The 72,089-nt window shown below is 32.4% G+C and overlaps 1 protein-coding gene and 1 long non-coding RNA gene across 6 annotated transcripts; both read left to right on the top strand.

The window, feature by feature from the left end:
* Window positions 1–44,622: 44,622 nt before the first annotated feature.
* On the top strand, window positions 44,623–55,806 carry LOC133039838 (protein PLASTID TRANSCRIPTIONALLY ACTIVE 14). Of its 4 annotated transcripts, none has more exons than XM_061118811.1 (13): window positions 44,623–44,829; window positions 44,935–45,084; window positions 45,254–45,391; window positions 45,589–45,714; window positions 45,903–46,031; window positions 46,716–46,805; window positions 46,939–47,089; window positions 52,030–52,139; window positions 53,968–54,039; window positions 54,336–54,441; window positions 54,521–54,718; window positions 55,147–55,189; window positions 55,295–55,806. In XM_061118811.1, exons 1-13 carry the CDS (start codon window positions 44,767–44,769, stop codon window positions 55,371–55,373), a joined length of 1,455 nt encoding a protein of 484 aa, XP_060974794.1. In that variant the 5' UTR covers window positions 44,623–44,766; the 3' UTR covers window positions 55,374–55,806. The 4 variants fall into 4 exon arrangements, with proteins under 4 accessions (XP_060974794.1, XP_060974792.1, XP_060974793.1 ...); XM_061118809.1 differs by having other exon boundaries at window positions 44,638–44,829; window positions 54,518–54,718; XM_061118810.1 differs by having other exon boundaries at window positions 44,638–44,829; window positions 44,932–45,084.
* A 4,125-nt stretch (window positions 55,807–59,931) lies between these two features.
* Window positions 59,932–62,420, top strand: LOC133039837 (uncharacterized). Of its 2 annotated transcripts, XR_009688765.1 has the most exons (3): window positions 60,006–60,181; window positions 60,265–62,046; window positions 62,124–62,420. It is a non-coding gene; the product is annotated as an uncharacterized LOC133039837 (long non-coding RNA). The 2 variants fall into 2 exon arrangements; XR_009688764.1 differs by having other exon boundaries at window positions 59,932–60,181; window positions 60,265–62,420.
* The last annotated feature ends 9,669 nt before the right edge of the window (window positions 62,421–72,089 follow it).

Raw genomic sequence — 72,089 nt, 5'->3', positions numbered from 1 at the left:
GTTGCCCGGCACACCTGAATTCGGAATCTAGGTAAGATTAGTATAACAGTATGCATATGGAGATTACATGTTTAGCGTGCATGTAGGAAGCCTGTTAGATTACATTAGATATGTATGTTGGCTTCGAACCATCCAACTGTGTCACGTTGGTACAGGCTGGAGTATGACCAGCAGCCGGAGTATGACCGGTTCGACCGATTAGGCTGACACTGTATCACGTCGCACAGCCGGAGTATGACCAAGACCGAGTATGACCGGTTCGACCGATTAGGCCGATAATTAGGTTGGTGGTTCCGTACTATTTGACGTATCACGTCGGTACAGCCGGAGTATGACTAGCACCGAGTATGACCGGTTCGACCGATCAGCCGAAATCTTGTAACACGTCGGTACAGCCGGAGTATGACCAAGAAGCGGAGTATGACCAGTTCGACCGATCAGGCTGTTACTTGTCAATAGTACCGTCCCTATGAACGTTCAGAACTCAGTACCGTGTTGGACACAGCAGTTAGGGGGACTCAGTATCGTGTTGGACACGGCAGTTATGGTTATGATTAGGGGTATGGGCGTCTGATCATGACCGGGATTTATGTATGAATATTATTATGCTTTTCTTACTGAGTCTGTTGACTCACAGTGCTACGTTTATGTGTAGGTAAAGGCAAGGCTAAAGCTGATGGACTGTGAACGAGCCTATGAAGATTGTACATGTCGGGGCGGTTAGGCCTGGAGCGTACGATCATCAGGACAGCGAGGCTATTTTTGTAACTAGTCGCTAGGCGACAATTATTTTGTATGAACAGTTAACTTTTGTAAATGGTTTTGTAATCGGGATCCAGAGTCTTTTGTATAAATATTTTACAAGTTTAATTAAAAAGCGAAAAATTTTAATTAATCACATTTTCCATAAACCTCGTTGATTAGCAACGAGCTGCACAGCATGTTTAAAAATGACGTAATACGCCTATGCTAGTTAGGGTGTTACAATGTGTATATAATGTATGAATTCTTTTTCAGTCCAGAACATATGAGTTTGTTAAAGATTATAGTGTTGTCAGCACAGTGGAATATAATCTTAATTATATGTTCAAAAGTTTATTCCCTGATTTATCAGAGCACTGGATTTAGACTGACATGGTATAATCAGCGATAGGTATTCTTACACCTTAGAAAAGTGTTATGTTCTTTCCAGGACATTGGCAAAGTTTACCAGTATCGGATGTATGGAGTATATATCGGAAGTGACCGATATTGAACTTTGATTAGATATATTAAAACTTACCGTAATATCTATTCAATTCAATATCACCTGTTGATCCTAGATCAAATGATCTTAATCCTTATATGGTTAGGTTCAATCTCAAGAGTGTTACTCGTGTTCTTTGATTTGTTAGTTAAGCCTACTTTTGGGTTAGGGTGATACGTACATTTTGGGAACACGGTAATGCGATTAAGTGGGAGCGCTAACATAAATATGGAATCTATAGCTTCTATTTGGCAAATAGAAAGTAAAGGATGATTTCCTTTGAGCTTAACCAAACGAAAATAAATGGTGGAGATCTCATTTCACTTAGCTGAAATATCATTTATACAGGGTTAAGTGTTTTAAGGATAAAATACATTGTAGGGTGTTACGGAAAATTTCACTAAGTAAGGGCGAAATTGTAAAGAAAAGAGATTTTAGGTTTATTTATTGATTAATAGACTTTATATGTCTAAATTAATAAATATATTAAATGGCAATATTATTTTATAATTATTTCCAAGTTATTAAATAATTATAATTGGCATTTAAAAGGTTAAATTGGAAAATTGGCATTTTTTGAGAAAATAGGAATGGAAAATAACAAAATGGGAAAGTTGCAAAGTGAGGCCCAATCCCTTTGTATGGCCGGCCCTATGCATAGGAAGTTCTATTTGTAGTTTCCATTATTTTAATGCCATACAATTCTAACCTAAACCTAGAGGGTATTCTATAAATAGAAAGTGTTTGCTTGAGGAAATAGACACACATCTTTGATCACTTTGTTTTCCCTCAGAAAATGCCTCACACGCCTCTCTCTCTTTTCTTCTCTCTAAATTTCGAAAACTTTGAGTGAATGAGTAGTGCCCACACACATGAAGTGGTATCTCAATCATAGTATGTAAGACTATGGAAATTCTGCATCAACGAAGGAGAAAAGAAGATCCAGGTTCAGATCTTGGTGATGCTCTGCTACAGAAAGGAATCAAGGGCTAGAGATCTGAATGGAAGGAGTCATATTATTCCGCTGCACCCACTGTAAGAGTTTCTAAACTTTATATGTGTTTATTTTCATTGTTATAGAATTCATATTAGGTTGTTAATCCAACATACATGATAGTAAATAGATCCTGGTAAAATAATTTCTAATTAATGGGCCGTCTTCAATACCATCACCAACGACCATATTGATTTCACCATCCAAGCCATAACAAGCTGGTTTTGTTGAAACCCTCCCACTACGACGAGGAGCGGTGATCTTCTGAACAGGAACTTTGGTAGTAGTTTTCTCAGTAGGTTCGACTGAGGGACTGGAATTATCCTCTTCTTGAGTTGAAGAGGACGGAACATTGGAATGAGTTATATCTGAAAGCATTTCCTCTAAAACAACTTTACTTTTCGGTTTGTTGTCTTTAATATCGTTCTCTTCAAGAAAAGTAGCATTTGTAGAAACAAACACTTTGTTATCCTTGTGACTATAAAATAGTCCACCCCTTGTCTCTTTAGAATTTTCGACAAACATGCACACTTCAGTTCGTGATTCAAGTTTGCCTTCTTTCTTTCTCAAGACATGAGCAGGGCACCCCCAAATTCTGTAGTGGCGTAAACTAGGTGTACGACCATTCCAAAGTTCGACGGGTGTCTTAGGGACTGCTTTAGATGGAAAAACATTTAAAATGTCATTAGCCATCTGTATAGCATATCCCCAGAAGGACGTAGACAAGGTTGAATAACTCAGCATAGCCCTAACCATTTTCAAAAGAGTGTGATTTCTTCTTTCTGAAACTCTATTTTGTTGTGGAGTGCCTGGGGCAGTGTATTGGGATTCAATTCCAAGTTCAGTTAAATGATCTTTGAACTGCATATTCATATATTCTCCACCCCTATCAGTTCGCAAAATCTTTGATGTTTTACCTAATTGGTTTTGAGCCAAAGCATGAAATTCTTGAAACTTTTCAAACGTTTCAGATTTTTTTTTTTTTTTTTTTTTTGCATTAAGTAAAGAAAAATATATCTAGAGTAATCATCAATGAAAGTGATAAAATACTCATACCACCTCGTGCTTTTACATTCAAAGGTCCGCAGACATCGAAATACACTAACCCTAGGGGTTGTTTGGCACGCTCTCCCTTTGCAGAGAAAGAACGTTCAGTCATTTTTCCTTCCAGGCAGGACTCGCATACTAGCAATTCACCTAAGACGACATTTTTCAATGGACCGCCTCTGGTTAGCCTATTGAGTCTATCAAAGCCTATATGACCTTAACGTAAATGCCATAGATAAGTTTGATCATCATTATCAATCTCTTTTCTTTTGAGGTTTCTAGGTTTAGCTACATTTAAAAGTTCATTGTTTAGTGAGATTTGTGTAATTGGTCTTAAAACATAAAGCCCTTGTTCCATGGTAGCAACACATATTTGAAATCCATTACGAGAAATTGAACAATTAGAACTCGAAAAATTCAATATATAAGATTGTGTTTGCAAACATGAGACACTAATCAAGTTTCTACTAAAGTTTGGAATAAATAAAACATTTTCTAAAATTAAAAATCTTTGTTGAAACTTGATGCGGGCTTTTCCTCTAGCTTTGACCGACACTAACTCGCCATTACCAACTTTAAGCTTTAACTCTTCTGGGAGCAGATTTTCCCAAGTTTCAAGCAGCTGCAGTGAAGAACATACATGGTTAGTAGACCCAGAATCAACAATCCAAACGGATTTGTCGTTCTCTAAAACACATGATTCAAAGACAAAAGCATTACCTTCGTTTGAATTGTTTAGAAGCCGGGGACATCGCTCTTCTTGATGTTCCTTTTCATTACAATTCGAACATAGAAGATTATGTCTGATAATTGTACTTGAAGAAGCAGCTTTGCTAGAGCCTTCATGCTTAATCCTTTTCCTCTGATTAAGATTTGCAAACCCAGAAGGACCCATTGCAATCAGATTCCTTTCATGGGCTCGTAATTCTGCTTCGAGCTTGTCCATGTCGGAGGAGTTGAAATTGTTGATCATGTAAGAAACAACAAATTCATTATACTCTGGAGGAAGACTATTAAGAATGAATTGGACCCATTGTTCTCTTGATAAATCAATCTCTAGTAGATTTGCCTTTTGGAACTTCAGATTCATCATCAACAGGTGCGAGTTTATGCAACTACCAGGATGCATTTTCACACTATAGAGTTCTTTTGCTAAGATATTAACTAGGAGATGATCGGGGTGAGGGTTATTCATATTGGCACTACCACACATCAATAAAATAGAAGTAAGATTTTGGTTCATAAATTCATACACATGTTTAGAAAATAACAAATAATCACATATGTTATAAAAATACTAAATCTAACATAGTTTATTTTCCAAGGTTTTCAACAAACTGATACAGTGTCTCGTTTAGGCGAGAGTCAAAGCATCATCCATTGAATAGAGTTGTCAACTCATCTAAAATGATAATCATTCTAGCAACCTTTTATTCGATCAAGATTGGAATTCAGCGTTGTCCGGTTTCGGCGAGAGTCAAGGCAATTCTATCTTATGAGCTTCCACCATTGTTTCATATTTTGCAAGTCAAATATGGTCGCCACCATTAGGGTGATCCATACCATATAAAACACTTACAAAGCTACTTATCTTTCGAGATTAAACGGTGCGAACTTGCTAATGAACGTTCCTCCATTAGGGAGGATTACTCACTAAAACAAACGCTATGTAAAACCAACAATGGAGATCGAATGTCTCTTGATTAAAGCTCATTATTTTAAAATATGTATTTTATTTAATCATTTATTCCGTATTATAATAAAGAAAAAATACAAATTAAAGTTGGTTTAAATAAAAAATCAACTTTAATTAAATTTCAATTATTATTTAAATTCGAAAAATAAATTTGAATAAAATGGAACAAATTTGAAAATATCTTGTTTAAGTTGTTTTAGAAGAATCTAAAAAATCAACTTAAATATCTTTCAAATTAGATTTAATTAAATTTAAAATTAAGTTATAACCACTTAATTTGAAATTATTCCATTTTAAGTTAATATTTGAAAAAATATCAACTTAAAAAAAAATATCTAAAGAATCTTTATAACCAATTCCTAAAATTTCTCAACTTAATTTTGAAATTTTTAATCCAAAAGATATTCAGATTTAAGTTGATTAGTTATAGATAACTAAATATCAACTTAAATAGGAATATTTAATGAAAAATTTAAATTAAGCTTCAGAAAGAATATAGATGGTTATAATTCTATATTTAATTAAATACAAGAAAATACATATAGTTTAGCTTAGAATAAAATTCTTTAAACTATGGTTTTCTTAAATTAATTTCAAAATAAATGAAATTAATTATGTTGCTAATCAATTTTATTAGGTTAAACTAATTTAATTAACTTAGTTCAGTTATTCAAATCAGGCAAATGGGCCTTCACAATTGGGGTAGTTCATGTGAGGGGGGGCTGGGTTCAGTATGTCATACCCACTACTATGGCTCCCAACTCTCACACAAGGCCCAAAAGAGAGGAATTTAACCTTAAAATGAACAACTGTTATTAATTGAATAGGCCCAAAAACTAAATCGGCCTAAATAAAATCTATCAAAAACTATGATATTTTATTTAGCAACAACAACCTATATGCATCTTTAACAAAATTAAACATATAGGCTCACACAGGCACACATTTGGATGGATCCTATCATGTTGCTAGGTCATACACAGATGAAAGAAGATTGTAAAATTTACCTGTTACAAATTATTTACTTAACCAATAGAACCATGAGTTAAAATCAGATCATTGGATCTGTCAACAAGTTAACCATGGCTATTTGCAATCAAGCAATAATAGTTTTTATAAAATTTACAAACAAGCTAAAAAACACATACTCCTGGAACAAGGTTAGCTGGATAGTTGGATGTAGGATTTATTTAATTTTAAATAATTAAATTTCGAAAAATAATTAAAAAAATATTTATTTTCGAAAAAAATAATAATATAATAAAATATATATATTTTCGAAATTAATAAAATAATATTTAAAATTAAACCTACAATTTTGAAAAATTAGGTTTCAACTAACCTAAATATCATTTCAAAATTTTGCTAACTACTTTTAAAATTTAATGTTATTTTATAAATTAAATATTCAATTAAAATAATAATAATAAAAAAGATAAATAAATATCTTTTTCAGATTTTATGATTTAATTTAAATAAATAAAATAACAAAATTTAAAAGTTAGCAAAATATCTTACTTCTATTTAAAATTACATGATTATAGTTATCTTATTTTAAATTTTAAATAAGGTCAAATTAAAAAAAAAATTAATTTAAAGTTTAAAATCTGACCTTAAATTTAGAAATAAGATAAGATATAATAAAATTTAAAAATAAGATAGATAATTAAGTAAAAAGATAGATTTTTACTTGTTTTCAAATTCAAATTACACTAATATCTAAAATTAAATTTAAAAATTCAAATTAATTTATTTCTGATATTAGATTTATCAAATTACAAAACTACACAAAAAATCAGAAGTTAATTCAATGAAATAGCATGAAAAATCGAAGAAAAACGAAAAAAATTGCGAGTTGTACGGACAGTATGCATTGCATACTGTCTGCGCACGCCCATCAAGGTGCTTGACCGAGAAACGCCGGCATACGAGGCTGCATGCAGCCTGTTCCGCGTGCGCGAGCCTCAGTTTCAGACAAAGTCTTGTCTGTGTGCGTGCTGTCCGAGGGATGCCCCTCATGCGCGCGCGTGGCTAGTTGCACCACCCTGATATTTTTCGAAATTTCAAAAAATCATAACTAATTCAAATTAAATCGAAATTGAGTTCTGTAAAAAAGTAAATTGCTTAATTTTTTCCATACTATCAAATAAAAATAATTCCAGAAACAGATATTCAATTATTGTTTACGAAAATTCACAAACATCAATCAATCATCAAACAACACTCAAAATAACATGATACCATCCAAAACATCAAACAAATCGTTTTAAGTCCAAATTTCTTGCAAGCAAATCAATTACCATGGCTCTGAGGCCAGTTGTTGGAAATTATTTTACCAGGATCTTAGATCTACTCACAAGTATGTTGATTAACACCCTAAATGTGAACTTCTAAAACGATTATGAAATAAACACATATAAAGTATTAGAAACCTTACATTGGGTGCAGCAGAATTAAATGTCTCCTTTCGTTCAGATCTCTAACCCTTGTATCATTTCTGTCGTAGAGTATTATCAAGATCTGAACCTGGATCTCTTTCTCTCCTTCTTTAGTGCTGAAACTCCTTCTTGTTGAATGTCTTTCTTCACGATCTTCCTCACTATGATTGAGGTATGACTTGCTGTGTGTGGGCACTACTCTAATCACTAAGTGGTTCGAAATTCAAGAGAGAAGAAGAGAGTATAGGTGGCGGCTAGGTTAGAGAGAGAAGGCTCAGGTTTTTCTCTTAAGGAAATGAGAAGAGAAGTGTAATTTTCCTGAAGCCTTCACTATCTATTTATAGCATTCCACTAGGGTTAGGTTTGAATTATTTGGCATTAAAATAATGAAAATATCAAATGAAAAACCCTATAAAAGTGGCCGGCCTAGGCAATGTGGATTTGGGCCTCACTTTTTGCAATTTTGCAGTTTTATCATTTCTGCATCTCATTTTCTCAAAAACGCCAATTTTCAAATTCAACCATTTAAATGCCAATTCTAAATATTTAATAACTATAAATAATTATTAAATAATATTGTTATTTATCATATTTATTAATTGAACCATACAAAGTATCATAATTAACAAATATGCCCTAAAAACTCTTTCTTTATAATTTCGCCCTTACTTAGTGAAAAATTCACAAATAGACAAAGTCTATTTTGAGAATTATAATTGATTAATCAAAACCAATTATATGAGTCTTACAAGCAATATTATCTCAACTAGTGGGGGGACCATGGATCTATATAACCGAGCTTCCAATAAGCAGATCAAGAATTTATAACCTAAATTCACTGACTTATTAATTCTTCGTTGAATCCACGCATAGAATTTAGAATTGCACTCTCAGTATATAGAATGCTCTATATGTTCCACCATATAGACACATCATTAGTTATCCATTGTTATAATCCTAATTTGATCAATGATCCTCTATATGAATGATCTACACTGTAAAGGGATTAGATTACCGTTACACCCTACAATGTAATTTATCCTTAAAACACTTAACCCCTTATAAATGATATTTCAGCTTATGTGAAATGAGTACTCCACCATTTATTTTCGTTTGGTCAAGCTCGAAGGAGATCATCCTTTACTTACTATTCGCCAGATAGAAGCTATAGATTCCATGTTTATGTTAGCGCTCCCACTCAATTGCACTACCGTGTTCCCAAAATGTACGTATCACCCTGACCCAAAAGTAGGCTTAACGAACAAATCAAAGAACACGAATAACCTCTTGAGATTGAGCCTAATCATAACAGGATTAAGATCATTTGATCTAGGATCAACTAGGCAATATTGACTTAAATAGATATTACGATAAGTTACTAAATCTAAGTCAAAGTTCAATATCGGTCCCTTCCGATGCATACTCCATGCACCCAACCTGAGCTTTACTTTAACCAATGCTCTGGAAAGAACATAGGATTTCTCCAAATGCAAGTAAACTCTCTTGTAGATTATCATATCAGTAAAACCCTGTGTCTGATAAATCTAGGAAACTTTATTCACATAGTCATGTTTACTTTCCAATGTGTTGACAACACAATAAACAGGATCAAGTATGTGAAAAGGGTTTCAAATGAATTTTTAAATCAAATAGACAAGCAATTGATAACATGAACAAAAACATACACAAATGAATGAAAAATACTTCTGTTTCTTTATTGATGTTGAATAAAATGGATTACATTGAAATGGAGTTTTATTTAGGGCATAAAACCCAACAGAGTCGTGATCTTCTAAATAGGAACATCAGTGGTAGATTTTTCGATTGTATCAACTTGCAAAGGTTCAACCGAGGAAGTGGGATTATCCTCTACTTGAGTACAAGAGGATGGAACATTAGGAGTTATATCTGAAAGCATTTCCTCCAATACTACTTTGCTTTGTGGCTTGAAATTCTTAATACAGTCATCTTCAAGGAAAGTGGCGTTTATGGAAACTAACACTTTATTATCCTTGCGACTATAAAATAGTCCACCTCTATTCTCCTTAGAATTTCCAACAGACATGGAAACCTGAGTTTGATTTTCAAGTTTGCCATCTTTCTTTCTTAAGACATGAGCAGGGCACCCCCAGATTCTGTAATGGCGTAAACTAGGTATACGACCATTCCACAATTCTAAAGGTGTCTTACGAACTGATTTAGATGGAACAACATTTAAAATGTCAGTTGCCATCTGAATTGCATATCCACAACAGGAAGTGGGTAGAGTTGAGTAGCTAAGCATGGACCTAACCATTTCCGAAAGCGTGCGATTTCTTCTTTCTGCAACTCCATTTTGCTATGGAGTGCTAGGGGCAGTCAATTGGGATTCAATGCCAAGTTCAATTAAATGATCTTTGAACTACATATTCATATATTCTCCACCCCTATCAGTTCACAAGATCTTTAAAGTTTTACCCAATTAGTTTTGAGCCAATGCTAGAAATTCCTGAAACTTTTCAAACGTTTCAGATTTCTTATGCATAAGGTAAATATGACCATATCTAGAGTAATCGTCAATGAAAGTGACAAAGTACTCATAACCACCTCTAGCCTTGACATTCAGTGGTCCACAAAGATCTGAATGTACTCTACCTAGTGGTTCCTTGGCACGCTCTCCCTTTGCAGAGAAAGAATGTTTCGTCATTTTGCCTTCTAGGCAAGATTCACAAACTTGTAATTCACCTAAGGTGACATCTTTCAATGGACCACCTTTGGTCAACATATGAAGTCTATCATAGCCTATATGACCAAGACGTAAGTGCCATAGATATGTTTCATCTTCATTATCGATCTTTTGCTTTTTGTGGTTTCTAGGTTTAGCTACTTTAAACAGATCGTTATTAAGCGCAAATGGTTCTTCTGGTCTTAGAACATAAAGCCCCTGTTCCATTGATGCAACACAAATTTGAATGTCATTTCGAGAAATGGTAGAACTAGAAGTTGAAAAATCTAATTTGTATTATTGCAACTGTAAGCATGAAATAGAAATCAAGTTTCTACCAAAATTTGGAATGAATAAGACATTGTCTAATTCCAAAATTCTATTCTGAAACTTGAGTTTGGCTTTTCCTCACCATTACCAACTTTTAGTTTCAACTCTCCACATTTCAAATATTTCAAGTTTTCAAGCAATTGCAATGAACAACTGACATGCTTTGTAGATCCAGAATCAAGAATCCAAATGGATTTATCATTCTCTAAAACACATGACTCAAAAACTAAAGCATCATTGCTTAACCGTTTTTGGATTGTTCTTATTGCTGGTTCAATCTGTTGTGAAGGATAATCTGAGGAAGTGGAATCACTTTCTTTATTCTTCTCAACTGAGCTTGAAGTAATAGGATTGTCAGAGCAATGAACTCTCTGCTCTTCAGATAAAATAATTCCCAGCTTAGCTGCTTTTTGGAATTTCGTGTTCATCATGAGCAAGTGTGAAGTGATACTCTGACCAGGAGTCATCTTCACACTTTGAAGTTCATTCCTAAAGGCATATTCTAGATGAGGATTGGGGTGTGGGTTATACATTTTGACACTACAAATATCAATAAATAGAAGTAAATCATTTGGTTCAATAAATTCATACACAAATTAAGAAAATAACAAGTAAGCAGATATGTTTACAAAAATACCAAAAACTAAACATATTTATTATTTTCCAAGGTTTCCAACATAATAAAATACAGTGTCCCGGTGGGCGAGAGTCAAAGATAATATTAGTTGAATAGAGTAGTCAGCTCATCCAAAATGGACACCATTTTAGCAACCTTTCATTCGATCAAAATAAGAATCTAACGTTGTCCCGGTAAGCGAGAGTCAAGGTTATTCTCATTTTATGAGCTTCCACCATTGTTTCATATTCTGTAAGTTTATCTCTAAGTAGTCACCGTAGGGGAGAGTCTAATAGAGACGAAAACTTACAAATTACTTATCATATGAGATCTTACGGTGTTAAATGCTTTCAACGAATAACCATCCATAAGGGGGACGAAGTCTAGCGTCTCGAGGTTATATTGAAAACATTTAACTATTGAAAGACCAACAATGGAGATCGAATATCTCTTGATTAAAGCTCATTATTTAAAAAAAATGTATTTTTATTTAATCATTTATTTTAATTATATTTTAATAATGAAAATTATTCAATTTAAAGTTGGTATTTTCAACTTTAATTTAATTTTCAACATTTAATTTTTCGAAAAATTATATATAAATATATAAAATTCGAAAAATAAATAAATTAATTAAAATATAATAAAATAAATATTTGAAAATTATCTAATTTAAGTTGTTCTAAAATAACAAAATTTCCAACTTAAATTATTTTTTAAAAAAAAAATTAATTAAATAACAAATTAAGTTACTAACCACTTAATTTGAAAAATATTCCATTTTAAGTTGACCTAAAATTTACAAACTTTCAACTTAAAACAATATTGTAAAGAATTTTTCAATAACTAATTTCCTAGAATCTCTCAAGCTAATTATGAATTTCAAAAAATATTCAAATTCAAGTTGATTCAGAATTAGTTATAAATAACTAATTTTCAACTTAAAAAATATTTAATGAAATATTAAATAATTAAGCATCAGAAGAATCTAATTAGTTATTATTCTTTATTTAATTAAATACAAGAAAATACATGTAGTTTATCTTGAAAAAGTTTCATTAAACTAAGTGTGTTTTTCTTAAATTAATTTTAAAATATTCAAATAAAAAATTAATTTCATATATTTCGAAATTAATTATGTTGCTAATCAATTTTATTAGGTTAAACTAGTTTAATTAACCTAATACAGTGATTCAAATGAGGCAAATGGGCCTTCACAATTGGGATTGTTCATGTGAGGGAGGGTTGGGTTCAGTATGTCGTACCCACTTCTATGGCCCCCTAACTCTCACACAAGGCCCAAAGGAGAGGAATTTAACCTTAAATCAACTGTTATTAATTGAATAGGCTCAAATACTAATTGGGCCCAAATAAAATCTATCAAAAGTAATCATTTTATTTAGCAACCTAGTCCATTTTAATTACAAAAATTAAATGGACTACCTATATGCATCTAAGCCCAAAGCAAACATATAAGCTCACACAGGCTTGGATGGATCCTATCATGTTACTAGGTTTATACACAGATGAAAGAAGATTGCAAAATTTACCTGTTACAAATTATTTATTTGACCTATTGCCAATTGAACCATTGGTTATAATGAGATCATTGGATCTGTCAACAAGTTAACCATGGCAATTTAGATCAAACAATAATTGATTTTATAAAAAAAAAATGTTTAATAATTAAACAATATATAAAACACACAAAGATGTAACTAGCTGAATAGTTGATAATAGGATTTATTTAATTTTACATTAATTAATTAATTTATTAATTTTGAAAAAATAAATAAATAAATAAATAATTTTTTTTCGGAATAAAAAAAATTAAATTTAAATTAAAAAAATAATTTTAAAATTAAACCTATAAATTTGAAAAATTAGGTTTCAACTAACCTAAATATATATTTTAAAAAAAAATGCTAACAACTTTTCAAAATTCATGTTATTAAAATAATATTAAATATTCAATAAAAATAAAATGATAAATAAATATCATTTTTCTAATTTTACAATTTAATTTAAATAAAATAACAAAATTTAAAAGTTAGCAAAATATCTTATTTCAATTTAAAATTTCATGATTAAAATAATCTTATTTTAAATTTCAAATAAGGTCATTTTATAAAAAAATTTAAAATATTAAATAACTGACCTTAAATTTAAAAATAAGATAAAATAATCAAATTTTAAAAGATAAGATAACAAACTAAGCAAAAAGATAGATTTTTACCTATTTTCAAGCTTCAAATTTCACTAATATCTTAAATTAATTTAAAAAATATTAACTAATTTAATTCTAATAATTAGATTTGAAATATGAAACATAAAAAATCTAAATACAAAATTACACAAAAAATTCGAAATTAATTCTATGAAAAAGCATGAAAAAATGAAGAAAAACGAAAAAGTTGGGTTTGATGCGGATGGTATGCACTGCATACCATCCGCGCGCGCAGATGGAGGTGCACAGCCGAAAAACCTCGGCCAGAGAGGCTGCTTGCAGCCTCGTACGTGAGCGGATAGGGCTTCAGACACAGCCCTGACCGTGTTTCTTCGGACATCACCTTGTCCGGACGCGCGTGTGACCGAGTGTCACTCAGTTCCGCGCGCGCACGTGGGTGACATAACCCATATCTTTTTTTCAAACTTGAAAAAATCATACCTAATTCAAATAAAATTGAAATTGAGTTCTGTAAAAAAGTGAATTGCTTATTTTTTTTCCAAACTATCAAACAAAAATAATTCCAGAAAAAATTTCTAATTAGTTTTGGTAAAAAAATTACAAACATCAAACAATCATCATAAACACATAGATCAACATGAATCACATCCAAATCACACATATATCGTTTTAAGTCTGAATTTCTTGAAAGGAAATCAATTACCATAGCTCTGAGGCCAGTTGTTAGAATATATTTTACCAGGATCTAGATTTACTAACAGGTATATTTTTAACATCCTAAACATGAACTTCTAAAACGATATGAAATAAATACATAAAAGGTATGAGAAACCTTAAAGTGGTTGCAGCGAAATTAAATGGCTCCTTCCGCTAAGATCTCTAACCCTTGTATCCTTTCTGTAGCAGAGTATCACCAAGATCTGAGCGCGATTCTCCTTCTCTTGAATTTGGATTCTTCACAGCCTTACACACTATGATTGAGTACCACTTGATGTGTGTGGGCAATTACTCTAATCACTCTAGGGTTCGGTTTTGAAGAGATAAAGAGAGAGAGAGAGAGAGAGAGAGAGAGAGAGAGAGAGAGAGAGAGAGAGAGAGAGAGAGAGAGAGAGAGAGAGAGAGAGAGAGAGAGAGAGAGAGAGAGAGGGTTTCGAAAATAGGTATAGTGAAGGTGGCTCAAATTTGACTAAAGGAAAGTGTTTACATCATCTTTTCCTTTGAGGCCATCACTACCTATTTATAGGAAACCACTTAGGATTAGGTTAGATTTATTTGGCATTAAAATAATGCAAAAATTAAATGGTAAATTGCTCATTAAGTGGCCGGCCATGAATATTGGGCCCCACTTTGCAATTTTGCTATTTTTACAATTATTCATCTTATTTCCTTAAAGATGCTATTTTTCCACTTTAACCACTTAAATGCCAAATCTAATGTATTTATTAATTAGACTTAATAAAGTCTCTTAATTAACAAATAGACCTTAGAATCTCTTTTCTTCACAATTAAGACCTATCTTAGTGAAAATTCATAAACTAGACATAGTCTAATTTTAGAATTATAATTGATTAATTAAAATCAATTAACTGAGTCTTACAAGCAGTATTGTCTCAACTAGTATGGAGACCATAGGCCTATATATCCGAGCTTCCAATAAGCAGATTTAGAACTTACCAAGTAAATCTACTAACTTATTAATTCCTCATTGCATCCACCATAGAACTTGGAATTGCACTCTCAGTTATATAGAACGCTCTATATGTTCCACGATATAGATACACTATTAATTATCCATTATTATAATCCCAATAATCAATGATCCTCTATAGATGATTTACATTGCATAGGGATTAATTTACCGTTACACCCTTCAATGTATCCTTAAGCCACCTATAAATGATATTTCAGTGAACTAACATAATCACTGAAAATGAGTACTCAACCATTTATCTCTGTTTAGCCAAGCTCGAAGGAAATCATCATTTCACTTCTATGTCTAGATAGAAGCTATAGATTCCATATATCGTTTTATTTAGGGCACAAAGCCCAACACATCTAAAGATAATAACTTAGACTAGTGTTTACAATATGAAACAATGAAGAAGTTCATAAAATAAGAATAGCTTTGACTCTCGCCTAAACAAGACATCGTTAGATTCTTATTTTAATCGAAATTATCCTTTATTTTCCTCTTAGCATTTTCATTTAGAAATTGCTTAGATAGTATATCATTGGATAGATAGATATTCTAGATATTCTATCCCGAAATGATATACATCCTCGATCTTAGAGAATATCCTACTTGTAAATGCTTGCTAAAAGCAACTTAAGCTTAGAGTTAGATTAGTAGTGGTGGTCCAAGCTAGAATAAAACTCAAGATATATTTGGTATAAATTTAAGTCTTTGACTTTAAATTTTAGATTCCAAATAAAAATATAAAATTTCAGTTTCTAAAATACAATACAGTATAACTTTCACAAGTTTAATATCCATTTTCTGTCAATGGATCTGAACTGTATGTTAATGTATGGATTATGAGTTTTGTATTCTGTGACCAGAATCCACTTGGACTATTCTAAGAACTCATTATTGTAACTAAACCTAAGTCATCAAAAGACCACAATCACATAATATATATCTATAGCATTTGTATCTTGTTCATAGTAGTTTTGACAAGATTAATCTCTGTAAAGAATCAATATGCTAACATCCACTTGAAAGTAGGATTATCGGTATTCAAACATATGAATGTACATTCAGGGGTGGATAATATGAGTTGTCCTTAAATTCTTAAAATGATCATTTTAGATTTTACATTATGAAAAAGAATTTGAAATGTTTGAGAAATTTCATGAATTTCTAGTAATGTTGAGAAACATTAAGGTAAGTGGTTAGAGATCTTACAAACTGATAGGGGTGGAGAAATATTTGGTGGATGTGCAGTTCAAAAATCATTAAGTTGAACTTTAAATTGTATTCAAACTTACCTCCAAAGAAATTCAGATTTCATATTGATAAAAGTAAAAGGTCTATAATTAGTTACTATTAGTTGCATAAGTCCTTCTAGGGATATACCCTAGTGATAGGAAAACTTCAGAATGATAGAATTTTCGTATACTTAGTGTACACCATTACTAGATTCAGGGATGTCCTCATCATAAACTTAAGAAAAGCTAGAACTGTTAACTTAAGTTTGCATGTTTGATAGCTATTCTAAAGTGATTAGGAGTGGACCATCCTATGTTCATTAAGATAAGAAAGTGTTTGTTTTAACAAATACTACTTTTCTAAGAATATGACTAAATCTGAAACTGGTACTGAAAACAGTTTTTCTGTAGTTACAGAATACAACTCTGTAACTCCAGAGAAATCCAGAAAAACAAACAGTGCATAAAAGTAAAAACACACAAGATTTTTGTACGTGGTTTCAACAATCCTTTCAGATTGTTACTAGTCAACGGAGCCACGCCCAGAGATAAGATTCATTAGATCGGTATCAAAAATACAAAGTAATTGACTTATGCATAAATAGACTCCCTCTTATTGTATGCCGCAAGTTTTATGCATTCCACCTACTAACCGAATCTTGATAAAACTCCAAGAGCTCGAAATCCCATCGATCACCTTGAAGAGTGCTTGAATCCTCTCGATTCAAGACTTAAAGGCAATCTCTTGAAAGCCTATAAAACCTTATCCCGAAGGTTGTGTGCTTGTATCCTCTTGATGCAAGACTTCAAAAGCAATCTCCCGAAAGCTTGCAAACACCTTCTCCAGAAGGTTGTGTGCGTGCATCCTCCCGATGCAAGACTTCAAAAAGAATCTCCCGAAAGCTTGTAAACACCTTCTCCTGAAGGTTGCACTGATGTTCTTCTTCAATGTATACTTGAATACAAACCCTAGACAATACAATCTACAAATAAACAGAGTAAGAGTCGAACAGCTCTTCTCTACATAACAAAGACACTCTTTCCTTAAGATATGTATACAATTTTAAGTGTATGAAAGACATACCAAAACCTAGACGCTAAAAGGTGTATTTAAAATCAATATACACCTTATTGACAGCTTACATACGGTCTGAACAAGACCCCAGCCCACTAGAAACTTCCCTAAAATAATTCTTCAATCAGTCCAGGAATTCCTATTTCTGTACCTACAGAATCGTGGGCAGTAAGTACAACTTTCCTTTTATAGAAATGGAAAGTTTAGCTCCGATTTTCTCTTCAAGAAATCTTATCTAAGAAAATGGGAAACTCACACAAGATTAGAATAAACAACTAGTTAGATAAGAATAAATGTGTAATCAAAACTTACCATTTTTACCTCAATTTCCATAAATAGGAAAGCTAGACAACTTTCCTTCCAAGTTTAAATACACAAAATATGGTACCAATAATAACTCCTCAACCGAAATTAATAAGAAATAATAAAATATTTTTGTCAATTAAATATGCCAAAATGGAATTAACAATCTCCCCCTTTGGAACTTTGATTGACAAAACATTTTATTATGAGAAAACCTGCATCAAGTGTTAGAAACCAAAGCAAATAGCTTTTTAAAGATAAAACAGTATAGAAAATACTCCCCCTGCATGAAAGCACTCTAACACATAAAACATATAACTTTTTTTGGACGGAAAAGCTTACAAACCAAAATAAGACAACTTTTTTAAAAGGAAAAGTGCAAAACCACAAACAACCAACTCCCCCTAAAAACAAGGGTCCGGAGTTGTAACATAGAATCCAAAAAATCCAAAAAATAATACTACTCCCCCTTTTTGTCTATCAAGGAGCCAAAGATAACAAAAAAAAAACATGAACAAAGTCATAAGTTCAACCATACATAAATAAAAAGCAAGAGTTAAAAAAAATGAACCACTTATTCATCATCATCGGGTCGGAAGTATTTCATGATGTGTCCATCTTCCTGAGAAGCACAGGTTGACTGGTCTCCACCCTTCCCAAATGCAAGTTATTTTGTGTCAAACCTGCCAGGAAGCACACGAACAATTTTCCATACCAAGACAGATTCATCTAATTTTTCTCCCAAGGCAAAAAACTCATTAGAAATATTAGATAATCTTTCATAAAAATCAGACAAAGTTTCAGTTTCTGACATTCTTAATTCATCAAATCTAGTTTGTAACATGGTAAAACGTGATCTTTTTACATCAGTGGTACCTTCAAGTTTAGTTTGAAGGATTTCCCACGCTTCTTTTGCAGAATCACAAGATGAGATTAATTTAATAAAGCCTTCACCAACACCATTAAAAACAGCATGTAGAGCCTTATTATTATAACCAGACAATTTTTCATCTTCAGTAGTCCAATTTAGTTCAGGCTTTACCTTAGTATTACCTTTTTCATCATTTTCAGTAGGTTGTGACCAGCCTGTAAATATAGCTCTCCATGCCTTCTCATCTTGCGATTTGATGAATGCTCTCATCCTGACCTTTCAATATGGATAATTCGACTCATTCAACAGACATGGTCGAGTGATAGAGCTTCCTTCTACAAACAAAGACATCTCACATAAAACAAATTAAACGGAATAACCTCAAGATCTCACTAAGAATATAGTGACTTGCTCTGATACCAATTGAAATTCTGTATTTTAATATTCCCAGTTTAATTATTTAATTAAGTGATTAATTAAATGCGGAATAAAGAAACTGGTGCTGAAAATAGTTTTTCCATAGTTACAGAATACAACTTTGTAACTCATGAGAAACCCAAAAAAACAAACAGTGCATAAAAGTAAAAACACACAAGATTTTTGTACGTGGTTTCAACAATCCTTTCAGATAGTTACTAGTCCACGGGCCATGCCCAAAGATAAGATTCATTAGATCGGTATCAAAAATACAAAGTAATTGACTTATGCATAAATAGACTCCCTCTTATTGTATGCCGCAATCTTTATGCATTCCACCTACTAACCGAATCTTGATAAAACTCCAAGAGCTCGAAATCCCATCGATCACCTTGAAGAGTGCTTGAATCCTCTCGATTCAAGACTTAAAGGCAATCTCTTGAAAGCCTGTAAAACCTTATCCCGAAGGTTGTGTGCTTGTATCCTCTTGATGCAAGACTTCAAAAGCAATCTCCCGAAAGCTTGTAAACACCTTCTCCAGAAGGTTGTGTGCGTGCATCCTCCCGATGCAAGACTTCAAAAAGAATCTCCTAAAAGCTTGTAAACACCTTCTCCTGAAGGTTGCACTGATGTTCTTCTTCAATGTATACTTGAATAAAAACCCTAGACAATACAATCTACAAATAAACAGAGTAAGAGTCGAACAGCTCTTCTCTACATAACAAAGACACTCTTTCCTTAAGATATGTATACAATTTTAAGTGTATGAAAGAGATACCAAAACCTAGACACTAAAAGGTGTATTTAAAATCAATATACACCTTATTGACAGCTTACATACGGTCTGAACAAGACCCCAGCCCACTAGAAACTTCCCTAAAATAATTCTTCAATCAGTCCAGGAATTCCTATTTCTGTACCTACAGAATCGTGGGCAGTAAGTACAACTTTCCTTTTATAGAAATGGAAAGTTTAGCTCCGATTTTCTCTTCAAGAAATCTGATCTAAGAAAATGGGAAACTCACACAAGATTAGAATAAACAACTAGTTAGATAAGAATAAATGTGTAATCAAAACTTACCATTTTTACCTCAATTTCCATAAATAGGAAAGCTAGACAACTTTCCTTCCAAGTTTAAATACACAAAATATGGTACCAATAATAACTCCTCAACCGAAATTAATAAGAAATAATAAAATATTTTTGTCAATTAAATATGCCAAAAATAGAATTAACAATCTCCCCCTTTGGAACTTTGATTGACAAAACATTTTATTATGAGAAAACCTGCATCAAGTGTTAGAAACCCAAGCAAATAGCTTTTTAAAGATAAAAGAGTATAGAAAATACTCCCCCTGCATGAAAGCACTCTAACACATAAAACATATAACTTTTTTTGGACGGAAAAGCTTACAAACCAAAATAAGACAACTTTTTAAAAGGAAAAGTGCAAAACCACAAACAACCAACTCCCCATAAAAACATGGGTCCGGAGTTGTAACATAGAATCCAAAAAATCCAAAAAATAATACTACTCCCCCTTTTTGTCTATCAAGGAGCCAAAGATAACAAAAAAAAACATGAACAAAGTCATAAGTTCAAGCATACATAAATAAAAAGCAAGAGTTAAAAAAATGAACCACTTATTCATCATCATCGGGTCGGAAGTATTTCATGATGTGTCCATCTTCCTGAGAAGCACAGGTTGACTGGTCTCCACCCTTCCCAAATGCAAGTTATTTTGTGTCAAACCTGCAAGGAAGCACACGAACAATTTTCCGAACCAAGACAGATTCATCTAATTTTTCTCCCAAGGCAAAAAACTCATTAGAAATATTAGATAATCTTTCATAAAAATCAGACAAAGTTTCAGTTTCTGACATTCTCAATTCATCAAATCTAGTTTGTAACATGGTAAAACGTGATCTTTTTACATCAGCGGTACCTTCAAATTTAGTTTGAAGGATTTCCCACGCTTCTTTTGCAGAATCACAAGATGAGATTAATTTAATAAAGCCTTCACCAACACCATTAAAAACAGCATGTAGAGCCTTATTATTATAACCAGACAATTTTTCATCTTCAGTAGTCCAATTTAGTTCAGGCTTTACCTTAGTATTACCTTTTTCATCATTTTCAGTAGGTTGTGACAAGCCTGTAAATATAGCTCTCCATGCCTTCTCATCTTGCGATTTGATGAATGCTCTCATCCTGACCTTTCAATATGGATAATTCGACTCATTCAACAGACGTGGTCGAGTGATAGAGCTTCCTTCTACAAACAAAGACATCTCACATAAAACAAATTAAACGGAATAACCTCAAGATCTCACTAAGAATATAGTGACTTGCTCTGATACCAATTGAAATTCTGTATTTTAATATTCCCAGTTTAATTATTTAATTAAGTGATTAATTAAATGCAGAATAATGAAACTGGTGCTGAAAACAGTTTTTCCATAGTTACAGAATACAACTTTGTAACTCATGAGAAACCCAAAAAAACAAACAGTGCATAAAAGTAAAAACACACAAGATTTTACAAAGTAATTGACTTATGCATAAATAGACTCCCTCTTATTGTATGTCGCAAGCTTGATGCATTCCACCTACTAACCGAATCTTGATAAAACTCCAAGAGCTCGAAATCCCATCGATCACCTTGAAGAGTGCTTGAATCGATTCAAGACTTAAAGGAAATCTCCTGAAAACCTTATCCAGAAGGTTGTGTGCTTGTATCCTCCCGATGCAAGACTTCAAAAGCAATCTCCCAAAAGCTTGTAAACACCTTCTCCAGAAGGTTGTGTGCTTGTATCCTCCCGATGCAAGACTTCAAAAGCAATCTCCCGAAAGCTTGTAAACACCTTCTCCCGAAAGCTTGTAAACACCATCTATCGAAGGTTGCACTGATGTTCTTCTTCGATGTAGACTTGAATACAAACTCAAGACAATACAATCTACAAATAAAAAGAGTAAGATTCGAACAACTCTTCTTTACATAACGAAGACACTCTTTCCTTAGGATATGTATACAATTTTAAGTGTATGAAGGAGATACCAAAACCTAGCTGCTATAAGGTGTATTTATAATCAATATACACCTTATTGACAGCTTACACCCGGTCTGAACAAGAGCCCAGCCCACTAGAAACTTCCCTAAAATAATTCTTCAATCAGTCCAGGAATTCCCATTTCTGTACCTATAGAATCGTGGGCAATAAGTACAACTTTCCTTTTATAGAAAAGGAAAGTTTAGCTCCGGTTTTCTCTTCAAGAAATTTGATCTAAGAAAATGGGAAACTCACACAAGATCAGAATAAACAGCTGGTTAGATAAGAATAAATGTGTAATCAAAATTTACCATTTTTACCTCAATTTCCATAAATAGGAAAGCTAGACAACTTTCCTTCCAAGTTTAAATACACAAAATATGGTAACCAATAATAACTCCTCAGCCAAAATTAATAAGAAATAATCATATATTTTTGTCAATTAAATATGCCAAAAATAGAATTAACAATCTCCCCCTTTGGAACTTTGATTGACAAAACATTTTATTAAGAGAAAACCTGCATCAAGTGTTAGAAACCAAAGCAAATAGCTTTTTAAAGATAAAAGAGTATAGAAAATACTACCCCTGCATGAAAGCACTCTAACACATAAAACATATAACTTTTTTTGGACGGAAAAGCTTACAAATCGAAATAAGACAACATTTTAAACGGAAAAAGTGCAAAACCACCAAAAACCAACTCCCCCTAAAAATAAGGGTCCAAAGTTGTAACATAGAATCCAAAAAATCCAAAAAAATAATACTACTCCCCCTTTTTGTCTATCAAGGAGCCAAAGATAACAAAAAAAAAACATAAACAAAGTCATAAGTTCAAGCATACATAAATAAAAAGCAAGAGATAAAAAATGAACCACTTATTCATCATCATCGGGTCGGAAGTATTTCATGATGTTGTCCATCTTCCTGAGAAGCAAAGCTTGACTTGTCTCCATCCTTCCCAAACGCAAGTTATTTTGTGTCAAACCTGTTAGGAAGTACACGAACAATTTTTCGAACCAAGACAGATTCATCTAATTTTTCTCCCAAGGAAAATAATTCATTAGAAATATTAGATAATCTTTCATAAAAATTAGACAAAGTTTCAGTTTCTTACATTCTCAATTCATCAAATCTAGTTTGTAACATGGTAAAACGTGATCTTTTTACATCAGCGGTACCTTCAAATAGAGTTTGAAGGATTTCCCACGCTTCTTTTGCAGAATCACAAGATGAGATTAATTTAATAAAGCCCTCACCAACACCATTAAAAATAGCATATAGAGCCTTATTATAATAACCAGACAATTTTTCATCTTCACTAGTCCAATTTAGTTCAGGCTTTACCTTAGTATTACCTTTTTCATCATTTTCAGTAGGTTGTGACCATCCTGTAAATATAGCTCTCCATGCCTTCTCATCTTGCGATTTGATGAATGCTCTCATCCTGACCTTCCAATATGGATAATTCGACTCATTCAACAGAGGAGGTCGAGTGATAGAGTTTCCTTCTACAAACAAAGACATCTCACACAAAACAAAATAAACGGAATAACCTCAAGATCTCACTAAGAATTTAGTGACTTGCTCTGATACCAATTGAAATTGCGTATTTTAATATTTCCAGTTAATTATTTAATTAAGTGATTAATAAATTGCGGAATAAGGAAACTGGTACTGAAAATAGTTTTTTCGTAGTTACAGAATACAACTCTGTAACTCCTGAGAAACCTAGAAAAACAAACAGTGCATAAACGTAAAAACACACAAGGTTTTTGTACGTGGTTTCAACAATCCTTTCAGATTGTTACTAGTCCACGGGGCCACGCCCAGAGATAAGATTCATTAGATCGGTATCAAAAATACAAAGTAATTGACTTATGCATAAATAGACTCCCTCTTATTGTATGCCGCAAGCTTGATGCATTCCACTTACTAACCGAATCTTGATAAAACTCCTAGAGCTCGAAATCCCTTCGATCACCTTGAAGAGTGCTTGAATCCTCCCGATTCAAGACTTAAAGGCAATCTCCCGAAAGCCTGTAAAACCTTCTCCCGAAGGTTGTGTGCTTGTATCCTCCCAATGCAAGACTTCCAAAGCAATCTCCCGAAAGCTTATAAACATCTTCTCCCGAAGGTTGTGTGCTTGTTGTTGGGTTTTGCGCCCTAAATAAAACCCATTTCAATATAATCAGATTTACTTATTAATAAAGATCATAAATAACATTTTATGTTGCATGGTTCACATGATTTATTTCATGATTATATATATAATGTATGAATTCTATTTAAGTCCAGAACATATGAATTTATTTATGATTATAGTGTTGTCAGCACAGTGGAATATAATCTTAATTATATGTTTGAAAGTTTATTCCCTGATTTGTCAGAACACTGGATTTAGACTGACATGGTATAATCAGCGATAGGTATTCTTACACCTTGGAAAAGTGTTATGTCCTTTCCAGGACATTGGCAAAGTTTACCAGTATCGGATGTATGGAGTATACATCGGAAGGGATCGATATTGAACTTTGATTAGACATATTAAATTTACCGTAATATCTATTCAATTCAATATCACATGTTGATCCTAGATCAAATGATCTTAATCCTAATATGATTAGGTTAAATCTCAAGAGTGTTATTCGTGTTCTTTGATTTGTTAGTTAAGCCTACTTTTGGGTCAGGGTGATACGTACATTTTGGGAACACGGTAGTGCAATTGAGTGGGAGCGCTAACATAAATATGGAATCTATAGCTTCTATCTGGCAAATAGAAAGTAAAGGATGATTTCCTTCGAGCTTAACCAAACGAAAATAAATGGTGGAGTACTCATTTCACTTAGCTGAAATATCATTTATATAGGGTAAAGTGTAAATTATCTATATAGAGGATCATTGATCACATTAGGATTATAACAATGGATAACTAATGACGTGTCTATATCATGGTAATGATTTACTTTCATGTAATATGAATTAAAAATGATGTTTTATATATTTTGGTTTGATTTGGATGGTTTCATGTTGGTTTATGTGCTTATGTGATGAATGTATGTGTTGTACGAAATTTTTCCATAAAAAATAATTTTTTCAATTTTTGAAAATATGTTATTTGGATTCCTTGTGAAAAATTAAGCAATTTTTTTTGTTACGGAACTCGATTCCGATAAAAATTGAAAGAGTTATGATTTTTGGAAAATCGAGGTTCAATGGTGTCCCCCACAAATTGCGATTTTTTGGGTTTTTTCCCCAAAAATCCAATTTTTTCATGGGATTGTTTCCCAAAATTCAATTTTTCTAATTTTATATTTTTCCAATTTTAAATATTTCCAATTTGAAATATTTCCTTTTTTAAATATTTCTATTTTAGAATATTTCTAATTTTAAATATTTCCTATTATGGTAAGATTTAAAAATTTGTTAACTTCTTTAATATTTATATATTATTTAATTATAAGATTAGATATTTTGATATTTAACATATTTTAAATTAACAGATAACTTTGTCTTTTTATTTAAAATATTATATTAAAATTATCTTATATGACAAATTAAATAATTAATAAATTTGAAATTAACATAGATATTTTTATAGAAACACTTACCATAATATTTTCAAATTCAAAATTTGTTATTTTGTTAAATATTTAATTCTTTATAAATTATAAGTTTAAAAATTATATTTTTCTATATATATATATCATTTTTTTCCTTATTGGAAATTTATAAATCATATCTTAAATATTCAAATAACTTAGATCTTTTGTAGAAATTTGAATATTCTTCATTTGAGATATTTTGACACATAATTATGGTAATTATTATTTATTTATTATTTTATTCCTAAAATAATAATTATCTAACCAAATCTATTTTAAAATTGGTTTATTTTGTTACTTTAATTTTATTAAATTATAAGATCTGAAAGTGATATTGAAGATTCTTTCTTTCAAATCATTGATCTTATTTGATATTTAATTTAATTTGATTCAAATAAACTTAGATATTTTAAAATTAGTTTCTAATTTTAAGATTTTTGAGGTTTGTTTTTAACAACCCTAAATTATCAAAAATTTATTTGGTTAGTTTAAGAAAATTAATTTAATTATATTAATATCTTATTTCACATCTGTTACATGGACAATGTTTGTTTATTTATTTATATTGTTTATTCAAAAATTTTTTAACAAACCTATTATTTATTTGATCTAAATTGCTACGATTAACTTGTTGACAGATCCAATGATCTGATTTTAATCATAGTCCAATGGTCAATAGATCTTATAAATAATTTGTAACAGGTAAATTTTGTACTTCTTTCATCTGTGTAAACCTAGTAGCATGATAGGGCCCATCCAAATCATTTGACCTGTGTGAGCCTATATGTTTGCTATTGGGCTTAGATGCATATAGGAAGCCCATTTAAGTTTTACTAAGTAAATGAACTAGGTTGCTAAAATAAAATTTGACATAAGTAATTTTATTTAGGCTCAATTAGATTTGGGCTTATTCAATGAATAACAATTGTTTATTTAAAGGTTAAATTCCTCTCTTTTGGGTCTTGTGTAAGAGTTGGGGGCCAATAGAAGTGGGTACGACATACTGAACCCAGCTCCCCCTCACAGAAACCACCCCAATTGTGAAAGCCCATTTGCCTTATTTAAATAATTGTATTAGGTTAATTACATTAGTCTAACCTAATTAAAATTGAATTAGCAACATAATTAACTTTTAAAATATATGAATTTTTTTTTCATTTTAATATTTTAAAGTTAATTTTAGAAAAACACTTAGTTAATGATATATATTCTAAATAGTTATTTCTATACTAGTTATTATTTCTAATATTAAATAGGAAAATATCATTGATTGTGAAATTAATTGTTTCATAATTAATTTTGGTACAATCTAAATTTAGTATATTTTCCTAGTATTAAACTAGAATTAATAATTAAGTTTCCTCTATACTTAATTATTTATTTCTTGAATTTAATACATTTAATTAAATTGAAAATTTCAATATTTAAGTTGATTTTCATCATGATACTTAAATATTGTTATTTTCATGTCATTTAATTAAAGTTAAAAATTATCATAAGTTTGGAATCTTAATTCAGAATAACTTAAATCTGAATAATTTTCAAAATATATTTTATTTTATTTTGTTAATCTCTTTCCCTCAATTTCGAAATTGTATTTCTTTAATGTAGAAATTTCGAATTTTATTTGAAAAATAGATTAAAGTTGAAAATTATTTATTTTAATTTTGGACCAACTTAAATCAATGATTTTTTCATTTAATGATTAATTAAAATAAATGAACTAAAATATATTATAATTAGAAATTGAATTAATTAGTCAACGAAAGTCTAGATAGATATTATCTGTTTTGCTTGAAGTATTTTTTTAGTGTATTAATTAAATAGAAAAATAATATTTAAGTTGATTCTTAATCATGATACTTAAATATTTGAAATTTTTCTTAAATGTTTAATTAAATAGGAAAATTATATTTTTGTTGTAAATTAATTTTATTAATTAATTTTGGGCCAACATAAAATTAAGATAATTTTTCCAGGATTTATTTTATTTTATTTTAAAGCATTTTCGAAAGTAGTATTCCTATACACTTTATTTTTCGAAATGCAATATATATTTATAGAAAATTAAATTTGAGTTGTAAATTAATTTAAATTAATTTTGAAACAACTTAAATTGCATATTTTTCTAAATATTTATGGAAATTATTACTACGATGGAAATAATTCACGTTATTTTCATATCCATCTAAGTATAATTTATAAATATTACATTAAAATTTATATTTAAATTTTTTCATTCTAAATTGAAAATTTTAATTAAATAAATATATATTTAAAATAAATAAATTAAAATAAGTTTCAGAAGAAAATACAACTTTCATTAAATAATGAGCTTTATTATTAGGATATTCGATCTCCATTGTTGGTTTTACATAGCTATTGTTTTAGTGATTAATCCTCCCTAATGGAGGAACGTTCATTAGCAAGTTAGCACCGTTTAATCTCGAAAGATAAGTAATCTTGTAAGTTTTTTATATAGTATTGATCACCCTAATGGTGGCGACTGTATAAGACTTGCAAGAATATGAAACAATGGTGGAAGCTCATAAGATAGAATAGCCTTGACTCTCGCCTAAACGGGACAACGCGGATTCCAATCTTGATCGAATAAAAGGTTGCTAGAATGTTTATCATTTTAGATGAGCTAACAACTCTATTCAATGGATGGTAGCTTTGACTCTCGCCTAAACGGGACACTGATATCAGTTTGTTGAAGACCTTGGAAATTATTTAGGATTGTATGTTTTAGTATTTTCACTTGTCATTCCTACTTGCTATATGTTTAATAATTTCTGAATTGTGTATGAATTTATATTGAACCATGTTATTTTCTATTATTAAATTGTAGTTTAATTTTGAATCTTCATTGTTGGTCTAACTTGGATTTTCACCATTAGACTAACATAATAGTGTTAGATCTCGAAAGATAAATATTGTATATGCAACATCTAGCTATTCATCAATTGATGACACCTTAGACTAGTATTTTACAATATGAAACAAGAAGATTGTATAAATAAGAATACTTTGACTCTCGCTAATCGGAGCATCGTTGGATTCTTATTTAAAACGAAATTATCCTAATTCCTCTTAGCTTATTCATTTCGAATTAGCTCAATGACATATCATTGGATGAATGGTCTATAAATCATATAGTCATTCTATATTTTCTCTTAAGAAATTAAATGATGCATATGATTATATTCCCGAAATTTTATCCCGAAATGATATAAATCCTCAATCTTAGAAATCCCCTACTTGTATGGACAAATCAACTTAGAGTTAAATTAGTAGTGGTGGTCCAAGAAAGAATTACTCATCATACCGTTACACTTTCACAAGTGTTTAATGACCATTTTTCTATTAATGGATTCAAACTATATGAGTTGAGTATTCTGTGACCAGAATCCACCTGCACTATTCTAAGAACTCTTTGATGTAACTAAATAAGTCATCAAGAGACACAACCAAATAAATCTATGGCCTTTGTATCTTGTTCATAGTGGTTTTGACAAGATCATTCTCTGCAAAGAGTTAATATGCCTATATCCACTAAAATTAAGTTCATCTCATTCGCAGATGGATGTACACTCAGGGGTGGATATGAGTTTTCGTTGTATTCTTAAAACGATCACTATAGATTTTACCTTATGCAAAAAGAAATTTGAAATGTTTGAAAAAATTCATGAATTTCTAGCAATGGTGATAAACCATTAAGGTAAGTGGTTAAAGATCTTGCGAACTGATAGGGGTGGAGAAAAAGTTAGTAGATATGCAGTTCAAAGATCATTAATTTGATTTTTGAATTATATCCAAACTTACCTCCCCAGAAATTCAATTTGCATATTGATAATTAGTTACTAGTCATTGCCTAAATCTTTCTATGGTAATATAATTTCAGAATGATGCAATGGTTGTATACTTAATGTAAATCATTACTAGATTCATGGATGACCTAATCGAGATCTTAAGAAAAGCTAGAAATGCTAACCTTGGTTTGCATATTTGTTAGTTATTCTAAGTGATTAGGGGTGGACCATCCCATAGTCATTAGATAAGAAAGTGTTTGTTTAAACAAATACTACTTTTCTAAGAAAATGACTAAGTCTGAAAATAAAGGAGATATTTTTTTCTAGATTCCATAAGTGTTCTATCATCTTATTCTTTACAAGATGATCCCACTGCCTCTGTTGTCTTAACACAACCGAAGAGGTCAATACCATTTCGTTTTCTTAGACATAGTTCACGGTACCTTGTCGTAGTGGGAGAGTTTCTAGGAACTCACTCTTCTTATGACTTGGAAGACACTAGTGATTAAAATCCATTGTGAGTTTAAACAAGTAATGGATTGTCAAGATAAGAAACTAAGAAGAAAGCCAAGAGAACTATGGTTTAATCCATTCACATGAAGTAACCTAAAGTTTTCTATTACAAGGACATAAAAGGAAATTTTCGATAATAAGTCTATTCAATGGACTCAACAAAACTTCCTGTTCCTAGTATTATAGGTTTGAGTTTATCTAAACCTATGGCTTGTGGTATACCTGGTAATTACTTACTCTAATTCAAACAACTTACTTTAATAAGATGCTGAAGCATTTTCTTTCCAATGGCAATCTATAGAAGCTTCACAACTTCTAAGCATAGATTTTATTTATCTAAGGAAAAGTATCAACTATTCCAGAAAAAAAAGCCATGAAAGAATTTCTTAAATCAACAGTGAGAGGTCTCAGATATGCTTTTATATGCCTTAGACCAGACACCTGCTGTTGAGTGGGAGTAATGAGTAGGTATCAGATTAATCCAGGAGAGGAACATTGGAAGACAATCAAGTAAATATTAAGATTAAGAAGAGGAACTATATGTTAGTCAATAAGGGTGTGTTTAAAACTCTTAGACTACACCACATCAGATTTCAAGACTTGCCTTTGTGCTAGAAAGTTTACTGATAAAATGGTGATTACTCTGGGGGTGGAGTAGTGATTTTGGAGAAGTGTAAAAACCTATCTGAAGTCTCTTAGTCTACCAGAAAGAGACTGAATGATAAAGTTGTAGGAATGGTACTTATTCAGTCTAAGGAAAGTTCTATACATTTGTGGCACTGTTCCAACTTGCCTTAACTACTAGTGTTACTTCCTGAATAACCAAAAAGTAGTTGCCAAAAGTATAGAATCCAGTATCCCAAGAGAGTAGACATATAGAGAGGAATTTCACATTATCAAGGATTTTGTGATTAAGGAAGAGTAATGGTGGAGAAGAGGTTGTGTTTAATTCAACCTGTCAGATCCTATTACGAGGAGTTTACTACTACTACACTTGATTTGTATATTAAGGTGTTAATGATTATTTGAAATGCATATTTTGTTTTATATTAGTGCAAGTGGGAGTTTGTTGGGTTTTGTGCCCTAAATAAAACCCATTTCAATATAATCAGATTTACTTATTAATAAAGATCAGAAATAACATTTTATGTTGCATGGTTCACATGATTTATTTCATGATTATATATAATGTATGAATTCTATTTAAGTCCAGAACATATAAATTTGTTAATGATTATAATATTGTCAGCACATTGGAATATAATCTTAATTATATGTTTGAAAGTTTATTCCCTAATTTGTCAGAACACTGGATTTAGACTGACATGGTATAATCAGGGATAGGTATTCTTACACCTTAGAAAAGTGTTATGTCCTTTCCAGGACATTGGCAAAGTTTACCAGTATCGGATGTATGGAGTATACATCGGAAGGGATCGATATTGAACTTTGATTAGATATATTAAATTTACCGTAATATCTATTCAATTCAATATCACCTGTTGATCCTAGATCAAATGATCTTAATCCTGATATGATTAGGTTCAATCTCAAGAGTGTTATTCGTGTTCTTTGATTTGTTAGTTAAGCCTACTTTTGGGTCAGGGTGATACGTACATTTTGGGAACACGGTAGTGCAATTGAGTGGGAGCGCTAACATAAATATGGAATCTATAGCTTCTATCTGGCAAATAGAAAGTAAAGGATGATTTCCTTCGAGCTTAACCAAACGAAAATAAATGGTGGAGTAATCATTTCACTTAGCTGAAATATCATTTATACAGGGTTAAGTGTTTTAAGGATAAAATACATTGTAGGGTGTTACGGTAATTTAATCCCTTTACAGTGTAAATCATCTATATAGAGGATCATTGATCACATTAGGATTATAACAATGGATAACTAATGACGTGTCTATATCATGGAACATTTAGAGCGTTCTATGTGACTGAGAGTGCAATTCCAAGTTCTAAGAGTGGATTCAATAAGGAATTAATAAGCTAGGGAATTTACTTGGTAAATTCAGTTCGACTTATTAGAAGCTCGGTTATATAGACTCATGGTCCCCATACTAGTTGAGACCAACTGCTTGTAAGACTCAGTTAATTGATTTTAATTAATCAATTATAATTCTAAAGTTAGAATATGTCTACTTTATGAATTTTCACTAAGCAAGGGCGAAATTTAAAGAAAAGAGATTCTGGGTTTATTTATTAATTAAGATACTTTATATGTCTAAATTAATAAATATATTAAATGACAATATTATTTAATAATTATTTTTAAGTTATTAAATAATTAGAATTGGCATTTAAAAGGTTAAATTGGAAAATTAGCATTTTTGAGAAAATGGGAATGAAAAATAACAAAATGGGAAAGTTGTAAAGTGAGGCCCAATTTCCTTATATGGGCCGCCCACTATGCATAGGCTTTTACCATTTTATTTTTCCATTATTTTAATGCCATACAATTCTAACCTAAACCTAGAGGGCATTCTATAAATAGAAAGTAATGGCTTCAGGAAACAACACACAATTGCATCTCATTCTTTTCTAAGAGAATTCCTGAGCCCCCACTTTCCTCTCTCTTTTCTTCTCTTCAAAATTTCAAAAATTCCCTTGAGTGATAGAGTAGTGCCCACACATATCAAGTGGTACCTCAATCATAGTATGTAAGACTGTGGAAAATCAGCATCAAAGAAGGAGAGAAGGAGATCCAGATTCAGATCTTGATTATGCTCTGCTACAGAAAGGAATCAAGGGCTAGAGATCTGAATGGAAGAAGTCATTATATTCCGGTACACCCAATGTAAGGTTTCTTAAACTCTTATGTGTTTATTTCATCATTTTAGAACTCATATTAGGATGTTAATCAAACATACTTGGTAGTAAATCTAGATCCTGGTAAAATATTTCCAACACTTGTATCCTTCGGATGCAAGACTTCAAAAGAAATCTTCCGAAAGCTTGTAAACACCTTCTCCCGAAGGTTGCACTGATGTTCTTCTTCGATGTAGACTTGAATACAAACTCAAGACAATACAATCTACAAATAAATAGAGTAAGAGTCGAACAGCTCTTCTCTACATAACAAAGACACTCTTTCCTTAAGATATGTATACAATTTTAAGTGTATGAAAGAGATACCAAAACCTAGCTGCTATAAGGTGTATTTATAATCAATATACACCTTATTGACAGCTTACACACGGTCTGAACAAGACCCCAGCCCACTAAAAACTTCCCTAAAATAATTCTTCAATCAGTCCAGGAATTCCCATTTCTGTACCTACAGAATCGTGGGCAGTAAGTACAATTTTCCTTTTATAGAAAAGGAAAGTTTAGCTCTGGTTTTCTCTTCAAGAAATCTGATCTAAGAAAATGGGAAACTCACACAAGATCAGAATAAAAAGCTTGTTAGATAAGAATAAATGTGTAATCAAAACTTACCATTTTTACCTCAATTTCCATAAATGGGAAAGCTAGACAACTTTCCTTCCAAGTTTAAATACGCAAAATACGGTAACCAATAATAACACCTCAGCCGAAAATTAATAAGAAATAATAACATATTTTTGTCAATTAAATATGCCAAAAATAGAATTAACAATCTCCCCCTTTGACACTTTGATTAACAAAACATTTTATTATGAGAAAACCTGCATCAAGTGTTAGAAACCAAAGCAAATAGCTTTTTAAAGATAAAAGAATATAGAAAATACTCCCCCTGCATGAAAGCACTCTAACACATAAAACATATAACTTTTTTTTTGGATGGAAAAGCTTACAAACCGAAATAAGACAACTTTTTAAACGGAAAAGTGCAAAATCACAAACAACCAACTCCCCCTAAAAATAAGGGTCCGGAGTTGTAACATAAAATCCAAAAAATCCAGAAAATAATACTACTCCCCCTTTTTGTCTATCAAGGAGCCAAAGATAACAAAAAAAAAACATGAACAAAGTCATAAGTTCAAGCATACATAAATAAAAAGCAAGAGATAAAAAAAATGAACCACTTATTCATCATCATCGGGTCGGAAGTATTTCATGATGCTGTCCATCTTCCTGAGAAGCAAAGCTTGACTTGTCTCCATCCTTCCCAAACGCAAGTTATTTTGTGTCAAACCTGTCAAGAAGCACATGAACAATTTTCCGAACCAAGACAGATTCATCTAATTTTTCTCCCAAGGCAAAAAACTCATTAGAAATATTAGATAATCTTTCATAAAAATCAGACAAAGTTTCAGTTTCTGACATTCTCAATTCATCAAATCTAGTTTGTAACATGGTTAAACGTGATCTTTTACATCAGAGGTACCTTCAAATTGAGTTTGAAGGATTCCCCACGCTTCTTTTGCAAAATCACAAGATGAGATTAATTTAATAAAACCTTCACCAACACCATTAAAAATAGCATGTAGAGCCTTATTATTATAACCAGACAATTTTTCATCTTCAGTAGTCCAGTTTAGTTCAGGCTTTACCTTAGTATTACCTTTTTCATCATTTTCAGTAGGTTGTGACCAGCCTGTAAGTATAGCTCTCCATGCCTTCTCATCTTGCAATTTGATGAATGCTCTCATCATGACCTTCCAATATGGATAATTCGACTCATTCAACAGAGGTGGTCGAGTGATAGAGCTTCCTTCTGCAAACAAAGACATCTCACACAAAACAAATTAAATAGAATAACCTCAAGATCTCACTAAGAATTTAGTGACTTGCTCTGATACCAATTGAAATTCCGTATTTTAATATTCCCAGTTTAATTATTTAATTAAGTGATTAATTAAATGCGGAATAATGAAACTGGTACTAAAAAATAGTTTTTCTGTAGTTACAGAATACAACTCTGTAATTCCAGAGAAACCCAAAAAAACAAACCGTGCATAAAAGTAAAAACACACAAGATTTTTGTACGTGGTTTTAACAATCCTTTTAGATAGTTACTAGTCCACGGGGCCACGCCCAGACATAAGATTCATTAGATCAGTATCAAAAATACAAAGTAATTGACTTATGCATAAATAGAATCCCTCTTATTGTATGCCGCAAGCTTGATGCATTCCACCTACTAACTGAATCTTGATAAAAATTCAAGAGCTCGAAATCCATTCGATCACCTTGAAGAGTGCTTGAATCCTCCCGATTCAAGAATTAAAGGAAATCTCCCGAAAGCCTGTAAAACCTTCTCCCGAAGTTTGTGTGCTTGTATCCTCCCGATGCAAGACTTTAAAAGCAATCTCACGAAAGCCTGTAAACACCTTCTCCCGAAGGTTATGTGCTTGTATCCTCCCGATGCAAGACTTCAAAAGCAATTTCCTGAAAGCTTGTAAACACCTTCTCCCGAAGGTTGCACTGATGTTCTTCTTCGATGTAGACTTGAATACAAACTCAAGACAATACAATCTACAAATAAGCAGACTAAGAGTCGAACAACTCTTCTCTACATAACAAAGACACTCTTTCCTTAAGATATGTATACAATTTTAAGTGTATGAAAGAGATACCAAAACCTAGCTGCTATAAGGTGTATTTATAATCAATATACACCTTATTGACAGCTTACACACGGTCTGAACAAGACCCCAGCCCACTAGAAACTTCCCTAAAATAATTCTTCAATCAATCCAGTAATTCCCTTTTCTGTACCTACAGAATCGTGGGCAGTAAGTACAACTTTTCTTTTATAGAAAATGAAAGTTTAGCTCCGGGTTTCTCTTCAAGAAATCTGATCTAAGAAAATGGGAAACTCACACAAGATCAGAATAAATAGCTAGCTAGATAAGAATAAATGTGTAATAAAAACTTACCATTTTTACCTCAATTTCCATAAATAGGAAAGCTAGACAACTTTTCTTCTAAGTTTAGATACACAAAATATGGTAACCAATAATAACACCTCAGCCAAAGTTAATAAGAAATAATAAATATTTTTGTCAATTAAATATGCTAAAAATGGAATTAACATAATCAATTATAATTCTAAAATTAGAGTTGGTCTTATGTATGAATTTTTACTAAGTAAGGACTTAATTATGAAGAAAAGAGGTTTTGGGGTTTATTTGTTAATTAAGAGACTTTGTATGGCCTAATTAATAAATAAGTTAAATGACAATTTTATTTGGTAATTAATTATAATTATTAAATAAATAATTTTAACATTTATAGGATTAAAATTGGAAAATATGGTATTATTGAAAGAAAGATAAATTGTTAAAATAAAGAGGCAAAATTATAAGTAGTGACGCCCACATAATGGCCGACCATTTAGTGTGAATTTTTGCCCATTATTTTATTTTTTTAATCCATATAATTAAATCCTAAATCCTAGTTGAAATACTTTCAAAGGAACATGATGCTCCCATCTCATCCTCAACACTTTCAACCTAACAAATCTAGTTTTCTAACTCTGTCAGACAACTAGTAGATGAGAGACTCTTTTCTATAGTGATTTCGCACATTATTCTTGTTCTTCATGAATTCAAGCCATAGTGATAGAGTATTATGCCCACACATAGCAAGTCAAGTACTCAATCATAGCACTGAAGAAGGTGGTTAACCAAATTGAAGGAGAGAAGGAAATTCAGGCTCAAATTTGTTATTATCTGCGACAAAGAGGAACAAGATTTAGAGATCTGAGTGGAAGGAGTCATATGATTCTGCTGCCATCAATGTAAGGTTTTCTAAACTCTTATGTGTTTAATTTCATCGTATTAGAGAATTCATATTTAGGGTGTTAATGAAACATACATGTTGGTAAATTTAGATCCTGGTAAAATAAATTCCAACAAGTACACACTGTGATAGCATAATCCATCCCTTAGTTTAATCTTAATAGCCCCCACTTGTCTTGTAGTGTTGAGGATTGATCGAGAAAATACTAGTGTGTATTTTTCACGAGTTCAATTATTTTTGGATAGATAATCGTTGATAAATATGAAATGATACAAGAATACCCTGATAGGCTTATAGTTCAAATAAGTTTTATCTAAAATATTTTTCTAAAAATTGCTTCCACCTTCTAGTATGATTTGAACCATAAAAAATCAACAGAATGTACAAATATTTCGGTAAGAAGTTGTAAGATCTTTTACGTTTCTTTGTAGTTCATTTAGTGGCCTTCCCTACTACATCATGCATTCATGTAGTTCATCTTTATACCCTATCTGTCATTTTCAAGTCACCTTTTATATTAACCTGAGTGCATTTTGTTCTGAAGTTGAGGAACTTGATTTTATGTGGTCTCCTACCAATTAGGGGTGTTCATAAAATAGCCAATCCAAACTAATCTAGACGATCTAATCTAATCCAAATGCAAAGTTTAGATATCCGAACTTATGCGAATTAGATGTTGATTGGCATGTAAAAGTAACTTATTCAATCCAATCTACACATGTTTACATAATTTTTTAAAAGTTATATATATAATTAATATTTGGGTAAATACCTTTTTGGACCCTTTGTTTTACAAAAGTTACCAATTGGACCCTGTGTTTTGTTAAATGACAAAATGGACCCTGTATTTTCTAAAATAGTACAAATAAGACCCTGAATTGATTTTTTTGTCAAAATAAAGTTTAATTATAATCCGATCTAAAAGTGCTATGACAAAACTGTTTACATTTTTTGTATCTGTTCGTATTAAGCATTGTCTTTAAGTTGGTTGTATTAAAAAAAGTTGTCAAAAATTAAGCTCAAGGTCCTAGTTTTACTATTTTAGAAAATACAGGGTCCATTTTGTCATTTAACAAAACACAAGGTCCAATCTGTAACTTTTGCAAAACACAGGGTCTAAAATGGTATTTACCCTTAATATTTTAATGTAAAAAAATAGTAATTTAAAAATTTAATACATATAATATAAATATATTTCAAAATTAATAGATCAAATGTATATTCTATTCTTATATACATTTTTTTTCTACGTATAATTTAAAATAATATTAAATATTTCTTTCTACATACAATTTTTTCTTTCTTCGAATTTGTTATTTGTTATTTTATTTATTTTAATTGTTGTTAGAGACATAAAACAACAATATTAGTTATGTGAAAAAATATTTTTTTTTTTAATAAATATTAAATAATTTAATGTTAAAAATAACCAATCCAATCTGCACTTTTGCAGATTAGATTGTAATCAACATATGAAATTCGCACTTAGTGTAGATTAGATGCACTATAAGAAAAATAACGTGGATTGGATTGGATGAATATCCCCAATATCAATTTTGTGGTAGCTTGTCGTTGATCCTCGAATTCGATAGGCATTATTAACCAATCAATACTGTTGTAATTTCTGTTAGTTACAGTCAGTTATTTTAACTGATTCTTGTCCTTACTTTGTATCTTCTTTTGCTTATAAATAAAGGTACTAACTCACAGTTGTGAGACAAGCTTTCTTGCTATCATTCCTCTGTTTTCTCTTCTCTACAGTTTTACTGTAAATGGTCTTTACCTCTGTTTGGTCTTTACCATTAATGTTAGCTTGTTAAGCTTCTACATGGTATCAGAAGTCTCCAATGGAGTCAACGATTCCATCTCCCGATCCTACTCCTTCCTCTGTCACTGCCTCTCCACAAGTAGTTCCTGCACCATCTTCCAATTCAAGCTCCTCTGTTTGGAATCCTTTTTCCAGTTCTTTATCCACATCTCTTACCATCAAATTGGATCGCACAAACTTCCTTTCTTGGAAGTCTCAAGTAGTTCCTACAGTCATTGGGCACGATCTTGATGACATTCTTTTCAGTGATGCTTCTCCTCCTCAAATCTTGATCGATGGCACTCTCAACCCCTCATATCAGCAATGGAAGAAACGGGATCAACTTCTTCTCTCTTGGCTTCGGTCCTCCATGACTGAAGGAGTTCTTGCTTCTGTGGCTAATCATCACAATTCCTTTGCTGTATGGCGTGCCTTGGAGCAGAGATTTGCTAGTCAATCTCGTGCTCGATTGCTTCAATTAAAAGGTCAGTTTTCTAATGTGAACAAAGGCAATCTCTCCATCTCTGATTATGTGGATAAAGTTCAGATGCTTGCTGATTCCTTGACTATTGCTGGGTCTAACATTAGTGATCAAGACATCATTCTTCAGATCTTGAATGGTCTCGGTGCTGAATTTGATCCCGTAGTTTCTGGAATCACATCAAGAAGTGATTCTTTGTCTCTTGATGAGGTTCAAGCTCTTCTCATGTCTCATGAGAGTCGGCTTGAACACCATAGCTCCGTATCTGATATTTCCATGAAGCTTCAAGCCAATCTTGCTGTTGGAAATAATAGATTCAACTCAAGCAAATACATCCCTCCACATGCTCGAGGAAATGTCAATGACACATCTTCAAGAACTGTTGGCAGAGGCGGTTATCGTGGATCCTTCTCTTTTCCAAATCGTTTGGTGTGTCAACTATGCCTCAAAAGTGGTCACACTGCTGCTGTGTGCCACTACAGGTTCGATAAAAATTTTGTCCCACCAAAGCCGAATGCTGCTCCACCTCGTGCTTATCTCACAGAATTGGAAATGGAAAGTGACTATCAGGTATACAACTCCTCTGTTTTACCTGACTTTGGTGATGATAATCTCTGGTTTATTGATACAGGAGCTAATGTTCATGTGACCAATGGATCTGAAAATCTTGAATCTCCCTCTCCCTACACTGGCACCGAATCCTTGGCTGTTGGTGATGGTAAGCAATTATTCATCACTCACATAGGGTCTACTCGTTTGTCTCCCAATAGTCCATATCCTTTACAATTAAATTCTGTTCTTAATGTGCCTACCATGAAAAAGAATTTAGTTAGTGTCTCTAAACTAACTCATGACAATGATGTCTATCTTGAATTTCACAAAAATTGTTGTTTTGTAAAGGACAAACTCACAGGAGCTGTTCTTCTCAAGGGACCAGTTAAAGATGGCCTCTATGTGCTTGGTGATACCAACCATTCAGCTACTGCATTACAATGCAATTTGGCTACTGTGTCTCGCTTTCAATATAGTCCTAGTATTCCTAGTATTACTACTGAATGTAATAATGCTACTGGTCCTACAGTAGCTCCTTGTACTATGCTCAATGATAATAAAGACAATGAATTTCCTTCTCCCTCAAATTGTTTTTCTACTGCTTTGTCTACTACATTACAGCAAGATGTGAATGTTTGGCACCAAAAATTAGGCCATCCATCTGCTGCAATTTTAAGCAGAATTTTACAATCAATTCCTCATTCTGGCACCTTAAAAGATCTACACTTTTGTGTTGCTTGCCAAAAAGGAAAGAGTCATAAACAACCTTATTCATTGTCTACTAGTCATGCTTCCCACCCTCTCGAATTAATACATACTGATTTATGGGGTCCTTCCCATGTTTCTTCTAAAGAGGGTTTTCAATACTACATTCATTTTATAGATGACCATACTAGGTATACATGGATCTATCCTTTGACACTTAAGTCTCAAGCCTTTGATGTCTTTCTTAAATTTAAAAATATGGCAGAAAAACAATTTAATTTGCCAATTAAATGTGTCCAATCTGATTGGGGAGGGGAGTATAGATCTTTTGCTAAATTCTTAAGTGCCCAAGGAATTCATTTTCAGCATCCTTGTCCACATGATCATGAACAAAATGGAAGAGCTGAAAGGAAGCATAGGCACATAACTGAGACTGGTTTGGTGCTTCTTGCTCAATCTGGATTATCTTTATCATATTGGTGGTATGCTTTTCAAGCTGCAGTGTTTACCATCAATCGACTTCCAAGTGTTGTTCTTGGTTTTAAAAGTCCCTATGAATGTCTCTTTGGAAGTCTACCCGATTACAAAATACTTAAGCCTTTTGGTTGTGCCTGTTTCCCACACTTGAGGCCATACAACAATCACAAACTTGACTATAGATCTGATCAATGCATATTTCTTGGTTATTCCTCTCATCACAAAGGATATCTTTGTGAAAATTCAAATGGAAGGATATACATCGCCAGAAATGTAGTCTTTAATGAGAGCTATTTTCCAGCCTTCATCAATCAGGTACAACAATCTCCCTCGGCTTCATTTCCTCATTCTTTTTTTTCTAATAATACTGCTGGTGCTAATTCTATTTTTGGTTGTCCTACTTTCTCAACCAATCCCACAATATACAACCAACACCAACCACAAATCTCTACCCGAGTACCTGTGCCTCCACCCTCTCGGCCTCAACCACATATATCTCCTCCTCCGGCATCCATACCAGAAAATAACCATCCACTTCCCATACCAGATTCACCTATCCCAGATATTCCTTCACCTCAAACACATACCAACAGCTCCAATATATCCCTGCCCACTGCCTCCACTTTGCAGCAAACTGCTGTTGCATCTGTGTCTGCAACAGATGTCACCACTGATCCGACTTCAGCAACTACAAATGCAGGTGCAAATTCTGGTATGCAACAGCCTCAACCTCCTACTTCTAGCATTATCTCTCGCGTCCATCATATGAAAACAAGGTCTCAAAGTGGGATTTACAAACCGAAGGCATACTTGGCTACTAGACATCCACTCAAAGAATCTCTATTTCCAACTGAACCAAGATCAGTTCAGCAAGCAATCAAAGATCCAAACTGGTTCAAATCTATGCAGCGAGAAAATACAGCATTGATCAGGTCTAATACATGGACTCTTGTTCCATATCATCCGGATATGCATGTTATTGACAACAAGTGGGTCTATCGAATTAAGCTTAATGCTGATGGGTCTTTAAACACCTACAAGTCCCGATTAGTAGCCAAAGGGTATCTCCAAACACCTGGGATTGATTATGAAGAGACTTTTAGTCCTGTGGTCAAACCAGTCACGGTTAGGACAGTTTTATCTCTAGCTGTCACTTCAAATTGGCCTGTCAAACAATTGGATGTTAGTAATGCATTCTTGAATGGTGATTTACATGAGACGGTCTACATGAGACAGCCAAAGGGTTTTGAGGATCCCACAAGACCAAATCATGTGTGTCATCTCCATAAAGCTATCTATGGCTTAAAGCAAGCTCCTAGAGCTTGGAATGAAAAGTTGAGGAACACTCTACTACAGTGGGGATTTCAAGCTTCTAGATCTGACACTTCCCTTTTTGTCTATGGCACGGGCTCTAACTTGATCATCTTACTAGTGTATGTTGATGACATACTAGTAACTGGACCTAATTCTGCCCTCATTTCCAAATTGGTGACTGATCTCAATAATTCATTTGCTTTAAAAGACTTGGGTCCTATACATTATTTTTTGGGAATTGAAATTTTCCGAGATGCAAGTGGTATGTACCTCTCCCAAAGTAAGTATATCACTGATTTACTTACTCGACTACAACTTGATGGTGTCAAAAGTTGTCCAAATCCAGCAAGTTCTCATCAAAAATTGTCCCTAACCGATGGTGATCCTTTCCAAGATCCAAGTCTTTATCGAAGTACTCTTGGTGCACTGCAGTATCTTACTTTAACTCGGCCTGATGTCGCATTCATCATCAACAAGCTTAGTCAATTTATTCATGCACCTACTGTTAATCATTGGGAGGCATGCAAACGACTACTTCGATATCTCAAAGGGACAATAACTGAAGGCTTATTACTTCGACCAGCTGCATGTATGGACATTTCTGCTTATTCTGATGCGGATTGGGCTAGTGCGATTGATGATAGAAAATCAACAGGTGGTTATGTTGTTTTTCTTGGTGGTAACCTTGTCTCTTGGTCAGCAAAGAAGCAAAACGTCGTGGCACGATCTAGCACTGAAAGTGAGTTTCGAAGTTTAGCTAACACAGCTGCTGAAATCAAATGGCTTGTTAACTTGCTGTCCGAATTACACATATCTCTTGCCTCTCCTCCGGTTATTTGGGTTGATAATCAAGGGGCTGCTGCACTTGCAGCCAATCCAATCTTCCATGCTCGATCTAAACATATCGAAATTGATCTTCACTTCGTTAGAGATCAAATACTTGCAAAAGAACTTTCGGTCAGATATGTTCCTGCTGTAGATCAGGTGGCTGATTCACTCACCAAAGCTTTGTCCACTGATCGGTTCATGTATCTCAAAGGCAAACTAAAAATGGCTGCTACCCCTTTTCGTTTGAGGGGGGATATTAACCAATCAATACTGTTGTAATTTCTGTTAGTTACAGTCAGTTATTTTAACTGATTCTTGTCCTTACTTTGTATCTTCTTTTGCTTATAAATAAAGGTACTAACTCACAGTTGTGAGACAAGCTTTCTTGCTATCATTCCTCTGTTTTCTCTTCTCTACAGTTTTACTGTAAATGGTCTTTACCTCTGTTTGGTCTTTACCATTAATGTTAGCTTGTTAAGCTTCTACAGGCATTGAGCATGTGTGGTATTTTTAACAAGATTGGATTAGTGGTCTAATGTTACAAATGATAAAATTGAATAGGAGGAGGAAATCTTTGCCTCGGTAGCAAGATTATAGTCCATAAGAGTGTTGTTAGCTTTCTCATGCCACAAGAATTTTATATTGTACTAATTGGATGTCAAAAATGGTTTCTTAAATGGATACATTTTAAAAGAGGTTTATGTCTCTCAACTTTCGATTTTCAAAATCACAAGCACTCTAACTATATTTTTAAATTAAAAAAAGGATTTGTATGGTTTAAAGTAAGCTCGTAGAGCTTGGTATGATCGATTAAACATTTTTCTAATTTTAAATGGTTTTTAAATGAATAAAGTAGATAATATACTTTTTATTAAAAGAAAAGGCAAATACATTATTATACTACAAATTTATGTTAATTATATTATTTTTTGGTACTACTAGTGATATACTTTTATGAAGAATTTTCTAAGTGTATACATAATGAATTTGCTATGAGCATGATAGGAGAGTTAGACCTTTTCTTTTGGACTCCAAATCAAACAACAAAAAGATTAACAATTTAATAAGTAGTTTGGTTTGGTTTGGTTTGATTTGCTGTTAAGAATTCTAAAGTCGTGATCGAACCAAAGAATCATAAATGCTTCAAGATTGAGTAAGCTACTAACATCAGATTTATTTGACCAAATTTTAAATAATTTGATTCAAATTAATTGAGATTTGAAATTAGAATTGCAAATTGTATAAACAATCAAATTAAAATATACATATTATTATTGAAAATAGGAAACGAAAATAATTAGTGTCAAACATATAAATGATATAAATAATTATAATGGAAAATTCAAAAAAATACAATATTTATAGTTAATTTATAATATTTTTAGCAAATGGCTACTTCTAGGAGCATCTCTCTAAGAGTATTCTCTATTTTTTAATTAGAAAGTTAAAATAGAGAGTTATTTATTATTTTTTATTTATTTTAGTTAGTATTTTATTATTGGGGAATTATCTTATATATTATTTTTTTTTACTTTTTTTTTTCAAATTTACAGTTTGGGTTTCTAGGTGGTTTCTCCGGTAGTTTCTATGCGGGTTGCTATACGATTTTTTGTTACAATTTAAGTTGCAGCGCTAGTTGCAATAGGGATTTCTATATAAAATTTCGTAAAAAAAAAAAAAAAACTGTTTTAAAGTGTAAAAATGAAAAAGCCCCTTAATTATTTCAATAATATTTTATAATTTGAATTTATTAAATATATATTAATTTAATAAAATAATAACTAACTAATAGTATTTTAATATTATTAAAAAAATTTAACAAAAAAAAAATAGTATTAATTTATTTATTTATTTTTTTTTTATGGATACTAGTATTTTAGCTAAGCCTATTATTATTATTATTATTATTATTATTATTATTATTATTATTATTATTAGTAGTAGTAGTAGTAGTAGTAATAGTGTTTGAACTTCAAAATAGAGATTAGTGAGAAGTGGATAACGTTGTGAAGCATCACCTGGTACTTTTAGCTGTGAGCATGCCTCTAGTGATGTCCTAGCCTTACTCATACTCATTTCTTACTCTCTAATGGCGATTGCCTCCTCTGTTTCTCTTCATCACTTCTCTCATTTCCTCATCTCCAACTCTCAGGTTACATTCTCTTCCCGTCTATATAATTTTATATACAAACATGTACATACTTGTTGGACTTCTCTTTATTTATTTACTTTCTCTGTATATCTGTGGCTGAAGCAGTTAAAGGGCTTCGGCCATGGATGTTCAGCAAGACCCAGGTACTATTTCAGCGATAACCCAAACAATGGGGTGCGACCCATCAAAGCAACCACCCAGAGTGCTCCATATCCCTTATACCAGCCTGCTCAAGTTGATGATTCTTCATCTGAGGTAAAAAGAGAATTAACAAACGAAAGGGAGAACATTTGGTTTAAGGTCTATCTAGACCCTTAGGGAGATTTCTTTCAGATTATGCTAATGCTATGCTTAAAAGAAAAGCTACATTCTGTATGGAATTCTTAAATTTCCTTGTTTTGATCCTTTTCCCAAATTCTCGAAGTTGGAACCGGCAGACCCTGATTTCTACAAGATTGGCTACGTTCGGAGCATGAGAGCTTATGGTATTGACTTTAAAGAAGGGCCAAATGGATTTGGAGTCTATGCTTCCAAAGATGTTGAACCACTTCGCAGACCCAGGGTAAGTTGGTTAATTTTACACCCAAAGAAAGTCTAATATATTTAATTGTTATCCCTATGCCGCTAATTTGCAATCGAGTTTATTGATTTTTTTCATTTTTTTTTTTTTTTTGATTTGGGAGTTTATTGATTATTATTAGTGTTTGATTCATTGTCTATTTTCTGACGATAATGGGATTTTTGTGCTTGACTGCACAGGTAATAATGGAAATTCCATTGGAACTGATGTTAACCATAAGCCATAAGATTCCATGGATGTTTTTCCCAGATATTATACCAGTTGGTCATCCAATATTTGATATTATTAACTCAACAGATCCAGAGGTAATAGATATTCCTTAGTAGCCTTGATTGTTTAGTAAGATCTTCATTCATTTATTTAAATATTTTTGTTTCTCAATGTGTCTACTTGATTCATTATCTGTAAAATTTAACCACATTGATTTATTTTGATATGCTAATATACAAATTGCTTGACTTATTGGATATTTTGGTGGACCTCTTTGTGGCAGACAGATTGGGACTTAAGGTTAGCATGCCTTCTTTTGTATGCATTCGATCGGGAGGATAACTTTTGGCAGCTGTACAGCGACTTTTTACCTGGCACAGATGAGTGCACCAGTCTTCTCCTAGCTTCAGAGGTATTTAAACGAACCATTTATGAACCTGCTGCAACATTTGAGATTGTGATAGTTTTCTGATCCCTGTAATGGGCTTGTTTTAACTTTACAGTAAGAAATTTCGATGTAGTAGTTAGATGTCATGATACATGTCCTTTCTTTGAATACATATGCGGTAAAGAGACAAACAAACAGTTTAATTTGAAGACATACATGCATAAACAAGCATATTTGTGTATGTATATGTCACGTCATCAAATGCATAACTTTACATGTTATTTATTTAAGCTTGTATTTGGTGATATTAGGCTCCCAGTAGTATAACATCAATGTGATGTTCTTTTAGGCAAATGTAAGGCCTAGCCTTTACATTTTAATTTAACATTGGACATTAGAACCTTGCATTTTTTATGATATTTGTGGTTATATAACAGTTCTTTGAAGAGAAGAACCATTATTTGCTCAACTGCTTGTAATTATAGTCATCTATGTGTAATATCATAATTGACTCCATTTTAATCTTGACAGTTTCAAATCATGTACTTTTCATTTGGCTTGGAGGGTGTTTAAAGTCTAATCCTCCTTTTAGTACTTCATACTTTACATTAGTTGGGCTGCACATGCTAATTGTATATACAAATACAATAGTAAAGTTGTTCAGTAGCCTTGATATTTGTAATCCATATTGCCCTTCATTTACTACAGGAGGAGCTTTTGGAGCTGCAAGATGCTGATCTTGCATCAACTATAAGAGAGCAGCAACGAAGGGCTTTAGAATTTTGGGAAAAGAATTGGGTATTTAAATTACTCTCTATTTTCTATTAATGGTTACAGGAGTTTGTTTTTTTTTTCTCTTTCTCTCTCTACATAATAGCACTATTGAACACTGTAATGACATGTTATTTTATGCATGTTGGACCTCAATTAGCACAACGGTGTACCCCTTAAAATTAAGCGACTTGCTAGAGAACATGAGAGATTCATTTGGGCTGTAAGCATTGCACAATCAAGATGCATAAACATGCAAATGAGGATTGGGGCACTGGTTCAAGATGCAAATATGCTAATACCATATGCCGGTAAAGTTTTATCCTCATAGATTTTGGCAATTATATTGACTGATTGTAATTCAATTCTATGACATTCTACTCTTTATTGCATTTGTCACCAACAACTTCATAACTTTGTAATGAATTAATTATTCCATAAAGTGTTTGGTGCATTAAATGATAGAATTCCGTAGCATTTTGATAGGTTCAATAGATACTGGCACACACACACAAACACCCCTAAACAAATTATCTATCAAAAAATTACGTTTTACATCTAGGAATGACAAAGACGACTACCAGCCCAAACTCGAGGGCAATAGCTCTGAAACATATGCCTCTCACCAACTTCGTGACAGTTCTTTAGTTTACCACCTTTCTATCTTGATAATCCAAACTACTGTCCTAATTACCTATTTTCTCATTCATATTCTACTATGGATCATTGATTCTAGAGCTTCTGATCATATGACTTTCGTTTATCCAATTTTCATACGTATTCACCATTTTCTAGGTCCAATAAAATTGGAATTTCTAAATTAGCATGCAATCTTTTCTTTGCAAGTTAACTAGATTTAGTCAACCTATCTACTATAGCTACCTAATATAGTAATATTATGTATAGCCCAATTTAATACTGTTTTGAGGACAACTATATGCAAGCATAGCTAAGTGTAATGGTATTAATTTCAATTTTTCCACGGATGGAGTGAGGATCAATCTCTACATTATGGGATTCTTGGCAATGCTCGTAGCAGCTTCAATGTCACAAAATTTATTAATAGGACTGTCATAATTAGCACTGAGCTCTCTTAATAACTTTTGTATCCACATCCCTTCTCATGTATCATGTGCTAGAGTTCATATGTACTTAGTGTGACAACAATTTGCTTCTTACTTTGCCACATCACTACTTTTCTCCATTCAAAAGAACAATATCTTGAGGTAGACTTGTGACTTATACACTTAGATATAGGTCCAATAAGCGTATATGAACATTTCGATTGCTTTCTTAGATAATAACCTGAATAGCCATCCTCTTCCTTGATCTCATTTTAAATACCTCAAGACTCGATATATAGCTTTAAGATGTTCCTCATGTGGATGTCACAGACTAACTGATAATACACTAATAGCTAATATCTGGGTGAGTGTCAGCAAGATTGATTAATTTTTTCTACTAGTCACTAATAACTGCCTTTATCTATAGTCAAATTGTCATTCTTCATTCCCATTTTAGAGTTTTGATCCATTGGAATGACAGCAAGCTTACAGTCAAGAATAGCTTATTGAAATTAGAATTCCTTTACTAGACCTAGTCATTGCCATGTGTCATAGGCTCACAATTTCAGGCAGCGGAATTTCCGTGCGGCATCTTGACTTTTCTAAGCCAAGGTCAGCCTTTCAACCATCTGAGTGACAATGGACTCATTTTTCGTGCGACCGTGCGCCTCGTGCACACTTCTGTCCCTTGAACAACTCCTGTCGAGTTATGCTCGCAAGCATCTATGAGTGCATTCATGCATCGAGGCTCCCTAGCCAAGATACTCGCATTGTCCATAGGTTCGCACTATGGTAAAGCAAATCCCAACATCGTCGCTCACCTAGTCACTCATGACCAAGGTAACCTGTGTGGCCAGATATCAACAGCAAGCTGACGTGCCAGCACCTCTAGCCATGACTCATTCGATACTGTCTGAACAGTCTCCCTCATGGCTCAAGGACTCCCATACGTCCATGGTCCAATCCTTAAGGCACCATGCCTCCACGCATGTCGGCAGGCCCTCGAGACAAGCCACCAAAATAGTAGCATAAGTCAGACCTCTTTCTCTTTCTAGCATGGTGCATCTGTGCCACGCACGTATGTAAACTAGCCCACGAATGACTACCAGCGTCATCTCGTGTTGAGACCTGTGACCAAGGCACACCACAACATCTTTCGAAGGTGTTCACATTGTATTATATATACCATTTGTATATACTAAAATAGATATTAGAAAATAAAAAATATTTTTCCTCATTTGCTTCACCAAGGGTTATGCTCAAACCTATGGCGTGGACTATTGTGATACCTTTTCTCCTGTTGCTAAACTCTCGACTGTGCATTTCCATGGCAGCTACTCATCATTAGCCTTTGCATAAGATTGATATTAAAATACTTTTCTTTATGGAGATTTTAAGCAAGAACTGTATATGAAGCAACCTCCTGGGTTTGTTGCTCAGGGGGAGCCGCGAATTTGTCGTCTTTGCAAATTTTTATGTGGATTGAAACAAAGTCCTCGTGCTTGGTTTAGTAAATTTAGTTAGGCTGTTGAGAAATTTGGTTTGTTGAAGCAACCTTCTGGGTTTGTTGCTCAGGGGGAGGCGCGAATTTGTCGTCTTTGCAAATCTTTATATGGATTGAAACAAAGTCCTTGTGCTTGGTTTAGTAAATTTAGTTAGGCTGTAGAGAAATTTGGTTTGTTGAAAAGTAAGTTAGATCATTTTGTTTTCTATAAAAGATCAATTGTTGGTATCATTTTGCTAGTTGTGTAAGTGGATGACATCGTTATTATTGGAAATGATACTGGAGGTATCTCATCCCTCAAGTTTTTCATTCATACTCAGTTTCACACTAAGTATTTAGGGGTGCTCAACTATTTCTTGGGAGTTGAAGTTACTCGGAGTAAACAAGTTATTTTTCTATCTCAAAAGACGTATGTACTTGATTTGTTAACTGAGACAGAAAAATTGGGAGCAAAACCTTGTAGTACTTCAATGATTCTAACTGTGCATCTTACACGTGATGGAGAACCATTTGAAGATCTTGAGAAATAACGCAAATTGGTTGGAAAGTTGAATTATCTAATTGTGACTCGTCCATATATTGCATTCTCTGTTAGTGTTGTTAGTTAGTTTATGTCTTCTCCAACAATTCATCATTAGGCAGTATTATAGCAAATTTTGTGTTACTTGAAAGGAGCATGAGGTATTGTTTACAAGGATAATGGACACACTCAGATTGAGTGTTTCTTTGATGCAGATTGGGCAGGCTCCAAGGGAGATAGACGATCCAATTCAAGTTAGTGTATTTGCTGGGGGCAATTTGCTCTCTTGGAAGAGTAAGAAGCAAAATGTCTAGATCCAGTGCAGAATCAAAATATAGAGCTATGACACAGTTTGTATGTCAGATAGTTGGACTTATGAGTTTTTGATTGAATTCGAGTTTAAAACTTCAGTTCCAGCAAAATTGTGGTGTGATAATCAAGCTGCTCTTCATATTGCCTTAAATTCTGTGTTCCATGAGTGAACTAAATACATTGAGATTGATTGTCATTTTGTTCGTGAAAAAATTCAACAAGACTTGATCTCCACAGGATATGTGAAGATTGGAGAAAAATTAAGAAATAGGTTTTGAATGAGGTGCGGGTTTATTATTTTTGTAACATACTGGACATGATTAATATTTATGCTCCAGCTTGAGGGGGAGTGTTAGAATATATTAACTATATTAATTGTATTTAGTTAGTGTCATATTTAGTCTCTCTAATTTAGTTAGTTTTTTATTTATTCTACTCTAATTTTGTATATAAATACATACTATTATATTGAACAAAATATACAATTTATTCACTATTTTCTACAATGATATTTATCATTCATGAGTATTTGAGTGAATTTCTCAAACCAAGCACGTGGAGACTGTTTCAGGTCATACCAAGATTTCCCAAGTTTTCATGTCTTGCTTACACCCAAGTTTAGCATTCTTTGAAGACAATCTAGAACATTATTCCTTATTGAAATTAGAATTCCTTTACTTGACCTAGTCGTCGCCATGCTAGGAAAGTATCTCAAGTGTTCTTCACAAACTACGTGTAATCAGATTGGCACTGATCATATTTATCAGTCTTGATTACACCCAAGCATAGCAGTCTTTTGAAGACAATCTAGAACATATTTCCTTATTGAAATTAGAATTCCTTTACTTGACCTAGTCGTCGCCATGCCAGGAAAGTATCTCAAGTGTTCTAAACAAACTATGTGTTATCAGATTGGCACTAATGATATTTATCATTCTTGAGTATTTGAGTGAATTTCTCAAACCAAGCACATGGAGACTTTTTAGGTCATACCAAGGTTTCCCGAGTTTTCATGCCTTACTAACATTAGATTTATTTCAAAGTCGAGAGGAATATCTATGTATACTTCTTCAAGATCTCCATTCAAGAAAGCATTCTCTTCATATTAAGTTGAAAATAAGAGCCAATCTAGGTTCACGAAAATAGATAAGAAGACCTGACATTGTTAATTTTGCAAGTGGTGTGTGAGTGAGTGAATCCTTTAGAACTATCCGAGCTTTGTATTGCCCCACTCTTCCATGTGCTTTGTGTATAACTGAAAAAAATCCATGTGCACCTACTGTGTTTCCCAGGTGGAAGGTTAGTAATCTCCCAAGTCACATTCCTCTCTTGAGCCTAAAATTCTTCATAAGTTGCTGCCCTCCACTTAGGTTCTTGCATTGCTTCTTCAGCAGTGGCTGGGATATATTATCTTGGTGAGTTGAGATACAAAAGCAAAACCAGATACTTTGGTGTGAGTTTTGCATAAGAGATTTTTTTTTCTTTGAGTCGACATATTCTGGAGTTTACAATTTCCAAGTTTCAATGATCTATGATTTTTATAAAATGTATTAGTTGAAGTTCAGTAATCATTACTATTCTTTAACCGGAACAGCTATTTCCTATCTCATAAGTGTTTACATTTTATGTTAGGGCGACTTTTGGCAAACATTTAAAGATTTCCTGTTTCTATTAATTTTTTGAATTGAATTTCTTTTTTTTTTGTTCTTTAATCTCTTTTTGTGGATTGATACTCCTATTTTCCCTTTCGTTCTCTCTCTCTCTCTCGTTTCCTTTCATTGCATAATCCCTCTGTTTTTATATACATATACTTGTTTTATGTTTTTTATATACATATTTGTTTTATTTCAGATATGCTAAACCATTCATTCCAGCCAAATTGTTTTTTCCATTGGCGTTTTAAAGATCGCATGCTTGAGGTGATGATAAATGCTGGCCAACGAATTAGAAAAGGAGACGAGGTATTCTTAGCAATTTATTATATTTGAACTACGGAAACTATCTAGATGCCTATACAGAGATCAACTACTACTATGATGTCAAAATCATGATAATTTTTTATTATTATAATTATTATTATTAGTCTTGTGGAAACAAAACCTGATCATGTACTTTGTCATAAGAAAAAACCCCAGCTCGTATTAATGAATTGCGAAATTGCAAGGAAAAAGACCCTACGGCAAACGAAACCTCCATAACTAGAATTACATAAATTGATACAATCTCTACTTGAGTTAGACAACGAAGCATTTTCAAAATTCCTAACATTAGAAAGCCATGTTGCCAGCCAATGTTAGTTCTGTCCCAACTGATCTGCATTATCTCCAATTTCTTGGAAGATTCTTTTATTAATTTCCAGTCATATTTGCCACCAAAGTAGAGACTATCCTCAATCTCCATAACAGTTTCTTGGCTTTTTTATAACAAATACAGTGGTAATTAAATAGGCCTCTAAAAATGTTAGGGATGCACCACTGAATATTTAATTCCTTAAGGAATCTGTACCACAAACAAAGAGAAAAAAAACACCGTGCAAAAAGGTGATTGCTGTTTCCCCCATTCTTCTAGCACATGATACACATCTCTTCCCTGGAGTTAGCACAAAGTAGGGTCTCCTTTCTTGAAAAGAGGCATGGACATTGTGTTTCTGCAAACACAGAAGCCAAATAAAAGATGTAACACATGAAAATATTTATGACAAATCCCTCAACCAAATTCCCTGTCCTCCAAAGCTGGTATAATTTCAGATTCTATGAATTAATCAATTAATTCTAAGATCTCTCAATAATTCAACTGTCTCACTAGATGTAGGTTCCAATTTCCTTTCTATCCCTCTTCAATGTAAAAAGCAGTAATACAATCGTTTCTCCTCTTCGACAATCTTGCTAGGATAGGGAGTGCCTCTTCAAAAGAAAATCGACCAAGCCAGGTATCTTACTAAAAGCAAATGTTTTTACCATTATCAACTTTAAAGTTTACCAACTGCAGAACTTGTTATAAAGAGAAGCAACACCCTTCCAAGTGTCCTTCCAACGGATTCTTGAAGACATTCTCTTCCCCAACTTTGTATCCCAACCATTTTCTTCCAACCTTTATTTGCTTTTTATAATTTTATGCTGTAGAGATAGATTGCTTCTCTTTAGGGAACCGCCAATGCCAATTCAAAGCTTTGTTCCTTTTCTTTGAGTTGCCAATCCTGAGACTTCCTTGAAAATTCGATTTACACTGTCTCCCAGTTTACTAGATGATTTCCTCCTTAAATATCTCTCCCTTCTCAGAGAAGTTTCCTCATCAGCTTTTGTAGTTGCTGTTTCCAATCTGTCCAGTGCTGCGTCCATCAACTTCAGCTTAGACTATGTCGAATCCAATCCAACCACTTTTGATTCCATTGTCGTAGTCACTGGCAGTCACCAAGAACTTTCACTCTGATACCAATTGATAAGACCCGAATTCTCCAAACTCAAAAATACAATAAAACAGTGGCCAAACAGTAAGAAAATGTATTGAATATAGGAGAAAAGTTAATTACAAGCTGTTGGAGCCCTTAGGCTCCTTTGATGCAAAGAGTGACTACTCAATACTTGCATACCCACCAATTCTCCTTAGTATCGTATATATGCTATTGTATTCCCTCCCAAATACTCCTCTTAATACAATGACCCAAATTCCCTTTTATTTAATATATGTTAGCACGCCACACTAATCCTAGGGCCTAACAATTTCCTTATATAGATACATCAACACAATCCCTTAATTCATACCTCACTTTCAATTTTGTGAATATTTCAGATGACTGTCGATTACATGAGCCAACAGATGAATAACAAGTTCATGCAAAGATATGGGTTCTCTTCACCTGTGGTAAATTTGTTTGATGGTTTCAACAGTTTTAATTCATGTTTTATCAGCAATTAGTAAAAGAACATCATTGTTTATTAAACAATAAACTTATTATATTGTTTGTCTTTTATGAAAATTGAAATTTGATTAAGAGGCTAGCTTGGTACCTCTTTTTGTCCTCTTAAGCATCAATAAATTATCTATTGTACAACGCAAGAGGACACTAGGACTATGGCATTTGGCTTTTTTTTTTCTTTCTTTTCTTTTCTATGTTTTTTAATTTCTTTCTGGAACTAACTTAAAAAGAAATATTACAGAATCCATGGGATGTAATCAAGTTCTCTGGCAATGCACGTATTCATTTGGATTCCTTCCTGTCTGTGTTCAACATATCTGGTCTTCCTGAAGAATATTACCACAACAGTATGAGTTGTTTGTTTATTTTTCTTTTCAGACATTGTTGCAATAGAATCATTTAATTATTAACAAAGGAATGTAGCAGCTTGGCTATCTAAGGTTGGGGACACATTTGTTGATGGAGCGGTCATAGCAGCTGCGAGAACATTGCCCACTTGGTCTGATGGGGATGTGCCTCTTATCCCAAGTGTGGAGAAGAAGGCTGTGAAGGAATTGCTGGACGAATGCAAACGAATGCTTGCTGACTTTCCTACTACCTTTAGGCAAGACCAAAAACTTCTAGGTAACAAATGCTTATCTAATTCTTATCTTATGTTAATAAAAGGACAAAAAAGAAAAAGAGAGAACTCTTGGCTGACTCACACACTACCGGAACAGTGGTCATTCTTTTTTCCTGCCATTTTTAACCCCTCAGATTTTCTTAAAAGCAGCGATTCTTAAGAATCTCTCATCTTGAGCATTACTAATTTCTTATCTAGTATTCTTGGTTTGCAAATGCTCAATGTCTTTTGTAAGATTTTTTTTCTTCCCACTAAACTAATCATATGTGATATTTGATACCTTTCACCTCAAAATCAGGCTATAATTGCAAAAAAGCTGAAGTTTCTTAAAGTGACCAATTGCATTATTTAGATCAACAGTAAAAGGTCTTCTTGGAGATATTTCAACCTTAAGCTTATATTTCCCTTTCTATCAATGTACTGCTTGCAGATTCTATCCCAGAAGCTAGTAGGACACTTGAAGCAGCAATCAAGTATGTTTACCTTTTACAAACTGGATTCTTTAGCATTGGGCTTTTGAATATGATAAAAAGTTCGAGCAAGTCTTAATATATTTGATTGATCTGTCACTGTTGCAGGTATAGATTGCATAGAAAGTTGTTCATAGATAAAGTCATGCAGGCATTGGATATATATCAAGAGAAAATTTTGTTCTGATATAGCTTTCAACAAGACCAAATGATCCAAGAATTGTGATCTAGTGATAGAAGATTTTGTGCGGTCGTTGATTAGTTTTAGTTGGCAAGTAAAATGTGATTTGGTAGTAGCATCAGCATGATTAGAGTTTTGTTGTTATTTTTTTTTTATTACTATTTTTATTTTGTTAGAAAAGTAAATTTCACTCTCTTAGGTCTTGTTAGGAGCTTAGATCTTGGCGGGAAGATAATACTAGGGAAAATGTGAGGAAAGAAAAAATGCGGGAATGGAAAATAAATATTTTCTTAAGTCTGGTATGGAAAGCTAAAGGGAGTGGAAAAGAAATATTTTCTTTCTGTTTGGTTGTTTGATAAAATGAGAGGGAAAGAAAATGAATTCTTTAAATAAAATAATTTTATGTATATAATTTATTTTCATTTTTTATTATTTTTTTTAATAAGAAACTTATAATAGTGTGTATATTATATAGCTTTATTTTAATACTAGGAAACAAATGTATTTTGTTTAATAATAATTAAATAAATAAACTATATAAGACTTTAAAATTTAATAATTTTATATAATTTTCTTACTAATATAATTAACAATTTTATAAAACTTTTATTTTTGTAAGGCTAATTAGCAATTTTTTCTCTCGAACTTTGACATGTATTAAATTATGCCTTTTGAATTCTTTTGGCCGTTAAAAATTCTCCCTGAACTAGCATAAAAAAGCTGACCTGTCACAATGGAAGGGTCCGCATTAGGGTTAACTCTCTTTACTCGATCCAACATTGGACCTTTACTTTTATGAATCTCTCTTCATGTTATTTCCTTTGTGATCTAATCCTTGCACCCTCAACAGTAAGGGTTAGCTCAACCACCTGAGCATAAAACTAGAAAACTCCTAGTTGTTTAGCCATAATATCTACGTTCTGAACGATATACTCGTTCCACCTTAAAGCCTTCCTAGCGGCCTTAGTAGTCGCTGCATTTAACTAAAACTTTGCCAATCGATCTAGCTTAGTGTCATTCTCCATCACTGTGCTGCCCGTGATTAACCATACTTTTTTTTTTTTACAAATATAAAATATTTACTTCAACAAATGTTTACTAAAATCTATAGTAATATTATAATTATTTTTTATTATTATCAAATATATAATAATATATATTCATCTTTTAGTATGTTTCAATCAATTATACATTGATAAATATTATGTTTACATAATTTTCAGGATATATGCAAAGATTTTATAGAGAATTTATATATATATATATATGTGAATATGTATTCATCTCTTTTATTATATTTCCATCAATTATATGATTAATATTATATTTGCATAATCTTTAAGATATATCCAAGATTTTATTGAAGACGCATTATCTTCACTATATATGTATAATTTATATATATATTCTATATCATATCATAGATAAATAATAAGAGCTTACAATATATATAAATTCAATAATAAACATATAAAAACATATACATACATATATAATATGTAAATATCTAGATAAAAAAGAAAAAAAAAAGTTCTTAAAATAATTCAGTTAAATAAGTATATATATATATATATAAAATTAATACCCATTAAGAAGTATTCCATATAAATATATATTTAGTGTATCGTGACCTTGATACAACCCAAGAACTTTAATAAAATATTTACCTTGGGGTTTGGGCAGAGACTCGTGCTGGTAACATGTTATAAAATAATATAAAATATATAAGAAGAAAAGAAAAAGAAGATGAAGAGAGAAAGAAAAACTGAATGAGAATTTCCCAATTGTTTATTTTAATGGGGTGAACTTCTATTTATACAAAAATATGACTAAAAGAATGTGAAACTAAATCAATGTAATTAAGGAAAATACAACCAGACATTAATGGTGATAATTGATTCAGTGATTTGGACATCCATATGTAATATTTATAACAATATAAAAAAAATTAAAAATGCAGTATTTATAGTAATGTGAAAGAGAATTAATTATATTGTATTTTAAATTTGGTACATTTTTAACAAGGGCAAATTTAACACAAATTTCAACACATTTTGGATCAAATATTTTTTAGAATAAACTAAACTTTAACAATGTATGTGACAGTCAGTAGTCCCGTGATCCGTAAGGGGAAACATCGGGTAAGCTGTGCAATCCCACACCACTTGGGGAAGGTCAAGTGGGATGATTCTGAGATTGTGTAGGTATGGGACTGCACAGTTGAGGAGAGCTTAAATGGATTGATTGGTACTACCTATATCAACAGGGTGCATCTTATTTTTTGGTAGCCCATCACGAAAGAACTCCACAGTTAAGCATGCTTGACCTGAGGTAATTTTAGGATGGGTGACCTCCTGGGAAGTTTTTTCAGGAAGCGTGTGAGTAAGGACAAAGCACGCAGGAAACACTCGTGTTGGTCTGTAGGGTCAGTCATTGGTTCAAGAAGCAGCCAGAGTAACGTACTCGTGTATAAGAGCCAATAGTCTATGGGTGTAAGGACCCAATGGAGGCTTGAAGTGTGGATGTTACTAATGGTATCAAAGCCTTGACCCAGCCGGAAGTGTGGTCGACGAGGGCGTCGGACCCCATAAGGGGGGGGGGGGGTAATTGTGACAGTCAGTAGTCCCGTGATCCGTAAAGGGAAACACCGGGTAAGCTGTGCAATCCCACACCGCCTAGGGAAGGTCAAGTCGGATGATTCTGAGATTGTGTAGGTATGGGACTACATAGTTGAGGAGAGATTAAATGGATTGATTGGTACTACCTACATAAACAAGCTGCATCTTGTTTTTTAGTAGCCCATTACGAAAGAACTCCACAGTTAAGCGTGCTTGACCTGGGGTAATTGTGCGAGTGAGGACAAAGTACGCTGGAAACACTCATTTTAGTCTGTAGGGTCAATCATCAGTCCAAGAAGCAGCCAGAGTGACGTACTCGTGTATAAGAGCCATTAGTCTGTGGGTGTAAGGACCCAATAAAGGCTTGAAGCGGGGACATTACAATGTATCACTAAATTAATGCATAAATAGAGATGCTTTAAAAGTAATTTTGTACTAAACTAAAACTAATAAAGGGTGTGAGTATAAGAGTTTTATTTTATTTTTTTAAGAGATGCATTTAGAAAATGAGGAAAGAAAAAGTAGGTGTCAATAAAAGTAATTCATCCAGTTCAAAACTGAGAAATACTAAAAAAGATTAGTGGGTCCTCGTATCACTCGAAGTGTCATATGGTTATTGATAAAATTTATCCAAACGTCTAATAAACCTAGTGCTTCCAGTGTTTCAAAAGTTGCTGATTTGTTGTCAAAAAGCAGTGGTTGGGATGTTCAGAAGTTGTACGACTTTTTAACAAAGAGACTGTGTCTGCCATTTTAAAAGGTTGGCAACCTACGAGTCAAGATAAAAATAAGTGGATTTAGACTAAGGACAAAAGTGGGTGCTTCTCTTGCAAGTCTACCTATCTGATCCAAGCTTTATAGAGAGTCCTTCATTGTGAGGTTGCCCCCTCTCTCTATAATAAGCTTTGGAATATTAAAATTCTAGAGTGCCATATGGTCCTGTGGTGGTGTATCCTGTCTAATGCTCTACCAGTTCGAGCGATTCTCAATAAGAAATTCCATGTTGAGGATAAGATTTCCCTATTTGTGGGGTTGAGGATTGGCATTTCATTTATGGAGGTCTTCTCCATGGGGTATCTTTCCCATTGTCAGTACTGGTATTCGCGTGTAGGATTGGGTGAAATTCATCTAGGATTGAAAAAACCAAGGCATTAATACTGATGAGGTGTTCCTTTATGCCTCGACTACTATTGATACCATTTGGCGGGTTCGCAATGGTAAGGTACACAATAATAGGCTGGATAATGTAACTCATTGCATTGACTCTATGCGTACATCTTATGCAGAGTATTGTGGTTACATCTTTCTCTCTCCCTCCCCGACAGTGTGGTGGATGTTTGGCGCCCTCCTCTCTAGGATTGGCTCAAACTAAATTGTGATGTTAGAGTTGGTTAGGAGAGCATGTGTATCGCTGTGGTAGCAAGGAACCACCTTGATGAGGTGGTTTGGGTTAGAACAAAACTTTTAGAGTTTGTTGATGCTCTGGCTAGGTTAGTGACTGCTTGATGTTTAGCGTTAGAAGTGGCGAAAGCGAAAGGCCACAAGTTTATTATGGTGGAGAGCGACTCTAGGGTATTTATCAACACTCTCTCTGGAAAGGATTCCTCTTGGATTCTTTTGAACTATGTTTCGTTTTGTAATAGCACCTTTTCTTTTTTTGACAGTTGCTTTTTATCTTGTATTAATAGCACTTGTAATTTTGTAGCCCATAATGTGGTAAAGTGAGTGTTCACCCACTATCGGTATGGTTGCTTACTTCTAAATTTCATACATGCGAACTTATTTTATAATGACTGCGAGGTCTAATCCTTTTTATTTTTGCATGTTTGTTTTTCAAAATATATTTATATATATAGGGGATGGCTGTTGTCACGCATGGGTTTTTTGAGTGACTAGTGCCGCACACGTTTATAGTCGTTAGATTATCTTAATTGTGATCTAAAGGCTGATATTAGATACCCCATATATCATTTTTTATATAATATTTAATTTGATAAATAGAGGGATATTTGACTTGAAAATTGGAAGTGTAAGCAGTTGCAAACTTTTTGATTTCCGCGTCCATTTATTAAAGTGAAGGAAACTTTTTCAGCTCTAAAGAACTTCACTTTCACAAACTAAAAAAAAAAAATCAAAAACAAGCTCCAAAAATCTCAAACTTCAGTTCTCTTTCATTGTTTGAAGATCATTACCAAGGTATTTTAGTGTTTTTATTTTCATTTTCGTGTTCTTATAATTAGTTCTTTTTAGGGTTTTAAACCTCCTTTATTACATCTCAGAGGGTATCGCCACTGGAGAAGCTCACAAAGAAAGAGATCGAAGAAGATTTCATCTCTCTATTAGGTCACAAACCTCCTCGTCGACCCAAGAAGCGACCAAGGAACGTTCAGAGGAAATTGCATGTAAGTCAAATGTTCTCAATGTGGTTTGCCTACATATTAATTGTTTTAGTTTTCTAGTCTCAAAATTGTAGAGTTTGGAGGGAATCTAGTTGAAAAATCAAGTATTTTGATGTCATACTTAATGTGTATTTCATAGTGAAGCTTTTGGGTTTTTCAAATGAAGTAATATACTCTACGTTTACTTGTATTAGGGTGTAATTTACAAGGCTGGAATCTTTCATATAATGTTAGCCTCATCACATATGTGTTTTTAGGAATGTTTAATTATAACTGATGTCGAGATAATGATTATAATAGTTTCTAATTAAATTGACTCAAAATAGACAAATTGTAAAAGGATTATACTAGAATCTGTCGTCCCCATCATGATTTCAATATTTATAAGGTTCGACTTTATTACGTTGTTAGTGGAGGAACTGTGTTAATGAGGGTTCATTCAGAGCCTTTACTAGAGTCTGAAAGCTTAATCTTAACATAGTAATCTTGGGGAAGAAGCCTATTCATCAATAGATTTTGTTGTAACACTATTCTCATATTTTTTTGTTCTTTTTTTTTTTAACTTATATTTTGGTTAGATCATTCATGGCCTTTGTATTCCCTTCTCGGTCAAGTTTTTATTCTCATACTTCGTGTTGGTGTCTTTTTGGTAAAAACTGTTTGCTGTGGATTATTTTATTCTATACATGATTTTATTGCTAAAAGTGCTATTACTCCATAATGTTCTGTGTCTTCTTAAGAGGCTGCTGAGGCTTATTGGAAGGGTATACTGAGAATTTATAAGAAAAAACTTTGATTCTTATACTATAATAAATAAACACCCTTGTAAATGATTGAATATTAGTCTATATAAGAACAAGCTTTGATTCTAATAAGCCTGTTCTTCTTGCCTCTAATATAAAATTTGAGTTGACTTTGATAGATTTCATTCAGGTACTGATTTATTTAGAAAATGTTAATAGATTTGTATGTGCAATAGAGCTATATGAACAATAATATTATAATTTTTAGAATAAATAGTATTTTTGCCTCCCAAACTTTTTACCCTATCAAATTTTGCCCCTAATATATACTGCTTGTTACGGATAGTCCTCAAATTATAACGAATGCAGAAATGTAGTCCTTCCGTTCACTTTTGTTTATTTTTGCCGTTTATTGACTTATATGCCAGTATCATTTTAAATAAAAAATGATGTGGCAAGACATGTGGATATTAATTTTAGGTGATGTGGCTATTTTAATGTAACTTAAATATTTTTTTTGTTTTTTTTTATATTAATGAATTAAAACAACAAATTAAATAAAATTATTTTAAAAAGATAACTATAAACCCTCAAACCCTAGCTGCCCTTTCCTATTTCCTCTCTCTTCTTCACGCCTTCTTCACGCACGGTTGTGTTCTTCAACCTGCTGAACTTTTTTTCAGAAAAAAATTGGATAGATAAAATCTGGGCTTCAAGCACGACGATCTTCACGCCCGTGTTCTTCCCTTTCAATTTTTTAATGTCTTCATCATCTTATTCTTATAAAAGTGGAGATAGATCTATGAATATGTATGAATGGAGACCACTGGAGTGTAAATGTGGTTTAGAATGTGTTGAACGGACTTCTTTGACAAAAGATAATCCAAGGAGAAGGTTTTTTGGGTGTCCAAGATGGAAGGTTTGTTTAATTTTTTTTTTTTGGATATTATTTTAGTATTGAAAATTTGTTAATGGGTTTTTGTTTGGTTTTAATAGAGTAATGTTCAGATTGGGTGCCGTTTTTCAAAATGGATTGACCCACCAACTCCAAGGAATGATATAAATTTGGTTAAAAGGCTAGAGATGATTGAGAAGAATGTAATGGCACTGCAAAATCATGTTGAAAAATCTGATGAAGAAATTAGAAGATTGAAGAAATATTTCAAATTTGCCATATATGTTGTTCTTGCAATTTTGTTGTGTTCTTATTTTTATTAGATTTGTTAAATATTTTTTTTAATATTGTACTCTTGACAAACTAGAATGAAGATGTAATTTTTTTTTTGTTTGATACATTGTTGTTGTTGAGATTAATTCTGGTTTTTGGGTGAGATTTTTAATCTTTAAAAATTATGAAAGACTAACCTATATATGTATGTGTATATCAAAGATGAGTTGTGAACTTTGCAATAAATTTACTAAGAATAACACCAATTAAAATCTGATGTTATTTAGAAACCTATTTTTTTTTTTTAATAAAGAATTACTTATTTTCATATGAAACTAGAGAGTGAGAAATAAAGAGGAAATAAAATGAAGACTTTTCACTATTCTGTTAGTGTATTTGACATGAAATTTCATTAATTTCTGCGATATAAATACCAATTACATCTCAAAATATCAAAACAAACTGAATCCTCCATGATAAACCTCTATGATAAAATTGTACTTAGAAATAGATGTTCATGTTACCACATGACAATTTTCAACAAATTCCCATAACTAAAATAACCTGTCTAGCAGAACAACATTACAAGTCCAGTTACATTTCATAAAAGATGTAACTTTTGGCTTTACAAAGAAAGTTATTTGACATGAAATTTTGTTAATTTCTGCCATATAGGCACCAATTACTTCTCAAAATATTGTAGGTTGATGCTTTTATATGACATCCATAATACTCAAAATACTACATAATATACTTCTCAAAATACTATTCAAAATACTACTCAAAATACTTCTCCACTAGTCTTTGATGTTGTTTGCATAGTCCATAATCCCTCAGTAAGTTAGTGCAATTTGTTGGGGTGTCCTTTGCTGCAATGAACGACAAAATGTGATTATTAATGCACAAACAGTTGGAAAAGTTTGAAATGAATGATTATTTGAGAGGACTTTGATATTGTACCATTGTTGCTGAGTTGCTTGGTTGCGAAGAAGGTGTGATAGTTGCTGAACTTATTGATTGATGAGGTGTAGGATCAGTATTTCTAGCGTAGTGTCCAGGGTCTTCAAGTGGTGTGTCAATAACCTATGAGTATCAATAAACATTAAAAGCAAATCAGTATAAACACACACACACACACACACACACACACACACACACACACACACACACACACACACACACACACACACACACACACACACACTATTCAAATCTGCCAACAATCTCAACACACATACACAATATAAAGTAAGTTCTTTTTATAATAGTTAAAACCTCAAAAGGAAATAGCTAAGAAATTTTTAGACATCAGGACCTAGTTAACCTTAACAAATGAGTGTTTACTGCTAAACTAAATTACAAATAAAACTCAAGTTCTCTATTTTATGGTATTTTGGACTGGAGGTTGTGGGATTTGGAAGGTGTAATCTAATTTATAGTTCGTATTTATAAGAGCATATGGATTGTCAGGTTTACAACTTTGAGCATGGATTATTATTGTTTATTGCTTTCACATAGAATATTGCTTTCAACATTCTAACTTCTAACACATCAAGCAATTGCATTCGCATATAGCAAAATATTCTTGCAATTTGTGTGTTTGGAATTTTAATATTTTCTCCTGATGGTACAATTTAGTAAAATAATTTTGTAAGATGATTTCAGCCTAAGCTACAAGACAAACAAACTCAATCTTTGGGTATTTGATTACTATTAACATTTTGGGTATAGCATCAATCAGGTGGGTTTAAATTGACTGATGAAAATAAAATGTTACGTTGTTTAATAAATTTGATGAAACTCATAGAGAATAAATCTATGGAGATTTATCCAACCACACAGGATGATACAAAAGCTGTAGCAACACTTTACCAACTTCTGGTTTTCCTTCCTCTTATACTACATACACACTCAAAAACATTACTAACACCACAAACATAATAATCTATGTAGAGCGAGGCAATTTGAATACCTGGGGTGGAACAAGTGTGCTGGAATTGAATTTAAATTTCATTAATTCTTTTATATGATCAAGATAAGCTTATCAACACTGATTCATTAGAATTGCCATATCTTTAATGGAATCCATTACTATATCAAACAACACCCAAAGTATTAAATTTATGAACCAAAAGTAAAATCAGCAAAATCAGCAACATCCGATGGTAGGGACTCACTTAATGGTTTCCAAAGTTATGGCCCAATGACAGATTAAGAAGAGTATTAACAATATTATTACCTTGTTCTTGTTGTTTGTATTGCAAGTCCTGAAATTATGACCCTCTTTCCTGCAGCCAGAACATCTCATCTTATGGAATCTCTTCCTAAGTTTCTTGGCACTTGGTGCAGCAACATGATCTAATTCAATTGCAAGTCAATGACATTAGGAAGAGTATTAATAATGTTATTACCTGGTGCAGCAACATCATCCAATTAAATTCTCCTATTTTTTTTTTGGCCTGCCTGGTTGTACTTTTCCAACAGGCTTGATTAGTTCTACCTTCCCAGTCCTTGGCCATTCATCTTGATTTCTTAATGGATAGATTTGTGGGGAGTATGCTTTCATGTAGTATTCCTTAGTGTACCACTTGCTAACATACTTCTCTGGATCCTCTCAATTACACCAAATGGCAGCAATGGCATGACTACAAGGAATCCCATTTAATTCCCACTTTCTGGGAAAACAAATCCAGTGATTCAAATCCACCGAAAACATGCTACAATACATGTTCTCCACTTGGTAAACCAAATTTCCTGAAAGTGTTGGCAAATGACCCCCTGCGTCAATCTTGTTCTTCTCGAGTTATTCTGAAACTTTTGGTGCTATGTTAGACGACCACATGACTACAGAGCGTCTATTTTTAGAAAGTCTTTCCATTAAGTACATTCGAATCCTCTCAAGCATAGACAAGATGGGCTTATCTCTAGCCGCCAATATGGACTTGGTGCCATTAAATCTTTCACACATGTTATTGACAAGTATATCACATTTAGGAGTGCTCCTAAAGTGTGATCTGCTCCAATGTTATGGTCCCGCATCCATCAACCACTTGTAGGCTTCCTCATTCAACACTTTGATCTCTTCCATCAAAAGTTCAAATCTTCGAACAGTGGACTCTCTAGCAGCCTTCTGTTGGAAATTATTTTACCAGGATCTTAGATCTACTCACAAGTATGTTGATTAACACCCTAAATATGAACTTTCTAAAACGATGAAATAAACACATATAAAGTTTAGTAAACCTTACATTGGGTGCAGCGGAATATAATGACTCCTTCCGTTCAGATATCTAGCCCTTGATTCCTTTCTATAGCAGAGCATTATCAATATCTGAACCTGGATCTCTTTCTCTGATTCTTTAGTGTTGAAACTCCTTCTTGCTGAAAGTCTTTCTTCACGATCTTCCTCACTATGGTTGAGGTATCACTTGCTGTGTGTGGGCACTCACTCATTCACTCAAGGAATTCGAAATATTGAAGAAGAAAAGAAGAGGGAAGTGGCGACTAAAGATAGGGAGAGAGAGAGAGAGGCTCAGTTTTTTTCTGAATCAGAAGTGTAATTTTCCTGAAGCCTTCACTATCTATTTATAGCATTCCACTAGGGTTAGGTTTGAATTATTTGGCATTAAAATAATGAAAATATCAGTTTAAATTCCCTACAAAAGTGGCCGGCCCTATACAAGTGGATTTGGGCCTCACTTTTTGCAATTTTGCAGTTTTATCTTTTCCGCATCTAATTTTCTCAAAAATACCAATTTTCTAATTCAACCATTTAAATGCCAATTCTAACTATTTAATAACTATAAATAATTATCAAATAATATTGTCATTTATCATATTTATTAATTGAACCATACAAAGTATCATAATTAACAAATATGCCCCTAAAACTCTTTCTTTACAATTTCGCCCTTACTTAGTGAAAAATTCACAAATAGACATAGTCTAATTTGAGAATTATAATTGATTAATCAAAACCAATTATATGAGTCTTACAAGCAATATTATCTCAACTAGTGCGGGGACCATGGGTCTATATAACCGAGCTTCCAATGAGTAGATCAAGAATTTATTACTGAAATTCACTAACTTATTAATTCTTCGTTGAATCCTCGCATAGAACTTAGAATTGCACTCTCAGTATATAGAATGCTCTATATGTTCCACCATATAGACACATCATTAGTTATCCATTGTTATAATCCTAATTTGATCAATGATCCTCTATAAGAATGATCTACACTGTAAAGGGATTAGATTACCGTTACACCCTACAATGTATTTAATCCTTAAAACACTTAACCCCGTATAAATGATATTTCAGCTTATGTGAAATGAGATCTCCACCATTTATTTTCGTTTGGTCAAGCTCGAAGGAGATCATCCTTTACTTACTATTCGCCAGATAGAAGTTATAGATTCCATGTTTATGTTAGCGCTCCCACTCAATTGCACTACCGTGTTCCCAAAATGTACGTATCACTCTGACCTAAAAGTAGGCTTAACTAACAAAGCAAAGAACACGAATAGCCTCTTCAGATTCAGCCTAATCATAACAGGATTAAGATCATTTGATCTAGGATCAACTAGGCGATATTGACTTGAATAGATATTACGGTAAGTTTAATAAATCTAAGTCAAAGTTCAATATCGGTCCCTTCCGATGCATACTCCATGCATCCAACCTGAGCTTTACTTTAACTAATGCTCTGGAAAGAACATAGCACTTCTCCTAATGCAAGTAAACTCTTGTTGTAGATTATCATATCAGTAAAACCTTGTGTCTGATAAATCTAGGAAACTTTATTCACATAGTCATGTTTACTTTCCAATGTGTTGACAGCACAATAAACAGGATCAAGTATGTGAAAAGGGTTTCAGAAGAATTCATACATTATGTACATATAATCATGAAATAAATCATGTGAACCATGCAACATTAAATGTAATTTCTGATCTATATTAATAAGTAAATCTGATTATATTGAAATGAGTTTTATTTAGGGCATAAAACCCAACAAACTCCCACTTGCACTAATATAAAACAAAAAGTGCGTTTCAAATAATCTCAACACCTTGATATACAAATCAAGTGTAGTAGTAGTAAACTCCTCGTAATAGGATCTGAAAGGTTGAATTAACCACAACCTTTTCTCCACCATTACTCTTCCTTAATCACAAAATCATTGATAATGTGAAATTCCTCTCTATATGTCTACTCTCTTGGGATACTGGATTCTATACATACCTTTGGCAACTACTTTTCGTTAATCAGGAAATTAACACTAGTAGTTAAGGCAATTTGGAATGGTGCCAAAGATGTATAGAACTTTCCTTAGACTGAATAAGTACCTTTCCTACAACTTTAACATTCAGTCTCTCTCTGATAGACCTAGAGACTTCAGATAGGTTTTTACACTTCTCCAAAATCACTATTCCACCCCCAGAGTAATCACCATCTTATCAAAAAGATTTTCTATCACAAAGGCAAATTTCGAAATCTGATATGGTGTAGTCTAAGAGTTTTAAACACACCCTTATAGACTAACATATAGTTCCTCTTCTTTATCTTAAGATTTACTTGATTGTCTTCCAATGTTCTTCTCCTGGATTAATCTGATACCTACTCATTACTCCCACTCAACAGCAGGTGTCTGGTCTAAGGCATACAAAAGCATATCTAAGACCTCTCACTGTTGATATAAGAAATTCTTTCATGGCTTTATCTTTTCTGGAATAGTTGAGACTTTTCCTTAGATAAATAAAATCTATGCCTAGAAGTCGAGAAGCTTCTATAGATTGCCATTAGAAAGAAAATGCTTCAGCATCTTACTAAAGTAAGTTGCTTGCATTAGAGTAAGTAATTACCAGGTATACCACAAGCCATAGGTTTAGATAAACTCAAACCTATAATACTAGGAACAGGAAGTTTGTTAAGTCCATAGAATAGACTTATAAACAAAAATTTCATTTTATGTCCTTGTAATAGAAAAATTTAGGTTATTCCATGTGAATGGATTAAACCATAGTTCTATTGGCTTTTCTTCTTAGTTTCCTATCTTGACAATCCATTACTTGTTTAAACTCACAATGGATTTTAAATCACTAGTGTCTCCCAAGTCATAAGAAGGTGAGTTCCAAGAAAGTCTCCCACTACGACAAGGTACCGTGAATTATGTCTAAGAAAACTAAATGGTATTAACCTCTTTGGTTGTGACAAGACAACAGAGGCAGTGGGATCATCATATGTCAAATTAAATTTCTCCTTTATATGCTACTTTATTTTCGGACTTAGTCATTATTTGAGAAAAGTAGTATTTGTTTGAACAAACACTTTCTTATCTTTTGACTATGGGATGGTCCACCCCTAATCACTTAGAATAGCTAACAAACTATGGTTAACAGTTCTAGCTTTTCTTAAGATTTTGATTAGGTCATCCATGAATCTAGTAATTATTTACATTAAGTATACAGCCATTACATCATTCTGAAATTGTATTACCATAGAAGGAATTAGGCAACGACTAGTAACTAATCGTCAATATGCAAATCAAAATTTCTGGGGAGGTAAGTTTGGATATAATTCAAAAATCAATTTAATGATCTTTGAACTGCATATCTACTAACTATTTCTCCACCCCTATCAGTTCGCAAGATCTTTAACCACTTACCTTAATGGTTTTAACCATTGCTAGAAATTAATGAAATTTTTAAACATTTCAAATTTCTTGCTAAAAGGTATAATCTAGAGTTATCGTTTTAAGAATACAAAGAAAAACTCATATCCACCCCTGAATGTACATCCATCTGCGAATGAGATGAACTACTTTCAGTGGATATAGGCATATTAACTCTTTGCAGAGATTGATCTTGTCAAATCCACTATGAACAAGATAAATGCCATAGATTAAAAATATGGTAGTGTCTTTTGATGACTTAGGTTTAGTTACATCAAAGAATTCTTAGAATAGTGCAAGTGGATCCTGGTCACAGAATACCTAACTCATATTCCATACAGTTTGAATCCATTAATAGAAGATGGATATAAAACACTTGTGAAGGTGTAACTGTATTGCATCCTGGAATTAGAAATATAAGAAAATTTCTGTTTGGAATCTAAAATTAAAGTCAAAGACTTAAATTCAACCAAATATAATGAGTAATTCTTTCTTGGACCACCACTACTAATATAACTCTAAGTGTGATTTGCCCATACAAGTAGGAGATTTCTAAGATTGAGGTATTATATCAATTGGGAATAGAATTTCGGGATTATAATCATATGCGTCATTTAATTTCTTAAGAGAAAATATAATGGCATGAAATGATTTATAGACCATTCATCCAATGATATGTTATTGAGCTTTTCGAAATGAATAAGCTAAGAGGAATTAGGATAATTTCGTTGTTTAAATAAGATTTCAACAATGCTTCGATTAGCGAAAGTCAAAGTAATCTTATTTATATAATCTTCTTGTTTCATATCGTAAAAATACTAGTCTAAGGTTTCATCAATTGATGAACAGCTAGATGTCGCATATACAATATTTATCTTTCGAGATCTAACACTATTATGTATGTCTAATGGTGAAAATCCACTAGGGATTTATCTCATTAGATAAACAAACCAAGTTAGACCAACAACGAAGATTCGAAATTAAACTACAACTTAATAACAGAAAATAACATGGTTCAATATAAATTCATACACAATTCAGAAATTATTAAACATATAGCAAGTAGGAATGACAAGTGAAAATACTAAAACATACAATCCTAAATAATTTCCTAGGTTTTCAACAAACTGATATCAGTGTCCCGTTTAGGCGAGAGTCAAAGCTACCATTCATTGAATAGAGTTGTCAACTCATCTAAAATGTTAAACATTCTGGCAACCTTTTATTCGATCAAGATTGGAATTCAGCGTTGTCCCGTTTAGGCGAGAGTCAAGGCAATTCTATCTTATGAGCTTCCACCATTGTTTCATAATTTGCAAGTCAAATATGGTCGCCACCATTAGGGTGATCCATACCATATAAAACACTTACAAACTACTTATCTTTCGAGATTAAACGGTGTGAAATTGCTAATGAACGTTCCTCCATTAGGGAGGATTACTCACTAAGACAAACACGATGTAAAACCAACAATAGAGATCGAATATCTTAATAATAAAGCTCATTATTTAGAGAGAGTTGTATTTTCTTTGATTCTCATTATTTTATCTATTTATTTTAAATATATATTTATTTAATTCAAATTTCCAATTTAGAATGAAGAATTCTAAATATAAATTTTAATTTAATATTTATAAATTTTACTTAGATGGATAAGAAAATAACATGAATTATTTCCATCTTAGTAATAATTTCCAATAAATATCTAGAAAAATATTCAATTTAAGTTGTTATAAAATTAATTCAAATTAATTTACAACTCAAATTTAATTTTCTATAAATATATATTGCATTTCGAAAAATTAAAGTATTCAAGGATACAATTTTCGAAAATGCATGTTATAATAAAAAATAAATCTAGGAAAAATTATTCTAATTTAATGTTGCCCCAAAATTAATTAATAAAATTAATTTACAACAAAAAATATAATTTTCCTATTTAATTAAATATATAAGAAAAATTTCAAATATTTAAGTATGATGATAAAAATCAACTTAAATATTAATTTTCTATTTAATTAAATACACTAGAAAAATACTTCAAGCAAAAACAGATAATATCTATCTAGATTTTCATTTGACTAATTAATTCAATTTCTAATAATATACTTTAATTCATTTATTTTAAATTAATCAATTAATGAAAAATCATTGATTTAAGTTGGTCCAAAATTAAAATAAATAATTTACAACTTTAATCTATTTTTCAAATAAAATTCAAAATTCCAGCATTTAAGAAATGCAATTTCAAAATTTGATTAATAAAATAAAAAAAAAATATATTTTGAAGATTATTTAAATTTAGTTGAAAAAATAAATTTCAACCAAAAAATAATTTTCTATTTAATTAAGTGTCATGAAAAAGAAATATTTAAGTATCATGATGAAAATCAACTTAGATATTTAATTTTCAAATTAATTAAATGTATTAAATTCAAGAAATAAATAATTAAGTGTAGAGAAGGCTTAATTATTAATCTCTAGTTTAATACTAGGAAAAATATACTTAAAATAAATTGTACCAAAATTAATTATATAAATAATTAATTTCACAATGTATAATATTTTCCTATTTTCCTATTTAATATCTTATTTGACTAAGTATCTTTTTCACAAAATTTGAAAAAAATATCTAATTTAAGTTGTATTAGAAAAATCTAGAACTTAAATATTTTCAAATTTAAATTTAATTAAATATCAAAAATTAAGTTGTAACCACTTAATTTGAAAATATTCCATTTTAAGTTAATATTCGAAAAGATATTAACTTAAAAAATATCTAAAATATTCTATTTTAAGTTAATATTCGAAAAGATATTAACTTAAAAAATATCTAAAGAATCTTAATAACGAATGCCTAAAATTCCTCAACTTAATTTTGAAATTTTAAATCCAAAAGATATTCAGATTTAAGTTGATTAGTTAGAGATAACTATATATCAACTTAAATAGGAATATTTAATGAAAATTTTAAATTAAGCTTCAGAAAGAATCTAGATGGTTATAATTCTATATTTAATTAAATACAAGAAAATACATATAGTTTAGCTTAGAATAAAATTCTTTAAACTATGATTTTCTTAAATTAATTTCAAAATAAATGAAATTAATTATGTT

Source organism: Cannabis sativa, chromosome 7 (genome assembly GCF_029168945.1).
Source record: "Cannabis sativa cultivar Pink pepper isolate KNU-18-1 chromosome 7, ASM2916894v1, whole genome shotgun sequence".
NCBI classification, from domain to species: Eukaryota; Viridiplantae; Streptophyta; class Magnoliopsida; order Rosales; family Cannabaceae; genus Cannabis; species Cannabis sativa.
This window is presented reverse-complemented; position numbering and strand designations above follow the sequence as displayed.

Bases quoted from the DNA above. Each gene is read 5' to 3' on its own strand.
- LOC133039838 (XM_061118808.1), top strand. From the start codon at position 44,767: ATGGCGATTGCCTCCTCTGTTTCTCTTCATCACTTCTCTCATTTCCTC. The intron at 44,830-44,931 runs GTTACATTCTCT...CTGTGGCTGAAG, and splicing joins TCCTCATCTCCAACTCTCAG to CAGTTAAAGGGCTTCGGCCA. The intron at 46,032-46,715 runs GTATTTAAACGA...CATTTACTACAG, and splicing joins GTCTTCTCCTAGCTTCAGAG to GAGGAGCTTTTGGAGCTGCA.